Source organism: Eucyclogobius newberryi, unplaced genomic scaffold, assembly GCF_026437365.1.
Source record: "Eucyclogobius newberryi isolate DKJ021-1_F unplaced genomic scaffold, fEucNew1.0.hap1 SCAF_9, whole genome shotgun sequence".
Lineage (NCBI taxonomy): Eukaryota > Metazoa > Chordata > Actinopteri > Gobiiformes > Gobiidae > Eucyclogobius > Eucyclogobius newberryi.
The window spans coordinates 30477791-30538738 of record NW_027316532.1 but is presented as its reverse complement, the minus strand read 5'-3'; the positions used below and the strand labels follow the sequence as shown (position 1 = coordinate 30538738).

Here is a 60948-nt window from a genome sequence, read left to right as displayed (position 1 = left end):
AAAGTTCATTCACATGTTTAGTCCAGAAGGAAGCGCTGAACAAATAAAAAGATAGAAAAGAAAAATAATGAGTGCCTTGCCAGCCACCTTCAAAAATGTGGAAAAAAACTAATCAAAAACATGTTTCTGAAATGCAATAGTTTTGGAGTATTGTCAGAGGATAAAAAAAGCATATGACAGTGTATGGATTATCAGCAGGAAATGAGCCAGCGTTTTGGTATCTCTTAATGCAGGCAGCATCAACTATTGTTAGAACAACTTACAAAAGTCAGTTTAAATTCATAGTTTAATTAAATAATGTAAAATACATAAAATATACATTATTTGTATTTGTTTGATTTGAGGCAGCTTCAGACTGATGTGAGTGTGCAGATGCCATGAAAACATACAATTCTTTGTCATAACTATGCCATCTGTGGCCAGAAGGGAAGAGGGAGGGAAACAAGACATTTTGTGTGGAGAGTCTCGCATCAAACTTTCAGGATAAAAGTCACAGACACAATGGATTCTGGTGTAAAAGGTGAGTTACATTTAATCATTATTTTTATGTGGTAGTGGTTTTTATTTTGGTAAGCAACAACATGCACACAATGACATCAGAAACAGATGAACAATGGAATAGATTATAATAGAAAATTATAATAAAACATCTAAATTGATATGCCAAATTAGATAATCAGGTATATTGTCCAAGTAAGAAAACTCTCAAAAGCAGACTCAAAAGCTGCAAAAAGAATTGATTAATTAAAAAGAAAATAAACTTGGAGTGTATTATTTCAAACAAGGGAATAAAGGGATATTTCTTTTTAGTTTATTTTACAGTTCATATAACAAATGTGTGCTATGTAAATTTATACATATAATTGACATGTACAGGCACATCTCATTTTATTTTATTCATCTGATGGTGAAGCAAAATAAGGTTAAAGTCTGTCAACTGGGCAAATGTCTTCAGACTTTAAAAACAGTGTAAAACATTTGTCCAGTCTCTCTTTAAATATAGATAGAACGACTTTTCTGACCGTGTGCAAAAATATCATTTGGTATTATCAACAGAGCAGTAAAACTATATTGATTTTAATTGTCGTCCACATTGTCTTGTTAACTTAAATCTGGATCTCTTTATCTCTTCAACACAGCTGTCTTGTGGACCACCGTCGCTCTTGTTTTATTCTCAAATGTCTTCAGTACAAACAGCTGCCCCGGCGACTGCCTCTGCGACCCGCCAGGTTCCGTCAGGTGCGCTGGCTTCACCATCACTGCTATACCTGTGGGAATGGCCGTCCACACCTACCTCCTTCAGCTGAATGACACCAAAATGCACGTCATCGGCGAGCGAAGCCTTGCCAACCTGGACCTGTTGCTGCGCTTCAGCCTGACCCACAGCCACCTCCACACCATCCACCCCAAAGCCTTCGAAGTGGCTCCACAGTTCAAGTCTGTCAAACTCTCCTCCAACGATCTCTCTACTCTCCCTGTTGGAGTTTTTTCACCCCTGTCAACTCTAGAGCAACTCCACTTAGACGGGAATCGCTTGGCAAATATTGTACCTGATACGTTAGAAGGACTTGTTGGGCTCCGCGATCTCGACTTGAACCGCAATAACTTGTCCGTTCTCCCTTCTGATCTTTTTGATGGCCTGACAAATCTGATATTTCTGAATCTGGGAAGAAACTACATAAAAAAATTGCCACCAACAATCTTTCATTCGTTGATCCAACTTCAAAAGTTAATGATATATAACAACGAACTTGACCTTCTTGAACCCGGGATGTTTGATACGCTTGTCAAACTTGAAGAACTCAAAATTCATTATAATTGCTTAAGCAGTCTTCCACCAAATGTTTTTTGGTCATTGAAAAACTTGAAGATTCTTACTCTATCGTCCAATCAGCTTCAATCTGTCCCAGCGAAGAGCTTCTACCACATGCCCAAGCTAACCAAGCTGACCCTCTATAACAATCCTCTTCTATCGCTGCCTGACCAACTTATGGGCTACATGCCAGACATGAGGGATTTTTATTTGTATGCAACTAATCTTACAACTGTTCCTGAGAATGTATTTGCCAATATGTCTGGGCTAAAAGCTCTTAACCTTCACCTCAACAACCACCTCAAAGACCTTCCTTCTGATCTCTTCTGTTGTCTCCCAAATCTGTTCAAATTATCACTAAGAGAAAACAAACTTGAGGACCTACAGCCAAGTGTTTTCTCCAATTTGACAAGTCTAGGAATACTTCTTCTCAATGACAACAACCTAAAGAATATTCCAAATAACACCTTCCACGGACTGTCTTCACTATCCACTATAACTCTGAATAATAATGACCTGAAAACAATCCCAGGTGACTCATTCACATCAAATGACGCTTTAAGAGTTGTTACTTTGAGTAATAACCCCTGGGACTGCACTTGTGGTATAAGAGATATTGTCAGTTGGATCAAACAAAACGAGCAGTTGGTTTCAGACAGACAGGATGTAATATGTCACAGCCCTGTCGACCAACTCCTCCGCACACTTAGTTCCCTGGTAGATGATGACTTCCAATTGTGCGACTCTGTTACTGCAAAAAGTGAAATACTTAAAGAAAACAAGTCGTCTGGAACCTCTACATTACAGTATATTTTAAAAACAATACAAAAAACTACTCCATTGGCCCAAGCTACAACCCAACATATGACACCCCATATTTCTACTCTCCGTCCTACTACTCTTGCATCTACTACTTCTACTCCTACTTCTACCACCACTACTACTACTACAACTACTACTCCTACTACCACTACTACTACAACTACTACAGCTACTACTCCTACTACTACTTCTTCTACTCTATCAGCAATGTCTGTTTTTACCGCTAGGCAATCTGCTTTGAAAACTCTAGTGTCTACTGCTTCCTGTAGATCTGCTCCTTTCTATGGAAAACTGGTCCTGGTGCAGGGGCCAGAGTATGTTCACCACAGTGTTCTGAATGGCTGGGTGTACTTGTGGTTTGTGCCGTCAGATCCTGCCCTGACTGGCTTTCTAGTGTCCCTCCACATCGTCTTTGTGGCCACTGCATTTTTTCTCATTCTTACCGCCTTGTATGGTATGCACCGCCTCAGTGAGATAATGGATACGTTAAATGCTGATTCTATGCGTTTGCAAGGAAGAAGGGGAAATATGCTGTGACCAGAGGTGGTACTCAGTTACATTCACTCGGTGGTGGAAAGAGTGCTGAATGTTTGTACTCCCGTAAAAATACAATTATTTACAAGTACAAGTACTGCTACCAAAATGTGTACTTAAGTAAAAGTAAACAGTATGCAAGAAAAGCGTACTAGTTGCAGTATATTTATGGATCAGTCTTTTATACAAAACATGATTAAATAAACAATTTAAATAAATCCAAAGTAAATCCCACATATTCTTTGAGCTCTGGTGCCAGCTCAGTGACATTTTGGGTGTTTGTACGTTTAAAACGCAGCAGAGACAAAAGTGAGACAGCTGTACATTGGGACAATTGGGATTTATGTTGTACTCAGTGATTTTAAATGTAACTAATTATAATGACATGGCTAAAAATGTTATAACTACACATTAAAAAATACCGGTACTCAAGAAAGTACAATTACTCTACTCAATTACAGTAACTTGAGTATTTGAGATGGGTCACTTTCCACCCCTGCATTTACTTTGGAACAAATTGTACTTCTACTCCTACTTCAGCAATATATTTTACAGTGTAACAGTATTACTTGAGTAAAAGGTTTGGTTCCTCTTTCCACTGTGAGTAAGTCTATGAGTGACAAAAGCTTTATTTCAACAGTATTACATTATTATAACATTTGTGTTTCTTGCACTGTTCTTTCATACATTACTTTGTTTTTCAAATATAAGTGTATTTCAATTGAAAATACCACATTATTTGCATTGTTTTGTTCTTACAATTACATTAACTTCATATTAAAAAATCAGATGATATAGACAAACAGTTTTTACTTGAGTAATTCCTCCAAATATAGTATTAGTCATTTGTTGGACCACCACTTTATACTTTTACTTGAGTAACATTATTTTAAAGTAAAGTCACTGTTATTTAAAATATCCGTTTACTCTTCCCACCTCTGGCTCTGATAATATGAGGATATTCTATGTGAAGGTATGAGTCTATGGATGTAACAACTGGTTACATTAACATTTACACTAACTGATATTGGTGCTCAGAAGTATAAATAAATGACAAATATAATTCATAGCAAATCTCAATTAATCTCCTGAAATGTTTTGAGGGGGGAAAATCATGGCTTCTGAACATTGGGCAAGCATGTTAGAAGACATTTACAATAACCTTTTGACTGGAAATGACTGACTGGAAATCGGAAAAGGCATGACACACCGTGAAAATGTGTAGTTTACTGAGATTGTGAGGGAGTTAATATAGCTAAAAGTCAGAAGTGAAACTGCGTGGAGTCAGGTTCTGTGTGGACATCAGCTTCCTGCCGCTCCCTTCAGTAATTAGCATTGGAACAAACATCTGCTGTCTGTTTTTCATCGGGTGAGGTAACTCTGAGTTTGTCTCTTAGACCTGATACTGTCTATACACAAATATTTAACTCAAATTCCAATGTCATTCTCTTTATAAACACAGGATTGCGCTGGCAAATCTTTCGCAAAAAATGTGAAACCACAAAGTAATCTCCCAGGACGACAAGCACTTACCCACAATAATACCCACCGCTGTGACAAACTGTGAGTCACTTTTGGGAAGGTCACAAATTGTTTATTGTATTCAGGATACACTCACGTACTCATGGCTTTCAGAATCATGAAAAATTAGGAACGTTGCAGTAACAGTTCAAAGCAAAAGATCATCCATGTTTAAATTTGCTGGTGGAAGGTCTGCCAACTGTTTGTCACCATGGAGATGTCCTTGCTTGGTCTGGAATGTTCCACAGTATGGCGTTATACATATCTGTCTCCATGGAGATAAACAGGTGATTCTACCAGTAATTCGGCGCTATGTGGTCCTCTGACACTTTTGCTCATCAATGAGTCGGGAGAAGAACTAGCTGCTGCCAATTTCAACACTTGACTCACTGCTGCGAGGAGACGAATCAATATGTGTAAATTATTTGAGCTCTTACAACATTTCAGTCTATATAGTTAGAGGAACAGACTGTTGTTGTTTAATTACAGACATAACGTGAGCTTGCTAAAGTAAAAATGGTATAGGATTTAATGTTCAACAACAAATCCAGTCGGGCCCTCGACTTCTCATCTCGGAAATACGACATGATAGATGGATTAGATTAATGTCACACTGTGGAGCAAAGCAATAACGTCTCCATGGACACAAGCCGGTAGAATATTGTACACAAAAAACATTTACATAGTGCACCTTTAAAATGTGACGTACCTTTTTCATTACAGGCCTTGTCCTGCAAGTCAAAACTGTAATCATATTGGTACAACATAAATAAATAAATCATAGCCGACAAAGAAACCTCTTTTTATGAAAGGATATGTCTTAAAACTTTTTACAATCAACTACAGTGACGTAATATTGTGAAGATTTGGATATGGGAGATACCATGAAGAGTGCCCAGACTTTAAACAAACAGCGAACAAAAGAGGAGCATGAACTGGTGAATGGCACCCAAGTTCGTTACCATAGCAACCAGTGATTAGTCCTTTCCAGTACACTGAGCCCACACAAGAGTTTGAGCGCACACACATGCACAGGATATCATACAGCAGGGGTCGCGACAGATCACAACACTCTTTATCATCATCTTTATCAATGCACAACGAGATTGAAACGTTGGATTTTAGCTTTTGCACGTGCACTCAAAAATATGCATCACTGAGTTTTTGTGAAAGAGCCTTTACAAATAATGCACCCTATACCTCCCTTCTGACAGTTAACTCCACCCTCACTATCTGGAGCTTGGGGTGTGCAGACCGAGTGCACGTTTTCCCCCATAACAACACTGTTAAAATATGACGTCTTATATGATGTGTAGGGCCTCAGTACATGCCACAACTTCCACATTTTACGACAGTTGGCTCTGCATCTTATTTGTGTATTTCATGATGTAACTTTCGAGGACTGCTAAAGGGTTAAGTTTGCTTTTATTGTGTTGATTTTGGATGCCTTCACGCTGGTCATTTATCTTCTAAATAACAAGGCCAGCCCTGGACCAAGGACTCCCTTTGGTTCCACAAACAAAAACAAGCGATTGGTGCCATTTTGTCAACAAACCCCATAAAGAAGAAAACTAAATTGTCTTTAACATGCTTTGAGATGCAAAGTCTGCCAAATCAAAACATGCAGAGAATTCAAACTCCCAACAGGGTAGCAGTGGGTGGGGCTAAGCAGACCCTCACCAGATCATTTGTGAAAGAGTGTGCATTCCCGCAGAGCACAACGTACAACAGGAAAGTGCGCAGTGCCTGAACTTTAAACTTGCCGAGAACAGGGCAAAACAATGTGTCATGAAGGAAATCAGATGATCCAATGCAGGAAAAGATGATGTGGGGTATTTTGGACAATACTGGAAACTTTTTTTGGAGCCGTGGCACGATTGGGAAGAAAGAGAGGTCGTAAATACAGCTGGAGCAAGTCACTGCCCCTCACTTGATCTTCAACAAGTACCAAGGTAAGACACTTTGATTCTATTCTATTAGTGGATGTAACTGTGTTTAGGATATTACAATTGTTCCGCATTTATGGTTTTCGAGGGTCTCACATTTCAAGTGATGAATACTTATAGGCTTATTGAACATGCAAAAGGCAAAATATCAATGGATAGGTAAGTTCTCGCTCACAATACTTAAAAAACAAATCAAAAATAAAACTATAAAACTTACTTGACTGAAAGTCCTGATTCATTGACCACCTTATCCCGGGGGGAAAAAACACTCCTGTCCTTTCATGTTCCTTTACTTTCTTACCCTTTACTTACTACTACAAGTACAACTACAACTGCAACTACTATATGCACTGTTTTTATGTTTATTATTGATTTATGTGTTCAGAATAGACCTGTGTAAGTGCAGGCATTAAAATGTCATTCATGTTCCTGGACCTGAACACATGTGTTTCATCAAGATTATGTAATAGATTTAACTAAAACCTTATGCCAAACTCACAAAGAGTTTCATTAATTTTGGTTGCAGAATATATAATGCCACCGTTTAAAATAGAGGAAATTTACAAACATCTGTAAATAATTAAAGCAGTAAAGCAGTTGGAGGTAAATTCTGGTTTAAGTGGGAATGTGTACTTCCTGCATTTTAAATAACCCTGATTCCCAGCCATGTGGTGTTTTGTGCCAGGCCTGTGTTTATAGAGGGACGGCCTCTGTTGGTCCAACTTTGTAATGCAAATCTGTAACCAATTAGCATTCACGGATGTGGTAAAAGTGATATATCTACAGCGTTTTAGGTCATTCTTAAGTGTAATTCAAGTTTAAATTTGTCAGTATGCGTAAAACAATGTATAGAAACAGATAGAACATGTAAACTAGGTGCTTCATGGTATTACACTTTCTATTTACAGTATTTGGACTTGGAAAGACACAAATGTAAAACTTGATTGTTACCTAAAATGTGGCTATGATCTAAAAGTAATAGACATTTCATAAGAACAACATGGAACTAAAGAGGCTACATGTATGGACTGAAGTACATTTGTGTGTGGTTCATAACGACAACCCATTCATTTTAAAATAGAAGGCACATATCCATTCGTAACAGTGTATGTTTGTGTGTGTCTATTTTAGGAGAACAGAATGGGCCTGGTTTTACACGTGATCCTGCTCGGGTGCTGGGCCACTGCTGTTCGGGCGTGTCCGGTCGGCTGCCAATGTCAAGTTCCTCAAGTCGTCTGCATTGGACTCACCGCTTTCCCCCCAAGTCTTCCCTCTTCCACCAACGCCCTCTACGTATCAGGGTTCAACATCGCTTCCATTAAACAAGAAGATATCCAGGAATTCTCTAATGAGCTTTCAGAGTTGGTGCTCAAAGACACTCCGTTGACAGATGTGCAGCCCCATACGCTGGACCTCACCGTAAATATGGCTGTTCTCGTGATAACAGGAACCGACCTGCAAGATCTCCCAGAATCCCTCTTTCAAAATCTTCACATACTTCAGAAGCTAAGTCTTAAGGGCAACAAACTCACAGCTGTTCGCTCAAACTGGTTCACAGCCTTGGTTAATCTCAACGTTCTCGAGTTAAGTAAAAATCATCTCACTTCTATTCCCGCGGATGCTTTCCAGTCACTCAGCAGTCTGCAGTACCTCGCTCTTTCTGGGAATGGCATTGTTGAAATATCAAGCGAAACATTCAAGGGTCTTTCAAAGTTGAATATCTTGCGCCTGAACAAAAATGCATTGAAAGAAATTCCTTCCGGCTGCTTTGATGAGCTCAAAGACCTCAAGGAGCTATCGCTGCAAGATAACTCCATCAGTCATCTTGACACGGACATCTTCTCAAAAATCCCTTCTCTCCAAAAGCTGTTTCTATCCCACAACCAGATTACGACTCTTCCACTCGGGATATTTCTAAATTTGCCAAGGCTTGGTCAGATGTCTTTGTACGAAAACCAGTTGGAGAGCCTTGCCCCCGGAGTGTTCGGTCCAATGCCGCTGAAAGATTTGTGGTTGTATGACAATAAACTAAGTCGTGTGGAGGATGACACGTTCAAAAACCTCACTCAACTTCAGCTGCTGGTCCTCAGTCGCAATCAGATCACTCACGTATCTGTCAATGCTTTCCGCGGTTTGGAGCAGCTTGGAGAGGTGTCTTTGCACACCAACCTGCTGACGACTCTACAAGATGGTACATTCCAGGGTCTTCCAAAATTAGCCAACATTTCTTTGGAACACAATCTCCTTAAAAGTCTTCCGTTTGGCTTTCTTCAAGGAGTGAATCGCCTAGGCCAGATAGATCTACGAAATAACTCCCTTGAAAACCTCCCACGACATACTTTGGATTCCTTCTCCATTGTAGACGAACTTCTGCTCCATCCCAATCCTTGGAAGTGTGACGCGGATATAGCGCCCTTTAGAAACTGGCTGCACATAAATCCGTCCAAAACCAACCAAACGCTTATCGTGTGTGACCTGCCAACCAATCTGGAAGGTGAAATGATTGCCCTGTTGACGGACGAAGACTTGATGTTGAATACCACTGGACATTCCCTAACAACAACAGCAACTACGATGACAGGCAAACCCCAGACACCGCCAATCAAAAGCACTTCCTTGCCAAAAGTTAAAACCACGACATCCTCAAAGATGGTGGAAGTCACGAGCAGCAGTGGCCAAGAGGAAGGGGAAACCTCAACAAAGAATACCTCAGTAATCTTAATAATAATAGCAGTCGTAACTGTTGTAATCGTCAGCATGATCCTTGTCAGTTGCGTGAGCTGGAGGAGGAACAAAACCGGCAGAGGAGACATTGGACACAGAAACAAAAGCTCTGTGCTCTAAAGAAGCTCCAAGCAATAACACTGTTAGCACTGATAGTACAAGAAATGACATTGTATACCGAGACTGTTCATTGTACTTTTCTTTACGGATCAGGTGAAGAATACTGATGACAACTAACTAAAAGGTGCACTATGTAACTTTTCTAATGCCATGGAGACAAGCAGGTCAGGCAGCAGGCAAGATCTCTGTCAAAGCAAGTCTACTAATCTTTTTCAAGGTGTTTTTAATAGTAAATGCAAAGATGGTGATAATGTGAAACATCACAGGCAAAGCATTAAAATGTCAACGGAGACAAGCAAGTGGCAGATCTCCCACAAGAAAAGTTACATAGGGCACCTTTAAAATGAACTGTGAAGTGTTTCTGTGTTTGATCATTTACTACAACATTTGTGTAGCAGTTGCATGACAGGGGTTACTATATCCGTTTTAATAATTTGTTATAAATGTGTAAACTTGGGCTCCAATGGAAAGTAAGCACAAACACTGAACTGAACCTAATGTTTAAATAACCTGACATGCCAGATGACTTGTTGCACCAAACCTTCTATGAGGATTAAGGAATACGTTGTGCATCTATACACCTATGTCTACTTCATTTAACCGCTTCTACTACGTTAACACACCTTTATTCTTGTTCAGGTATTCTGAAAATGAGAATTGTAATCTAAAATTGCACCAAAAGGTGGCGCCATGACAGCTATTATTTGATTTCAGAAGATTCTAGAATGACGGCTCCCAGATGGAGGAGGACTTTCCCCAATTGATGACATTGTACTTTGCCATAAAATATCCAAAAAGTAAATTCACAAAAGTAGAAACTGAACTCACAACAACAATTAGCATATTAATGTTAGATGTCCCCCATATTTATTGAGTGAAACCCAGGAAAGCGGTGGTTCTCACTACTCGTGTAAATGTAATGTTACTGTCAGAGTAAAAATGTATTTAGATAAACTGCTATTTAACAGTTTGGACAACGTAGTTGGACAACAAAACATTAAATAATGCACCCATCCTGGTATTTCCAAAGAATAGACCACAAAAAACAATAATATTTAAAGGTACGGTGTAAGAAGAGCAAATGTTTGAATCATTTATTGTTCATATACAGTCTTAAATAGACTTAGTGGAAAGAAAAACCACAACATTTACTCAAGTAAGAGTACAGTACTAACTAAATATCCCTCAAGCAGAAGTAAAAGTATGGAGTCAGAATACTACTCTTTATTATCTTCTGAAAGTAACTCAAGTAAATGTAACTGACTAAATGTAAATGAGTATCTCTGGCCAACCACATGTTTTTAGATTCATTCGACACAATTATCCAAATAGGCACACACTGGATATCCTCTGATGGTCATTTTTTGTGTAAATCTTTTTTGTTCCTTAACTTTCATTCTGTGCTAAAATAAAGGCTTACACTTTGTAACTACTCCTGTGTTTGTGATTTGTTATTATGTTGTGTGCCAGCCAAACAAAGCCAGCTCAGCCCTTGTTATCTCGGCCTACGTCATCAGAGCTATAATACTCCCACAACGGAAGCGCAACAAACAATATTATCACAAGGGCTCCCTGTTTGAGGATCTTGTACTGATGGTAAATAACCTCTTCCTGTGTTAGAATACCGGCCTTTTGCCTCTTCTTTACAACTCTCTATTCTTCTATTTATTCTTCCACATAAATGCTCATTAGAGGCCATTTTCCTATTGCAGCTCTTATCTCTCAGTGCAGTAGTGCGGTGCCCCTCCCCACAAATAAACCCCTCTAACCAACTGCTCGCTGTCCCACTTTGATATGAAGGATAAACACCGCAGCAGGAACTTTAAAAACTGCACAACGCGTTTGTTATTATGGGCAAAAAATCAGGTAAGCGTATAGTTTCGTTAAATCACAGTGGATTACTAGACACCACATGCTAACTATGTCATTTGTACAGGTATGTCTGCGGGAGGCTTTTTTGTTGTTTTGCTTATTCTCCTGTTTGAGTCAACGTTGCTTCAAATCCCACCGAAATGTGAGAAAGAAACTGACTGTCCAAAAGAGAATCAAGTTGTTTTTGGGAAATCTACAACTGAAATCCCGCGCAGCCTGAAACCTGAAGCCATCGAGGTCTTCTTTGTGGACAGCGACATTATATCAATCCCAAAAGGTGCGTTTGTGGAAAATACTCAACTGGAAAAAGTGGAATTTCTGAATGCCAAGATAGAGACTGTTGAACCAGGGGCTTTTGAAGGTTTGGTTAACGTCGTCAATCTCGAAATCTCCAGTAGTCCGTTAACGTCTATCCCAGTTGGTGTTTTGAACGATCTCAGTAAGATGGAGAACCTTGTACTGAAATTCAACAAGTTGCTTACACTAGAGAAAGGCCTATTTGATGGTCTGGGAAAACTGCAACAACTACAGCTGCATGGAAATGAAATCCACACAATTGAAGACAAAACTTTTGATGATCTTGAGAAACTCGAAATGCTCCATTTGGCCAAAAACAATCTCACAGCTGTGGCTACTTCCTGGTTCTCCAAGCTGACCAAACTGCAGAAGCTTCGTCTTTATGAAAACCAGCTGACGTCCATTCCCGAGGATGTTTTTCTAAATTTGCCCAACCTAAAGGAAATTGGTCTGTATAGTAACAAAATATCAGAGTTACCACCAAATCTACTTCCACATAAAGACAAACTTGGCATTTTCACCTTGGAAAATAATCTTTTGACTGTTTTACCGCATGAGTTCTTTGTTGGTTTTCCTCAGCTTAAAACACTGACTCTGGCAAAGAACCAATTGACAAACTTACCACCGGCGCTTTTTGGAGACTCACCAAAACTGACAGACCTGAGCTTCAGTAAAAACAACCTCAGCAGCTTGCCGAAAGGAATCTTTGCACCTTTAAAAAAACTAAAGAAACTCGATCTATCCAAGAACAACTTCGTCACATTGTCTGCTGAATTCTTCGAAGGAGCAAAGACTCTCACTGAGCTCAATTTAATGACCAACAAGATATCGTCACTTGATGAGAACATATTTGAAAACTTACCAACCCTGGTTACACTTAAACTGAGTCAGAACCAACTGCAAAATCTCCCGGACGAAATCTTTACGCCGTTGATCAAACTAAGAAAGCTTTATCTCAACGACAACCCCTGGCTCTGCGATTGTGATTTGATACCATTTTACAACTGGATGAAGGACAACGCTGACAGAATTATGTCTCCAGTAAATTGTCACCAACCAGAGCATTTGAAGGGACAAGAAATATTGTCAATGGCAGAAGATCAATTGATTTGTCCAACGCGTCCTCCCACGACCACAACCACCACTACTTCTCCTACTACGGCTTCTACAACCACAAAACCAACCACACAGCCAACAACTCCTATTACTACTCCTACTACTACCCCTACTACTACCACCCCTACTACTATTCCTACTACTACCCCTACTACTACCACCCCTACTACTACTCCTACTACCACCCCTACAACTACTCCTACTACTACCCCTACTACTACCACCCCTACTACTACTTCTACTACTACCCCTACTACTACCACCCCTACTACTACTCCTACTACTACCCCTACTACTACCACCCCTACTACTACTCCTACTACCACCCCTACTACTACTCCTACTACTACCCCTACTACTACCACCCCTACTACTACTCCTACTACCACCCCTACAACTACTCCTACTACTACCCCTACTACTACCACCCCTACTACTACCCCTACTACTACTCCTACTACTACCCCTACTACTACCACCCCTACAACTACTCCTACTACTACCCCTACTACTACCACCCCTACTACTACTCCTACTACTACCCCTACTACTACTCCTACTACTACCCCTACTACTACCACCCCTACTACTACTCCTACTACTACCCCTACTACTCCTACTCCTACTCCTACCTCTGCTACTACTCCAACCACCCAACCAACTACTACAACTACCATGCCAACTACAATTGCCACCACTCAACCAATCACTACAGCAACAACAACAACAACAACGACCACGCCCACCACAACCACTCTCATCACTACACCAAAGCTTGTAGAACTTGAAACTTCACTGACACCAACCACCGTTATTCCCACAACCAAACCAACAACCACTCAATGTACCACCACATCAGCAACTACAACTTTACAAACTACACATGCAACAACAGCAACAAGCACTTCCGCTCGAACGCCAACAGCCAAAATGACCACAACCACACCCCTGACCACTGCATTAACTACAACTAAAAGAGCTACACCATCAACCACTCCACTTGTCACCACTTGTCCCATTCAACCAGAGACACAGGAAGAGCAGTCATTTTCTCAGGTTTACCGACTTGAAAGTTCATTGCAGCGGTGTAAAGTTCAGCTGATAATATACAGCTCATTCCTAATTGTGGAGGTGGTTTATATGCTGGTGTTGGCTAAATATACCTTTTCACTTTACTGTCTTCTTCAGCGCAGTGAGCAGGTCAAGGACAAGGTCAAACTGACGCGGTTCACTCACAGAAAGAGTGTAATTTTGCAGCCTTTAGGCCAACTTATGGAAGAGACAAAAAGACTATAAAACATAAAGTATGAGCAAATAGACATTTACTATATTTAATTTAATGATACACATGAACAAGCATTGATGTTTGAGTGCTGATGGTGATGAAGGTCCTGAAAAGGGCTGTCAATAAAATGTTCTCAAAAGGTTTTGTTTTAATCCATAGACGAAAGCACAATAAAGTTAAGCATAATTTCATAGAGCCAGCAGTATTTCCAATTGTCCAGCAGAGGGAGGTAGAGATGCGTGTTGTTTTAACCACTGCCTGAGAAAACGGCTCACATAGACTTTTGTTACTGCATTTAAATTAATAAAATAATGGCTTGTTGAACTTTGGAAGATTGGACTATTTTCAAATATAGACTTTTACAACCTTAAGCAAATCCAGCATTGCATAATGATTGCATGTTATGACGAATGTCACTTTAACCACTATTTAAACACTCACTGCACTGTTCACTTTCTGCACTACATATGTAAACTCAACTGTAAATTTGTGTACATATTAAGCCTATTTTTTAATTTCATTCTTATTTTATTATCTGATAGCTTATAGTTATTTTTTATCCCATAGTAGATTTAAATTGTTTCTCTTTTGACTTATTCATTGTTCATTGTTTTTTGTTGCTGCGAATCACCAAGACAAGTTCCTATGTTTGTGAATTCTGTTCTTTGACAATGGCAATAAACCCTTTCTGATTCATTCTGATTCTGATTCTGAAATAAAACATATTTACATTAGAAGGATACAGAGAAGAACTCCATGATTAGTTAAGTTAAGTTTAGTTTAATTTATATACGGAGCAGCCACAAAAGGATTATTGTCGAGCTCACATCAAAAGCTCATTATGGATTTTATGCCGTGCTGTGGTTTAAGATACACAAAATTATATTATCTCTCTCTAAACTAGGCAAACTTATCACAATGTCTCAAATGACACGAAAAGCTGCAGGTCGTGCTAATGAGCCTGAAAAAGATCTGAGAAGGTAATTGTGTGTGAAAAGGGTAATGCACTGAGGAATAGATGACATAAAAACCGGAGGATACCCTTACCTCCCAAACAAGACATTTCAAATGGAAAATAGTTTGCTTCAAGCTGCCAGGTGCTCAGCTGAGACTCAACAATTCAACTTTTTTCTTGTTAAATTTGTGCAAACTAACGCAAACAACTTTCTTTTCTTTTGGGTTTTCCTCCTCATCTGCCATCAGCTCAGCACGTGATACAACAGTGTGCAGTCGTTTTAATATTACGTTATACATTTTGACTAGAGGTCACTAACCACGCTCGCTACAGTAATCCAAGCTTAGAACGCATGCCAAGAACATACTATTTGACCTTTTGTAGAGGAGATTTAGGATAAAATTATATCAATAACAACACCACTGGGTCAATAACATTAAATAACCATTAAATTAAACCAGGAATACTTTATTTACCTCACCATCCCTTAAGTCCAGCCTACATGCCCTTTCCCCTCCATCATCCTCCTGACTGAGCTCTGTGTGTTGCAATTATATCCATTCTTCAGCCCCGCAGCAGATACAGCACATATTTTCACCGATTGTTTGACATTTATACCCTTTAAAATGTCAAAACTCCAAAATGTATCTATTCCTTGACAGATTTTCTAAACCTCCCTCCTTTGGCGTTCCTGGTCGATAGGTTTTTAGTTAGATTTATAAATTGATTGATTGATTGATTGATTGGGGTTGGGGTCCTTTTAAAATAAGTTTTGAACAAAAGTTTGTAATTTATTGTATTTTGCCGCATTTTTTATGTAGTATTAATAGCAATTTACTGCTAATTTCATTAGCTCTTTTTCACAATATCTATTTGAATATGAGGCAGATTTTCCACTAAAGACGGTTTGGCTCCTTGTAGATCGTAGAATATGCTCTTAACCTGCTCCTCATGTGTCTTCTCAAACTGTGGCTTTATAAATGGAGCTGCACGTGTGCATCTCAAACACGCTGCAAGGACAGATCACAGATTCGAATCCTGAAATGATAAAAAAACTAAAGACAAAGTAGGTCTATTGTATGCCCCCTGCTTGATTGTAAAAGGAACAATACAGGTTACATTATGTCATTCAAATAAAAGTGCATGGTGCCCCTTGGAGCATGTGATGACCCACACTGTGTAATGGGCCCAGGTTTAGACAGAACTGACTGATGGTGCACCAGCGTTCCAAAGAGTGCAAAGATGATACTCTTCCATTAAGTGTCATTATTTAACGCATCTGAAATGAGGGTTCAAACTCTTTTAAATGAGGTTTTGCACACCTTGTAGACCAGGGCTAGGTAATGGGAGCGGAGGCGCTGCATTTCAACAAATACAATTTTGCATATTTCTTTTACAGAATTATAGATTGCCCCTCAAAATATTTAATGTAGCCAAACCGCTTCAAATGTCAAAATACTCTCCAATTTCTTCAATTTAGAATATGAAATAACTGGGAACGTGCCACTCATATTCCTACCCCAGCATTGCGAGTTTGAGTACGGCTCTAGACAATTTTCTGTATTTTCCAAGTCTCATTTCATGCTGCACGAAATAAAAAAGGAAACTTTTGGGCATTTTTTCATCATCACATGGGGAGGCAGCATGTTTAGGGCCAAATTGAATTTAACCAAGTCTGTAAAAACTTTATCTCTTTATGCAAATGAGTGTTATTATCTCACGCACAGTGGCACCAATCCCAGTCAAGAGTGTTCTGTGCTAAGGGGCGATCATGGCCCGTGGCATTACACACACACAAACACACGCACACACTTTGCCCCCGTAGCAACCACCTGCCCCCCTCCGGTAGCCAGCCGAGCCATCTGAGGCCAATCTCTGCCGACCAGCTGCAGCCCCCGGGAGAGCGCCACACCACGGAACAAGGGTCACCATGACACCTCCACTGGATGTGCTATAAATAAGAGTCTGTCAGGTGGTAAATGTGGGAAATAGAGAACACAGCCGCAGAAAGCCTTCATGTTACCCAGGTAAATATAGCTGTGGGGAAAGTTTATGAGACAACGTGCAAAGTAAATTACACTGTAAAATGTCATAAGGCTAATTAATCATATAAACTTTAATCGTTATTTTGATATAACTTTACAATGTGAGTTATAGATTTTGATAATAGTGCACTTTCAAGTTCTAAGACTTGTGAAGTGAGCATAACACAATGGAAAATGGTCATGCCTGGACTATAACTCATAACTCACATGCAATGGTATTTATTTATTTATTTATTTATTTATTTTTATCTTTATAATTTTTTCCCCTCCATCCCTTGTTGGGTAATGGGAGGTTTTGTCTATAGGAGTTTTTGTTTATAGGAGATCTTCTACTGAGAGTGTTTTTCAAACTTCCTATAAGTTATCTGTTCTTTTCTTCTGTATCTACCTCTGTATCTACCTGCGTTGCAACAATGAAATTTCCCCATATGTGGACAATAAAGGATTATCTTATTTTAACTTAACAGGACAAAGTAAGTCACTTTTATTTCTTCTGCTCATGGAAAACATTTAGCAGTATAATAAACATTAGTGTGTGCTGTGTGGTGAGCCTGGTGGCAAATGTTGCTAAAATGGCTTCAGCATTTTCTGCCCAATTAACTTCCCTTGATGAACGTTTAAGCTTCTGTTTATGCTTTTTCTCAGTTTATTAAAGACTTCGGTTAAGGAAACGACTTGCCATATGGTGACCAACTGTGGTAACAGGATGGAGAGACAACAGCTCCAAAAATATACTTAAAGCATGTTTTCTTTGCATCTTGATTCTCGCAATTCTCAGTACATTTTCAGTCACATTCAGTAGTGATAAGAAATCTATCCATCTATCTTTCTATCTACCTACAGTATCTGTCTATCTATCTATCTATCTATCTCTTTCTCTCTGTATCTCTCTATCTACAGTATCTATCATGTACCTATGCATATTTTCATTTAAAAAAAGGCAATTCCTTCATGATTTCTTACAAAAAAATTACTAGAAAAATCAAACCCTTTTAATAAAACCTGCAAACTAATCAGACATGAAATTTAAAGCAGACACACTTTTTTACCTTGAGAAATTGCAGTAAATCGCATCAATACCAATCATTTTTCGAATCGAATTATCCTGACTCAGCAAAAACATATTGACAAACTTAAAATGCCATCACTTGTGGTATATCAAACACGATGTATTTTATGAACTGAAGTGACTAGTGTTTAACAGATAAGAAGCTTCATCATTATAATTATTTGCTAATGAGTATAAATAGTCTGGAATAATAGCTTGTCAAGAATCCTATGAAGAAGTACAGAAATAGCTTCAACAGAGAAATTGTGTGTCTATTTTTAGCTTGCGCTCTTGTCCTCCATCTATTTTTAGCAAATAATTAATCATAGCGGTGCCCAGACAGTGGGGAGTGGCTTTGTTTAAGTAGTTTCCTTAGGTCAATAGTGTGCTAGGACCAATATTCAGAGAACATTTGGTTTTCAGAATGACTCTTTACCACACTTAATGATAGTGGTTTTGACTTAATGGGGTACGTCACCTTCATCACATTTTGATACTGGGCGGACACAGGACACAGAGGAACACTTCAATGTTCAATATGTCCCTGAATTGCTAAATTGGCTTCTACAATATGTTCAGCCCTTTTGCACCTCAGGTATCTTTAAATGCAGTCGGACCTATCCTGGATTTAGAAAACTGTTCACCTTTTTTACAAATATAACCTCTAAGGCTCAAATAATATAAAGAACTATAAATAAATAAGATACTCCAGCCATAAGAGGACAAATGATTGTGTCCTCTTATGGCTGGATTTGATTTTTTAAAACAGTTACTGCCAAAACTTCTGTACTCTCCAATTGTCTTATGTATCTTTCTTCTATCATGCAAGTTTTATTCATGGTTTACACTTTATTCTTTAGTTTGTTCCTTTGCCTGCTGCTTGTGTTCAAAGCGAGCCTATTTTTAGAGTCATGAAAAACTGCAACAGCGACAGTTTAAATCTCACACAATCGTAAAACTGTAGGACTGTGTGGACACAAGCTGCAACGCAACAAAACCATTTAGTTGATTAATGTATGTTGCTTTACATTAATCATTCAATTAAATTTATTTTTGTAACATCCAAGATCATGACAGCAGTTGCCTCGAAGGATAATAATGAAATAAGAAGAGAAGCAGATTAAACATAGGGATTTAGCAAAATGGATAACTGTTTCATCATCCTGTGTCCTTAGACCCTCCTTCTCGGCAAAGAAAAACTAGAAAAGCCTTTGGGAAAAAGTAGAAACCTTGAGGTCCACAGTGAAGGAGATCCACAGTGAAGGAGAGATCCACAGTGAAGAGAGATCCACAGTGAAGGAGATCCACAGTGAAGGAGAGATCCACAGTGAAGAGAGATCCACAGTGAAGGAGATCCACAGTGAAGAGAGATCCACAGTGAAGGAGATCCACAGTGAAGGAGATCCACAGTGAAGGAGAGATCCACAGTGAAGGAGAGATCCACAGTGAAGGAGAGATCCACAGTGAAGAGAGATCCACAGTGAAGGAGAGATCCACAGTGAAGGAGAGATCCACAGTGAAGGAGAGATCCACAGTGAAGAGAGATTCACAGTGAAGGAGATCCACAGTGAAGGAGATCCACAGTGAAGGAGAGATCCACAGTGAAGGAGAGATCCACAGTGAAGAAGAGATCCACAGTGAAGGAGAGATCCACAGTGAAAGAGAGATCCACAGTGAAAGAGAGATCCACAGTGAAGGAGAGATCCACAGTGAAGGAGAGAACCACAGTGAAGGAGAGATCCACAGTGAAGGAGCGAACCACAGAGAAGGAGAGATCCACAGTGAAGGAGAGATATACAGTGAAGAGAGATCCACAGTGAAGGAGAGATCCACAGTGAAGGAGAGATCCACAGTGAAGAGAGATCCACAGTGAAGGAGAGATCCACAGTGAAGAAGAGATCCACAGTGAAGGAGAGATCCACAGTGAAGGAGAGATCCACAGTGAAAGAGAGATCCACAGTGAAGGAGAGATCCACAGTGAAGGAGAGAACCACAGTGAAGGAGAGATCCACAGTGAAGGAGAGAACCACAGAGAAGGAGAGATCCACAGTGAAGGAGAGATATACAGTGAAGAGAGATCCACAGTGAAGGAGAGATCCACAGTGAAGGAGAGATCCACAGTGAAGAGAGATCCACAGTGAAGGAGAGATCACAGTGAAGAGAGATCCACAGTGAAGGAGATCCACAGTGAAGGAGAGATCCACAGTGAAGGAGGGATCCACAGTGAAGGAGAGATCCACAGTGAAGGAGAGATCCACAGTGAAGGAGATCCACAGTGAAGGAGAGATCTACAGTGAGGGAGATCCACAGTGAGGGAGAGATCCACAGTGAAGGAGATCCACAGTGAAGGAGGGATCCACAGTGAAGGAAATCCACAGTGAAGAGAGATCCACAGTGAAGGAGGGATCCAGAAGGAGAGATCCACAGTGAAGAGAGATCCACAGTGAAGGAGAGATCCACAGTGAAGGAGAGATCCACAGTGAAGGAGGAGAGATCCACAGTGAAGGAGGGATCCACAGTGAAGGAGAGATCCACAGAGAAGGAGAGATCCACAGTGAAGGAGAGATCCACAGTGAAGGAGAGATCCACAGTGAAGGAGAGATCCACAGTGAAGAAGAGATCCACAGTGAAGGAGAGATCCACAGTGAAGGAGAGATCCACAGTGAAAGAGAGATCCACAGTGAAGGAGAGATCCACAGTGAAGGAGAGAACCACAGTGAAGGAGAGATCCACAGTGAAGGAGAGAAGCACAGAGAAGGAGAGATCCACAGTGAAGGAGAGATATACAGTGAAGAGAGATCCACAGTGAAGGAGAGATCCACAGTGAAGGAGAGATCCACAGTGAAGAGAGATCCACAGTGAAGGAGAGATCCACAGTGAAGAGAGATCCACAGTGAAGGAGATCCACAGTGAAGGAGAGATCCACAGTGAAGGAGGGATCTACAGTGAAGGAGAGATCCACAGTGAAGGAGAGATCCACAGTGAAGGAGATATACAGTGAAGGAGAGATCCACAGTGAAGGAGATCCACAGTGAAGGAGGGATCCACAGTGAAGGAAATCCACAGTGAAGAGAGATCTACAGTGAAGGAGAGATCCAGAAGGAGAGATCCACAGTGAAGAGAGATCCACAGTGAAGGAGAGATCCACAGTGAAGAGAGATCCACAGTGAAGGAGATCCACAGTGAAGGAGGAGAGATCCACAGTGAAGGAGGGATCCATAGTGAAGGAGAGATCCACAGAGAAGGAGAGATCCACAGTGAAGGAGAGATCCACAGTGAAGGAGATCCACAGTGAAGGAGAGATCTACAGTGAGGGAGATCCACAGTGAGGGAGAGATCCACAGTGAAGGAGACCACAGTGAAGGAGATCCACAGTGAAGGAGGGATCCACAGTGAAGGAAATCCAGAGTGAAGAGAGATCCACAGTGAAGGAGGGATCCACAGTGAAGGAGAGATCCAGAAGGAGAGATCCACAGTGAAGAGAGATCCACAGTGTAGGAGAGATCCACAGTGAAGGAAATTCACAGTGAAGGAGAGATCCACAGTGAAGGAGAGATCCACAGTGAAGAGAGATCCACAGTGAAGGAGGGATCCACAGTGAAGAGAGATCCACAGTGAAGAGAGATCCACAGTGAAGGAGAGATCCAGAAGGAGAGATCCACAGTGAAGAGAGATCCACAGTGAAGGAGAGATCCACAGTGAAGGAAATCCACAGTGAAGGAGAGATCCACAGTGAAGGAGAGATCCACACCACAGTGAAGGAGAGATCCACAGTGAAGAGAGATCCACAGTGAAGGAGGGATCCACAGTGAAGAGAGATCCACAGTGAAGGAGGCATCCACAGTGAAGAGAGATCCACAGTGAAGGAGAGATCCACAGTGAAGGAGGGATCCACAGAGAAGGAGAGATCCACAGTGAAGAGAGATCCACGCTTGAATTTGCAGAGAGACTGTGGAGCCAGAACCACTCAAGCGGAAAGAGGATTGTTTATCTGGCAAGACAGTTCATCCAGGCAGATGAAGAGCTGTTAACCTAGAGTAGAGAGTGTTCCTTTAGGGCAGACGAGGAGCATCAGGATCTACAGGTCTACAATCATGAATTAATATTTAATTCATCATAATTAACAATTAAAAAAGACAAACGCAACGGGAACAATTGTTTTTCTGGTGATACAAAATTAGAATATTACATATGCATCCATTATGATTCACTTTTTTATTTCCTCTTTATTGTGTTGCATAGCTAAGATAGAAAAAATAAAAATAAAATGTAATGTTTACAGAAGTTCAAGAAATTGTCTATAATTAAAAATAAAATTATCGTAATTGTAAAACAACCTCATAAAAGGATATCTCTGCACATTTCAGGTTCATTTAAAGGCCCATTCACATTCTGTTCAAAACCTGAACCTCAGCCAAGACATTTACAGGTACATTTTTGCACAATCCTGGGGACTCAATGATGCAAAAATATACCATTGAGATATTCATTTTCATCAATGTCAGGTAATTGCTTTGAATGTGGACTTTAGATATGTCTGTCAGATGCACAGCGCCTATGACAGTCTAACATTGTACATTCCTCTTGCTCTTCTACCCCTTTTCACATTGTCCTGTCTAGCCTATGGGCCAAAAAAAATCAATTTCATATGTGATAACTCCATAAGAACAGTTTCTTTCCCTCTGCCGTTTGACTCTTAACACCTGACACTTTAACAATTATTCAACCAATACTATTCACGCACTGTTCACTTTCTGCACTATTTCCAACCATCTGTACATTTTTCTGTAAATATCTGTGCGCATACCGAGACAAGTTTATGTTTTATTTTTTACCTTATCTTATTAGTACATTCTTAATTCATGCATGCCATATTTGACTCTATAGACATTGTGATTGTTATTGTTTTATGTTGCACCTATCGCCAAGACCAGATCATATGTTTGTATGTCTTCAACGACAATGGCAATGATCAGAGGTTCTGATTCTGAAGAGCAGAGTCTGGAGAGCAGCCTTCCTCGCACTGATTCAAACAACAACAGTAACCGCATGATGTATCTCAAGACTGGACATTATCTGTCAAAGAGCTCCTGAATAAAGCTGAAGGTATGAAAAGTTTTGTAAATCCAAATGTCATCTGAAGGTATTGTTTTGTGTCGGTCATTACCTTGATAATCGGGGCCTGTTTTCCACTTGGACAGTGAAGTGACCCCAGAAGAGGCATTCCCGCGCAATGACATCATCAGCACAATGTTGGCAGGGTCAGGGTGATTCCCCACTCAACCTCAAGATCAGGGCAATAAGTGGCAATATAAATGTAAATGAGGCCCTTCAACAAAAGAGAAAACAATTTACCGGTACAACATAAGCAGCGCTGATAAAGAGGTGCAAGGATGTAACTACAAGAGATATGAAGCCTGCGTAAATTCAGCCTGGAAGACCCATCTACGTCATGGCCACCTGCTCCCCAGCTCAACCAACGCACCCAGTCGGGCGTCCGCCTGCCTGTCTGTGGGAGTCAGATCTCTCCTTCACCACGGAACTCCTCCAGGTTTCTACTTTTTCCCAAGGAAGTTTTTTGTAGTTTTTCCTGGCCGAGAAGGAGGACTCCCGGGACATCGCCCCTCGCATCTGCTCCCCATCCTCAATCAACGCAACCCAAGTCACTCCTCCCCGTGGCACGTCGCACCTCAGCGCACAGCCGGTCCGATATTAACCCTCACTCAGTTGGCTCGGCCGCTTCAGACCGTACTGCGACCCACCACCTCCCCTCCTCCTCCTCCTCTGCATCCCTCTCATCCTAATCATCTACCCTCTCACCATATCTACCACCACCAGTCTCCAGGCCCTGGGGGGAGACATCTAATACAAATAGATCATGGAGTGCCCATGATCGCAATGTCTTCCGTCGGGGTCTGAGCGCCAAATAACCCACGTAATAAAGCTCGCTAAGTCCTTTCTGTGTCGTTTGAGTCTCTCCAGGGTGAAATATATTTGAGTCAAAGTCACGTGTCGCCCCTTTATTTCAATGTTGTCGCTACAGAAATATTAGCTGAAGTCTGGATGAGACAATTAAGGGCCTCTGATCTACATGAACAACTAAACAAAGTCATTAGCAACAACCAATGGCACAGTTTTGTTTTTATCTCTCAATATCACCACCAAAATGCCTTGTATGTTTGTGTTTGCTCATTGCATGGCCAAATAACAATAACTGTTAATTCAAACTTTTTAGATATTTCCTACTTGTGCATGGAATCGCTCCCCATTTTCTTTAAAAGGCAATATTCGATTTTGCTTTGTCGTTTAGCACATTTCTGCAATCTAATCGCAGCGACACAGAAAAGTTTTCCTTCATTTCACACACTGTCTTTACCCCTACAATTGCAACACACAGAATCCAGCAAGTATGAAACTAATTTAGTTTTCTCACAGAAGTGGAAATCTGAGATACAGAACAATCAATATTGCAAATTGACAAATGCAATGAATAGGAAAGTGTCAAATTGACAGCTGTAGTTGTTATTGTGCTGGTTAGATGTGTGGGACAAGCAAAACCACTGGACGCAATAATAAATATACTGTGTGTGGGTTGAATAACTCTTTCTATAAGAGCGAGGCCTTGAGTCTACAGCCTTGACTCGTGATTTGTTGTTTCGAGCGAGGCAATTTTTTTTTAAAGTGAAAAACCCATTTATATTATCTAGTGCAGTTATTGCCCCTCATCGTTTTATCGTTGCAGTGTCAAATGTTGTGGCTGGAGGTGGACGAACATGGTGTGCTTTAGACTCATGCAAAGTTAATTACCTGTTAAATATCTCTGGAACAATAGAGCGTTTGCTGGTGAATAAAAGACATGTTCTACAGTGTACCGTCCTCCACTTATAATTCCCAGAACGAGCCTATTCAGCCTTCTCTGAAATGTTGTAACAATAATGAGAACAAAAAAATGACAGTGCCAGTAAGTAAAAACAATCTTTTGAGTTATTTTGGCACAACTATACAGCAAACACCACTGATAATCTAATACAAATGCAGCTGGGCTCAAAGTAAAAGTACTATTCTATGCCAAACGGTGCACAGCATATTATATTTTGCAAGGTAAAATAAAAACTCGCTTTGGCTTTTAAACAATATAAATAAACATGCTTCATCAAGATATGGGGAGACTTTTTCCGCCGTGATGCAAAATTCAAAGTTCACGAGAAGACAGGAATAATTGGTCAGTAATGATTAAGCTGTTTCCATACGACGGAGGAAAACTAATAAGCATGTGGGCTGCCTCAAATGGAAAACTGTTGGAGATAATTGCCTTATTTGACAGAGGCCAAGAAGTGTATTATCGCTGCAATGCCGAGTCACCTGCTCCACAGACAATACAATACAACGATTAATTAAAATATTATTCCAAGCTCTGAGCCTGGCAGTTCATAACACATCCGTATATTTCATTATTTCATTCATTTTCGTAGGCAGGTATTAAAGGCTTAATTAAAAAAGGAAAGGAAAAAGCCATACGTGAATGCTTCTTCTCTATAGGGCCAATGTACAAATGATCATTCAAATTGTGAACATTAAAAATCACAAAATATTTCAAATTTTGACTGAAGAAAGCTTGTTTATTACCTTCGAATGTTGTTGGTTTGTTTGGGCGGTGCATGTTAAATGTGCCCTGTGTATGTGTCTATGTGTTTGCCTGGAATTTTCCACAGCGTCACATTAAATTTCTCTATCTCCACGGAAACAGGTGACACCAGCAGGCCAAGTTACAGGTCCGGGGTCTCATTCATGAAGCTTCAAAAAAGGACAAAATACAAACCATCATAAACTTCAGTGAGAATCTTGTCTTTTTTAGCACAGATCAGGTTCAAGGTTTGTAGGTTTGAGGTATTTTTTTAGCAATGAAAACAGCTGTAATTGAAGGATTGCAAATGGGTTGTTTAGTGCTGTGCTGTGGAGCTATAACATCAATAAGAAAACAGGCAAAACCTCCCACAAGTAGTCACACAGCACGCCTTCATTTGAGATCCATGTATATGAACACGCCGGACTGTGGCTGTGGGCTTCTCCCTCACAAACACACTCTCATTCATACATCATTCATCCACCAGTGAACTTCCACACTCCAGGGAAGGAGACATGTCTTGCCCAAGGACACGGCAGTACACGTCTGGGCCACTGCCACCCCACTCCAGCATCTGGTGTTCTCAGCGGTTTCCCATGCAAGTACTAACCAGGCCCAACCCTGCTTCGCTTCAGAGATCAAACAAGATCTGGCTTTCCCAAGGTTGTAGGCATATACTGTACTCCAGAGAAGACAAACAACTCAAACAGTCAATCATTATTTCAGTATTTCTTTATTTTTTTTAAGAGAGGAAACATTTTTTTATACATACATGGATGTACAAATTTAAGTTCACTTATGCATACACAAACACACAAATACTCTTATGCTTATATTAGAATAATAAATAATTCAAATAAATAAAATGAATAAGAAGAATAAGAAAAAAATGAATAAATAAATAAAAAATGAGAAAAAAATAAGAGAAAAAAAACATTGCAAATTCAGGGGTTAGCAGATAGTGAACTAGGTTGCATCTACTGGAAAAAAGGGGTTAAAGCATCTTACGGCGAGAAGTATGATTCCCATTTTGTCCATTGCTTGTTGAATTTGTCCATTTTCAAGTTGAGTCTGGCGGTTATTTTTCCCATGTTGCGTATGTCAGTTATGATGTCCGTCCAGTACATAACCGGCAGCTATTTCAGTATTTCAGTAGTGGTCGCAAGTATGCTGATTAATTATTGCAGCTATAAAATAAAAAAAATTATATCTATTATTTCAGTTCACTGTGGGCGTTTGAATACAGTTAACAAAGCACCAGTAACTGTCACTCCGACTGTATAATTTCATGTTTTCCTGATCCAGCAAACCTCAAAACACTTGCTTCCTTCTGCTTCCCCTTTTGTGCACCTGTCAGGATGAAGAACGATGGGATCGAACTGAAATGTGTCCTGATTCCAGAGACTGAGAGAGGAAACGACACAGAGGCCGACTCTGTGCCGCTCTGGCCTCCATCATCGCTCCATCTCATTTCACACGAGCCCAGCGGAATCACCCAGCGGAATCACCCAACCCTGTCCGTGATTACACTCACCTTGTCAGTCAGTCGCTTTTTAGGATGTGCCCATGTTTATGGTGGAGTTACAGCAACTCTGCAAACCAAGACGAATTGTTTATGTAGGACAAGTAACTAGCAACGAGGAGAGTAAGTGAGTAAAGTGTATTTTTTAATTTAACATAGCATATTTGAATAGAAAAAGGTGACATAAACAGACAGATAGTACATCTAATGAAAATGTGTCCATCCATCCATCCATCCATTTTCTACCGCTTGTTCCCTTTCGGGGTCGCGGGTGACTGGAGCCTATCCCAGTGACTTCGGGCCTTAGGCGGGGTACACCCTGGACAGTGGCCAACTTGTCACAGGGCCAACATGATAATAATAATGAAAATGTGTGTAATATTTATTTCTTTGCTCGATATATTCCACCGTTTGGCATCTCACATTACTTCAATAACACATGGGTTTATTGCTGAAAAACACGTGCTCGCCTCTCCTCAGACCTGACCTGTAGCTGGAGAGTTTAATACATTTGCCTGACCAGAAAGTCCCTCCTACAAAAAAACTTTCTAAATTGAGACGGTCCGACCACAGCCACTAATTTGTTGCACATTCAGAACAAAAATGAAGCTTTTTTTGTGTTTTTTTACCTCCGATACATAAGAGTTTAGAGCATTGTGTAGTTGAACAAAGATCTGCTCCGTTTCTCAGTGCTATATGTTATAAACTGCCATGTTTGTTTAGACACAAACAAACCATTTCTCTGACTGATTAATCCAGCTGTCAGTCACGTCCATATAAAATCGGAGAGACAGGATATGATTCCAGACCAAAACGTCAAAGCGTGTGGTATTGTAATTTAGGTAATGAAAAAAAAGAATGTGTTCACTTATTGAATTAAACATGAGAAACTATGTCACATTTCAATTGCAAACCAATATATTGGAGGGTTTTAGAGTGATGAAAGATTAGCTCCGTTGCCATTGTCAATTCAATGCAAAATACTCTCTCTCTTAAGTGTAGTTGGAGATGTAATCGCTAACTTAGATTCGGGAGCAGGACCACGCCTCAACCTCTTACCTCCCCAGCAACCACACCTCCACTCTTTAACCACGCCTCTTATTACCCAGAAGGCCTATATATGCAAAGGCCAATCCCAGCATCTCTTGTTGTCTCTGCTCTCTCGACAGAGAGACACTCAGTACAGCACGTTCATTCAAACCAACCATGAGCCATTTCCTCAGATTCTGATCCGTTCCTAATCTGAGCAATTCAGTCTGAAACATTCAGTCGGTCAGTTCCCCCCAGGACTCACCCAGCGCGATTCCACAGCTCCAAACACCATCAGCTCCTCCGCACCTGTGTCTCTCACGGATCCCACCTCCGGGCGTCCACACAGAACACCGACCTCCACTCCACAGCAACGGCCTGGACCCACGCGCGCTCCTTCTCGCTCTCTGCCCCTCATTTTAACCGGGCGCTATCCGAGCTTCCGGAGCGGGGCACGGCTCCCGCGCCGGCCGGCGCGCTCCGTGCGTCGCTCCGTGTGCTGCGCTCCGTGTGCTGCGGCAGGCGCGCGTCTCCACTCAGGTGGACAACAGAGACCGTACCGCAGCGGGCGCACCGGGCCGAAGCCGGTGGACATTTCTTTCAGACGCTACGTCAATAAATATCCATGTTTTCGTCAGCCTCACTTTCTGGTTCCACGTCCGTCCGGAGGCGCGCAGTTGATGACGTCACCATTGCTCCACGGGCCGCAGTGCCACCTCTCAGCTCCCCCTGGTGGCGGAAGCCAGGTTGTACAACTCAATTTGAAGCCAGATTAAACAACGTTCATAGGGACTCTGCAATGTCCCAGCTTGTCTTAACAATGTTGAGTTCAAATGCTCCCTCTTTTCTCAAACTTCCTCATCAATTCTTATCACCTTTGCTGCAGCTGCACTCGACTCCCTCAACATGCTTTCCTCTATCCCTCCTCTGTACCTACATTTTACTGCACGTACCATCAACGTACCATCTTCTCTGCGCTGGCTCTTTACCATCCACTATCATTCTGGCTTAAGCTAATCTTTCTTTCGCCCTCTGTTCATGCTGTTCATCGGTCCTACTCTTCTCACGTGAACTCTCAAGCTTCCTTTTCCTTTCTCATGCAACCTTCACACCTCGTAGGCTCACAATTCATGCTTCCACTAAATTACTTTCATGTCACATTCAGCTGTCTGGCTTCGCCACCACATGTTAGCCACAGGTATCTTCAAAGATTCTGTTTCTAGCATTGCGGCAGGTTCTCATCTTCTCATTCGCATATTACCTTAAGTAAAAAAAATAAAAATAAAATTCCCCAGCTCTGGCTTTTCATGCTACCTCATCTTACCATGTTCGCCTTGCAGCTCAACGCGCAGGCTCAACGCGCAGGCTCAACGCGCAGGCTCAACGCGCAGGCTCAACGCGCAGGCTCAACGCGCAGGCTCAACGCGCAGGCTCAACGCGCAGGCTCAACGCGCAGGCTCAACGCGCAGGCTCAACGCGCAGGCTCAACGCGCAGGCTCAACGCGCAGGCTCAACGCGCAGCGCAGGCTCAACGCGCAGGCTCAACGCGCAGGCTCAACGCGCAGGCTCAACGCGCAGGCTCAACGCGCAGGCTCAACGCGCAGGCTCAACGCAACTCTCAGCTCAACTCACAGCTCAACACACAGCTCACAGCTCAATAGCTCAATTCACAGCTACAGCTCAATAGCTCAATTCACAGCTACAGCTCAATAGCTCAATTCACAGCTACAGCTCAATAGCTCAATTCACAGCTACAGCTCACAGCTCAACTCACAGCTACAGCTCACAGCTCAACTCACAGCTACAGCTCAATAGCTCCGCTCACAGCTCAATAGCTCCGCTCACAGCTCAATAGCTCCGCTCACAGCTCAATAGCTCCGCTCACAGCTCAATAGCTCCGCTCACAGCTCAATAGCTCCGCTCACAGCTCAATAGCTCCGCTCACAGCTCAATAGCTCAGCTCACAGCTCAATAGCTCAGCTCACAGCTCAATAGCTCAGCTCACAGCTCAATAGCTCAGCTCACAGCTCAATAGCTCAGCTCACAGCTCAATAGCTCAACTCACAGCTACAGCTCAATAGCTCAACTTACAGCTACAGCTCAATAGCTCAACTTACAGCTACAGCTCAATAGCTCAATTTACAGCTACAGCTCAATAGCTCAACAGCTCAATAGCTCAACAGCTCAGTTACAGCTCCGAGCTACTACTCTCAGCTACAGCCCTCAGCCAACCCACATGTCACAACTTACAGCTCAGTTACAACTACAGCTCACTCAGAACCCGCCAGCAGCACGCTCGCCCCAGAGCATCCACGCTCGCCCCAGAGCATCCACGCTCGCCCCAGAGCATCCACGCTCGCCCCAGAGCATCCACGCTCGCCCCAGAGCATCCACGCTCGCCCATGCTCGCCCCAGAGCATCCACGCTCGCCCACGCTCGCCCCAGAGCATCCACGCTCGCCCACGCTCGCCCCAGAGCATCCACGCTCGCCCCAGAGCATCCAGAGCATCTACGCTCGCCCCAGAGCATCCAGAGCATCTACGCTCGCCCCAGAGCATCCAGAGCATCTACGCTCGCCCCAGAGCATCCAGAGCATCCTCGCTCGCCCCAGAGCATCCTCGCTCGCCCCAGAGCATCCTCGCTCGCCCCAGAGCAGAGCATCCTCGCTCGCCCCAGAGCAGAGCAGCCACGCTCGCCCCAGAGCATCCTCGCTCGCCCCAGAGCAGAGCAGCCACGCTCGCCCCAGAGCAGCCATTCATCCCTCCATTCATCCCTCATCCCGCTCTATTCCCCCCCCTCCCCTTCCCCATTCATCCAAACCATTCGACCCCTTCCCCATCCATCCCACATCCCACTCAAGCTTTTCCGCATCCTCAGAGCCCCGCCCGCAGCCACACGCTCGCTCAGAGCCCCGCCCCGCAGCCACACGCTCGCTCAGAGCCCCGCCCCGCAGCCACACGCTCGCTAAGAGCCCCGCCGGCAACATGTTCACTCCAAGCACAAATCTCATCAGCAGCCACGCCCACGCGCTCGCCCCGACCCACGGCAGCATCCTCATGCTCGCCCCAATCCATGTATTCATTTCCCAGAGCCTTTCTCTGAGCCACCGGGCACAGGGACGTCTACCACAGAGCCACCGGGATACGCCCCTCTGGTTCTCAACAGTCTCTCCTTCGACCCTCTGCTCGCACAGAGTCCGTTCTCCACTCGATCTTTCGACTCTTCATTCATCCCTCCCTTAATCACTCATCCCGCTCTATTCCCCCCCCCCCCCCCCTCCCCTTCCCCATTCATCCAAACCATTCGACCCCTTCCCCATTCATCCCACATCCCACTCAAGCTTTTCTGTGTCCTCACCAGGGTCTCATCGGGCACCGGGAAGCAGTCTCTCTCCGGAACAGTCACTGGGCACCGGGATGCTCATCCATCTCACATTCCCTCCTTCTTTTCAGAAGAAACATCTTTCAACGTGCACCTTATCCACCGCGCATCGGTCGGTGCATTGGAGACCGCCCGGAGCGCTCCGGCCCCTTCCAACCCATTCCAGCTGCCGTGCGTATTACACGGTCCTCAGGCGCTTAGTCTCCTCTACCAGGCATTCACATAATGCCAGAATTATACCCGACTATCGTTCTGGACATTTTGGGGGTTTGATCAGTCGGAAGGCTTATTCTACACCTCTCTAGTAGATCAATAAGGGATATCTTACTATGCGCAACTCATAATACTCAGTCTATTCCCCTCTATCAATCCGTCTCCTGCATTGCTCATACTCAAGTCACCGTAATTGACCAACTCCTACTCTCGATGCACCGTCCCAAATCCGACGCTCTACGATCGCTTCAATTCCTACTCCTCAATACTACTACCCTCATATCTTTCATTCCTCTCATTCTCAATCTCATTCATCTCAATTAAGTTCCCTCGTTCATCGCTCATATTGACTTCTTTGCTACCCGCAGCTCGTCAACTCCTAAATCCACGCAAACATCTCGCTCTCCACTCCGGAGCAAGGAGACTCCACCATAAATCCAGTTCTATCGACTGTCCGTTCAATCCTATCACTCTTGCATCTCATTCTCCATCTGCTTCCGTCGACGACCACAAACACTAAAACACTATTCAAATGTACCAGAATTAACCCTCGTCTCAGTAACGGACGGACTGCTTTCGATTTCATCCAGCTCCTCTTCAAGAGTGCTTGGCTATCCAGCTCCTCTTCCCCCGTGTCACTCGTAACATTATTTTCAGCCAGGCTTACGTCAAGATCCAGATCAACTTCCTTCATTTAAATCATTTTGGGGGTTCTGAATCGGCTGGGCTGATTACCCGAGACAGAGCCCCCATCCTGAGTCTCTACCCAGCCATCTCATCGATCTCTCTCTCTCATCTCATCGATCTCTCTCGCTCCCGCTCTCGCTCTATCGCTCTCTCTCTCGATATCGCTCTAGCTCTCTCTCTCTCTCTCTCTCTCACACTCTCACTCTCACTCTCACTCTCACTCTCTCACTCTCACTCTCACTCTCACTCTCACTCTCACTCTCACTCTCACTCTCACTCTCACTCTCTCACTCTCTCACTCTCTCACTCACACACACATCGACCCATCATGACTTATCAATAAACATTCTTTTGTATTCCATTGTTGTGGCGTGGTCCTTGCTAGTGAAGTGTAGTTGGAGATGTAATCGCTAACTTAGATTCGGGAGCAGGACCACGCCTCAACCTCTTACCTCCCCAGCAACCACACCTCCACTCTTTAACCACGCCTCTTATTACCCAGAAGGCCTATATATGCAAAGGCCAATCCCAGCATCTCTTGTTGTCTCTGCTCTCTCGACCCCACCCCATGTCTCTATCATCGTCACCTTAACACATAACCATCCATGGAGGGGGGGTTCTGAATCGGCTGGGCTGATTACCCGAGACAGAGCCCCCATCCTGAGTCTCTACCCAGCCATCTCATCGATCTCTCTCGCTCTCGCTCTATCGCTCTCTCTCTCGATATCGCTCTAGCGCTCTCTCTCTCTCGCTCTCGCTCTCGATATCTCTCTCTCATCTCATCGAGCTCTCTCTCTCTCATCTCATCGAGCTCTCTCTCTCTCATCGAGCTCTCATCGACCCATCATGACTTATCAATAAACATTCTTTCGTATTCCATTGTTGTGGCGTGGTCCTTGCTAGTGAAATGGTGAAAAGTGCTCAAAATGGCACCTATAAAGAGGAAGCTGAAACCCATGATCGTCGTGTTAGCCTCCATTTCCCCCCCCCCCCCCCCCCCCCCCCCCCACACACACTTAACTGCTGAAGTAGCACTCGGTGAAGTGATTAACAGGAGCTTAGTTGCGTGTCCAAGTCCCCGGTGTGGATTTGTGCGAACAGGAGCCAGCTGCTGTGGTTCAGGCGGCCAGTGGTGTTTGTGCTCCCTCCAGATGACTGTACAGCTGCCACACACACACACACGCACACGCACGCACACGCACATACACACACAGCGGGGCCTGGGCACAGTGACAAAGGGCAGGACACAGTGTGAGCATCATGACAGGACGCCCTTGTCAAAATGTGAGCTCCCGTAATGAAAGCGATGTTGGATGAGCCGCCGTTGTTTGGGGCTGGTTTACCTGCCACAGTGAAGGAAGGTGTCATCATCAGGTGTAATTAAGCTTGTGAAATGTCATGTCTGTTGGATTAAAGTCATGTGGAATTAACGACAAGGGAAGAGACATTTGTGTCCTAAAAGGCCCGTTATTGCAGGTCTAACGACGTCAAGGGAGTCAGAGTGAGTGAAAGGTGGAGCTAATGGTCCAAATATGGTCCCTAAAGTGAGTGAGTGAGGGAGGGAGTGAGGGAAGTAAGTGAGTGAGTGAGTGAGTGAGGGAGGGAGGGAGGAAGGGAAGTGAGTGAGTGAGTGAGTGAGTGAGTGAGTGAGTGAGGGAGTGAGTGAGGGAGGGAGGGAGGAAGGGAAGTGAGTGAGGGAGTGAGGGAGTGAGTGAGTGAGGGAAGTGAGTGAGTGAGTGAGTGAGTGAGTGAGTGAGGGAGTGAGTGAGTGAGTGAGTGAGTGAGGGAGGGAGTGAGGGAAGTGAGTGAGTGAGTGAGTGAGTGAGGGAAGTGAGGGAGTGAGGGAAGTGAGTGAGTGAGTGAGTGAGTAAGGGAAGTGAGTGAGTGAGTGAGTGAGTGAGGGAGGGAGGGAAGTGAGTGAGTGAGTGAGGGAGTGAGTGAGTGAGGGAGGGAGTGAGTGAGTGAGGGAGTGAGGGAGGTGAGTGAGTGAGTGAGTGAGTGAGGGAGTGAGTAAGTGAGTGAGTGAGGGAGTGAGTGAAGTAAGTAAGTGGTCTTCAGAGCTGCATTATCCAGTTTTTAGTATTCAGTGGTGGATGAAATAATAAATTTTGTTACTTAAAGGTTGAATGGACGATTTTTTTGAGTCTTATTTCCTCGTGGCGTGGACTGCCAATTAGTCCTGCCACGTATCAATCATAAAACACACCTATCGCTCACCTGCAGCCACGTGCGGTTCGTCCCCACGTTTCCGCGTGCCTAAGCGCATGGATCTATCATAATATAGTTCCCTCAGTGTACGGGACAAAATGAAGACGGAGAAAGACAGTTCGAGCTGACTCAGAAGAAGACGGAAATCTACGGGAGACGAGAGATGCGATGCGATCCGTTGCGCTAATAAACAAACACACGTGTGTGTTGTATCAGTCCGCACGGGGGAGTGCGCATGCGCACTTCCGCCTGCGTTCTCAAATCGCCGAAAAATCGTCCATAACGCCTTTAAGAAAAATTACAGCTATAGGAACAAAATATACTTAAGTAAATGTATCACATAAAATAAGTAAATGTATTAGAGTATCCATTCGAAAATGTACTTTTAGAGTAAAAAAACATTCTAAAAATTCTTAGTACTTTCCAGTCCAGTTAAAAAATGTAGTGGAGTAGAAGGTACAGACACAGATGTACAGACGCTCTCAAGTGTAGTGACGTAAAAGTACTCTAAATTTACTCAAGCAAAGTACAGATACTTAAAACAATTATTCAAGTGCAGTCCTTTTACTTTTGGATTTGGTTACGTTCCACCACTGGACTTATTTAATTCTGTCAACAGCTCTCACAAAGCCTTTGGCACATTACTGGTTGTCATATGGATGAATTTGTAGAAAATCCTTTTCCATAAAGCATGGGTGGTCCGACAAATCATAATCTTTCCCAGCGCTGCTTACAGCTTTTTGTTTGTCAGTTATAAAACGCCTTATTATTAGATGCAGACAGCACACAGTGGTCTGATTTTGTAAGTCCCACCTTTAAAGTGCATATGTTGTTTTTCTGATTATTACCTTATTTACGTATTTACCTGTGGTAAATGTGTATGTTTTATCAATCAAGTGGCAGAAAATAAAACAATTTACATGCGACTGACTGTTCAAACGATTATTCAACTAAATATGGGTGTTATCAGGTAATGTTTACTGTCAAATCATAACTATTCTTTAATTTATATGGACTTTGGCCTTTGTTTACGGTGCAATGGTTAGGTAACAGTTGTGGGATTACATCGACCTATGTCACATCTGCTGCTCAAGTAAAAACAGGAAAATGTTTTAATAAAATATAAAAAAGAATATAATCATGTTCACTATGTTTTAGTCAGATGTGCAGTCGAACTTGTTGTTTGATATTAGATACATTGTTGTGGTCAAACACAGAGGTCAATCTAACGCAGTCGCAGACAATGTCAAATCTGAAACAAACCTTTTTTTTAAATGAATTATTCGACGAATCTAGACAATAATGTCACGCAGAACAAAACAAGCTTTTATTAGCATTATTGTTGGCTCCCAAATGGTGAAATCCCTATAAATTGAGGTTCAATTGAAGGAGCAGCAGCTTTTCATTCAATAGACCTAAAATTCAACAAAAAATGACACCAATTACGACTCAGGAAAAGTTTCATAATACTTTTATTACTGCAGAGATTGAATATTTAATTCATTAAAGCTGAGCTACTCTTTCCCATTTAGACGCCGCAATTTGTCCCTTGTCAAATCTTACTTCTTTACACTGTTGTGCACCTTTGCTGACATTAAAAGGCATCTGCATCCCTTTCAACCTTCAGTGCCTTGAGGCCGTACACAGAATATAATATTTCAGATCTCCTCATCAAATTCCTGGGCTTTTGTTCAGGAGTGTCAGCTTACTGTTCATCAAAGTGAGCTATGGCAAGCAGACGGGAAGAAGCGATACGGAGAGGACAAGATCAGATACAAGAACACTGCCTAGAACGGATGTCATAGAAGGAATGGAGAACAACATTTGAAACGTAATAAAAGTGTATCAGCTGTCTTTGCCAATCATCATGTCTATTTTTATATTTACAGAAAACAACACATCCACGGCTAATTAAAAGTCAAACTACTAGCAAAACACTTCCACAGCTTGATGATTACATGTGCAGTAAAGCCTTGAACTTCAAAAATCTGGTTATTTTATTAAATGAGCTCCAGTTGGCAGGAATGTGTTTGATGTGGGAATGAAGGGTGTAATTAATTCCTGTAACGCTCAATATTTAAGGGGCTTATTTGCTTCATTCTAGATATGGGAAAGCTTTAACCAGCGTCTGTTCTTGTCATCCATAACAAGCTATTTAACAAGTAGCAACACCACCGCCGCACTGATACACAATATAACACTGTGTTTCCTTTGACAAAACACTGTTCTTTTAGTGTGTTCTGCAGCGCTGAGTGGCCCTGGATCAGGAGGATGAGGAGAGGAACAGACACATCAGAAGTGTCTTAAAAGGTGCGGTTGGTCTGCTACAGAAAACACACATGCGACACAGGCAGCGCATGTGTCACAAAACTATTTCAGAATAAATAGATGAAAATGACTTATGCACAACTCATAATTCATATTGCAAAGTCTGAACATAAGAAAATAAATATTGCTAGTGCTAGTATATTCATTTAAGTCCTTTATCAGAGCTGCGTCAGAACTGCAGAAGCTTCTTGGATGAACGTATACACTCTAAAAACAGAATTCAATCTTCTTTTGCTCTTAATTTATAAAGGCTAATAAATCAACTGTTGCCTGGAAAGCCCAGAAACATCTCTCTATGATATTTTCATGCAGATTGATTTTAGTCTGGTCACTGGTTTCGTCTCCCGGAGCTCAGATGGATGTAATTTACAGGTGGATTCTATAAAAATATAAGTGAAAACTAATATCACATCGTACTGAAAAACATTGCAGATTTACGTACAATCAATGAGCAACGCTTAAAACGCTGTTAATATTTAAAGTGAGAGAATATTGATTTATTCATAAATGATCAGTGATAAATGCGCTCCTTTGTTTCAGATAAATGTAGTTGCAGAGTTCTGTTTGATTCAAATCATGACAGAGGGTGACCAGACTCTTATCTTCGTAAAGAATTGGAGAAGTATGTACTCTATATCCCATAAAAATATAATACCACAACCGGCTTGTCTCAAAGTCAATGTTATTTCATTGCCAGGAATTCAGATATATTTTACTATATAGCAAGGACTACAATCTCAGAAGGATGTGTGGTTCAGCTCATGGACCTAAGACCTAAACTATCTTCACATAAATGCATTGTCCCGCCTTTGCACTGACTTATAACTTGGCCTTATGGTATTGCCACGGCGATAGATGAGATTAATTATATACATTTGAGGCATTTCAGGCAATAACGTCTCAATGGAGATAAGCAGGTGACGGACCATATATCAGAAAATGTACAAAGTGCAGCTGAAGGTATCAACAAACTGAAAAAACAGGTCAAACACTACATGACATTCCCTTTCCTTAGCCTCAGACACACACCCAACAATTTGCATCTTTCCAAACAATCTACTTAAAATAATTTGCATAAGCAGGAGGAGCTACATGATTTAATGTGCAACCAACACTGAAAGCACAGACCTCACCTCTGGCATGAGCTTAAAGGGCCGTGTAATAAAGTACAAACAATGCTGTGTGCTGTAGCTGTAATTGACCTCACAGTAAAGTGCAAAGATAAAAGGATCGGCACAGTTGGGTCAGACGTGTTTGAAGGTGGCTCTATGTGGGCTTGTGAACGCTGTTTTTATGGGCCAACACAAAACAAAACACCAAACGGCGGCTGTATTTGCATTCTGAACACGCTAACAATCACCCGGCACAGATATCAAAGCGATACAGGCCTACTGTGTTTGCATTCATCAATAAAACCTGTTTCACTCAAAGATGCTTGCGTGTAATATTATGATGTCGCCGGCTAATCTGAAACAGCTCAAGATATCTTTGCGATGGCGATGAATGGGAATTCTGTGTACGCATCTGAGGGAATATTTGAGAAACATGAATTATGAATGACTGGCCGTCCACAGATAAGCGGAGTAATGAAGCTGGCAGAACAAGCAGATAGGGAACATTTTAAAAGAGGACACTTCCTTTGTGGACATGTCATGGGGCTATTAATGATTCAGCTGTGGTGTTTTATTATAGCCCGACATGTGAAGGGACAGAGAAGAGACTAGATCCAAGTGTGACAACATACCATAGGGTCCGGGGACAAGTTTAAATCAAAATATATATCATTTCATTACAATTTCATTTTGATGTGACCTATAGTATGTAGTAAATATGTATGTGCTATTTATATTAACATGCACAATGACATGCATGAAAGAAACACACTTGAAGCATAAAATGATGATGTTATTTTGCTTAAATGTGTGTTTGTTCAAATGATATGGGAATTGTGATGGAGATACGATGTGACTTTTTTCAGCCACAACTCAATTTCCCACTCTGAGGTCAGAGTCTTAAAACCAGGGGGAACAGGCCGTCTCTGTGGTTGTTTCGGGAGTGGAGTATTTTAAGTCTTGTCTTAAGACCTACTTTTATTCTCTGGTGTTTAACTCCTTGTAAGTTTTGTGCTCCTCTGTGTTCTTCATTTATTGTTATATATTGGGATTTTGTGTGTTTTCATTTTCTTCACTTGGCTAGTAAAATCAAATTGAGCTTTTAGAACTTTTGTTGTGTTTTTTGTATTGTTTTCTGGTCCCTTTGTAAATTGTTTTGTCTATAAAATGCGCTATGAATAGAGTGAAGCTGGATGTGGATCTATACAGTAATAAAGGGAAGATGGAAATAACGTTGCAAATGTACTGGTCATAACATATCACCACTGCACTGAATAATTATTTACTCTTAGCCTGAATTATCAGGGCTGAAAGACAGAGAATAAAAAGGTAACAGCGATTGGCAAATGTGCAAAAGTGAGCTGTATATGCAGATGGTCATAATTCTACTAAACAGTCCCTTTACTGAATATACTTGGCATTCTCAAAACAAATATCCGAAAAGAAAATTCACAAAATGTTCAACTTGATAATTTATTTAAGTGACTAGACCTAGAACTCGTTACATAACAACCAAAATAAGTATTGGCCTTGACCGTTGTGATGTCATCTGAATCCAAGCAATAACCCTTGCTCTGAAGTGGCCCAACCCAATATCTTTATACTTTTTAATTAGATTCTTACTGCCATCCGTCCCTCTGTCTACTCTGTCCTCTGCAACACTAGCCTTACCTGATCCTTATCTGTTTATTGCAGACAACACACGGGCTATTATTTACCAGAAGAGACACCGAGGCCAAGGTTTGCTGTTAAATCCACCGATACATCAAGGTTAACTAAACCCACATGTCTAATCGGACAACGACTAAGGCCAAAACGGACTCTTACAACGAAACAGGAGCAGGCTGAAGAGGTCTTGACTGACATTTAAGTGGAACAAAAAAGCAGTGGTCAACAATAAACACAGAACTAAATATTCAAGTTTTACATTTTCTTTAATCTCCCTCAGAGGCGCGGTTTGTTCGGCAAAGAGAAGATCATTTGACATCATTTCTTTGCTCTGTTAACTTCCTGTCATTCTGCTCCCATGCTCTGTTTGGTTGGCTGTCTATTAATGACTTGTCCTCCAAACAGCAGATGAGGTTTTAGTGTGGTCATTAAACTGTGAGCAAAATTAAAATGAATGGTGATTCTTGAAGTGACACATAAAGCTGTGGCCAATGCATTGAGGAACTGTGTCGATTACTCTATTCATTTACTTCTGTTTGACTACAGAATTCACCAATTACAAACACAAAAGAAGAAAAACACATTTGTGGAAGGGGAAAAAAGCTATCCAATTCATTATTTTATACAATTATAAGAGATTGTTGTGTTACAGGATTGAACTCAAAACCTTCTGTTTGACACACAAGCTCACTAGCGAGTGCCATTGAACAACTCCATGATTTGGAAAATGAAAGCTGTGGCTGAAATAACCCAGTTGTTTCCATGACATCTCTATGCATCCTCTGTCTCTTCAGCCAAACGTTGTTATTCCTGGTAAAATGTGAAGCTCCTCCCCCTGAGCAGTGCAACATCTCCTTTCATCTTTGTCCAGCATCAGCAGCTTTGAAGACTTCATCTCCACCAGAGTCAAGGCTCAAGTGAAGACATCATGTTCTAAAGTCTAAAGTTCTACTAAAGTTCATATCCAGAGCACAAGGTCTTTCATGCCAGGGTCTATGTTTGGAATGTATTCATTGTCAATAACATTCTCTGCAGGTTAAGCTCTGATTCACTAATATTTCTGTAGCTCTTTTACTCAAGTTAGACTTTAAATATAAGCTTTGTTTTGACACAATCTGAAAGAACTGACTTCATCAAAGTTACACGATATAATTAACACAGTGTTTTTATTTGTCAAACTCAAACTTGTTGTTGAAATTCAAACAGCATAAACTTGCCTAGCCTTTATAAACATGTGTTTAACAGCTAGTTCCATTTTGAGTTCAGTTTTTTATCCAAATATATGTTTGTTTTTTTCTTTATTGCCATTGTAAGTCCCCCCAAAACAATGTTACAATTCTAAAGGATCTTCTAAAGGAAATAAATAACACACACATTATTAAGACAAATTGAAGCACCTGAATATGAATATGAGATATGGTTACCAGCTTGGTCTATGTCTATACCCATTATTCTGTCATCTGAACTGTCTCTAGGTAAGAAATAAAAATGTAATGGTTTGAGAGGAGGGAAGGTAAGTGTGATATTGCTTTTAGATGTAATTGTGTGGTATTGAATAGAGCAATAGTAGAGTTAGTGTAATAGATTATCTGTATTTTATTATTGAAGATTCAGTTGAACAAAACCTTTACAAACTCTTCCTTAACCAACCTAATCTGGTTCACCGTGGTGCAATTTTCATCATGACTATATTTGATGCACCTACGCACAATGATACATGAGATATAATGAGCCATACATTTTTAATCAGCACATTAATCACAAAATGTCCAATCTATTCCTATAGCCATATAAAATTTATAGTCCATTCGTAATGTCTTAAAATAGTTTTTTGGGTGTGAAGAAATGTGCATAAACCTCAGACCAAATCATTTCGCCCCCATTTGGCCCCACTGGCTCATAGAAAAAAAATAAAGTGATAATTTGTCAAAGAGCGCTGTTGTTTTGTGCGAAGCAATAATCCTCACTGCTGTGTCATATCCTGCTTGTGTCTGTCAGAAATAAATGATTTATGGGATGGACAGTAATCTTATGTCGTCTAAAAATAGAGGCCTGTCTATCATCGGCACACAACACATCAAAGTGATCATTATTCATTGATAAATTATGCTGGATGTGAAATATGAAAAGGAACTGATGCAAAGGGTAGAATACAGTATGTTTGGCAAATAAAGCAAAAGGTCCGACAATCATGTGGAGTTTTGGTGCTTCGAGGCAACATTTGTTTTGATCTAGTAAAGGTTAGAAACATAAAAACATGGGGCTGGACTCTGAGAGATCTCGCCGGGAGATGACAAAACATTGCTGGATTGGATGTTTGGGTCATTGTTGCATAACAGATTAAAATACATATGTTTGTTTTCTGTCCAATTTTACAGGCTGAACCCAATGTTCCCTTATGTTGTTGTCTGCAGGAAGAAAAATAATCTAATGGAAACCATCCCATGTTTACACAAATCAATTGCAGGCGTCAGATGCAGACACCTGATGCCATGTCTGAGACACGGTGAATGAAATGTGACATGTCATAAATCCAAACTACTTCAGAGGATAATTGAGGCCAGCACAACTCAGGAGGAAAACAGATGATTGTATAACCTACTCCTTCTAAAAGCTTCGCCATATGCATAACAAACAAATGTCATTTTAATGGTTTGGTTTCCACTCTTATATTTGCAAAGACTTTTTTTGGCCCAGGATTTCTTTTTTAAATATATGTTGTGATGTGAAGTAAAGGAAGTCTTGACCTACATCATCTTCAGCAGCAGTGGGTTCTTGATGCTCATTGACCGAAACTGTAACAGAAAAATGCAATACTTTTAATGTCAGTCAGTGTTTGGAGGTTTGGTACTAGTCCCCAAGATACAAAACTTGAAAACCACAGTGAGGTTATAGTACTTCTCAATTCCATTTTGGAAGAAGACTTTCAAAACAAAACCACAAATGTGTCAAATGTGATAATTAAAGCTGGAGTTACATGTACAAATGACCAATGGCCAATTGGCATGTGATGTGATTGGGTTACATAAGAAATAAATCTTATAAATATGGAGATACTGTATATTTTACACATTATGGGCTGTGCACATCTCACCATTTAATTAGTGAAAAGACAGTGAATGTGGCACGAGAATTTATGAGAAAACTGTCAAATTGAAATAGATCATTTGCATTTTGAGAACGGACATAATAATGGACATTGTGGCACAGTGAAAATGCATCAGTGTAAATGCGACATTATATGATCAAAAGTTTTACTTCATCATTCAGCAAACTGCTCTAGGACGATGTGCCGGTGAGGCTACAGTATGTGCAGTGAAATGAGACTGAACGATCTTGTGGCTCTTGTACGTCAGCAGGGGAGGAGGAACCAGAGGGCTGGCTCTCAGCAACAACAAACAGGGAAGAGGAGCGCGCTATAAGTAGAGAATGAAGCAGGACAGCGTCAAAACAGCACAGACAGCTGCGGAGCGGGGGACATGTGGGCAACAGCGGGCAGCGAGACTGAAAACAGAGGTTTGTTTTTGACGGACTGACCTCCTCTTATAACAGCGTCATCAAGTCCGGGAGTAAGGCAGAAGTGTAGTCCGACCTCCTTCCGTGCAGCGGCTCGCCTCTGTGTCACTGCACGCTCCAAACCCTGGATGAGCTCCAGACTTCAGCACTGACAGTGGACAGCTCCACGGCGCGACCCGGACCCTGGTCTGAACACCTCCTGATGCGCGCACTTCCAGACGGACTCGAGTCTGGTGAAAGTCCAAGCTAAAGGACGCACTGCGAGCTCAATATGTACCAGGGGCATTTGCAGGTATGTGAATGTCCACTATGCCCGGCACACTTTGACTCATCCCGCCCGTTTAGTGCAAGTCAAGGGCATTTACTACAGTGACAGTGTCAGTCAAGTCTGGAGCAGAACAGAACTCACTGCAGCTGACAGCGCAGCGATTATTGGCTGAAAAAACATTTCAGTTCATAAATGTTATCGTTCTACTGAAGGCAAATGCTGTAAGTTTGTGTTTATTATTTTGGATAGAGACTACTTGGGGAATTGTTCTCAACGCTCTGTCAGCTCTGTGTTTCCAATGCATCAGCGAGAAAACAAGCTCGTGCTGCGTCCCACGTGCACGAACAGATGAAAACACTCGCGTTCTATTGATGACACTGGACATATGGAGCCAATTATTTTCAAATGCATTGACGTGCAAGCCAATGTTTTAATTCCATAGATATTAATAGGCAAAATAATTAAAGTAAATAGGTTAAAGGGGGAAAGACAAGTTGGTTACTGAACTTTCTAAATGATCAGGTTTCTTATTCCATGTGCCATTGACTGAGATGCTTACATTTGTAGTGTACTACATGCACTGTAATGGAATAGCCTTTACAGCAGGCTAGTCAACTCCACTCTTCCTGTTTAAAGCAGTGCTGTCAGCTGATTGAGATGCTCCAGACAGTTGATTATGTAACACACCAATCCTGACTCAGGGCTTTTGGAGAGCATAAAGGATCAAAAGTTAATATTTTATGGTATATTTCTCCTGCAACGTTACGCATTGAAAATGCATGAATAAAGCAACCGCCTGTTTTTACTTTTACCCATGTTAGTGAAGGGTCATTGAAAAGGCTGTGGTAAACTGAGGAAAACCAATGTACTATGTAATAGTACCATTTTCATCCCATTTTATGTTCATAACCACACGCATGCCATCACACTGTGCACTGTTTGCATTCAGACTTAATAGGACGCCTGTCCACTGATACATTCACGGCCTTATTTAGCTGCAAATGTCCAGTAAACGCTGTATCTGATGGTAATAGATCTGGCTGTGACGCACACCTTGTGTAACAAAAGTATTTATCTCTCACTTCAGATGAAAACTATGTATGTGTGTGTTTGTGTGTCTGTGTTTGGAGGTTGGATCAAATTTAAAATGATATAGTAGAGAAATGTGCTCTTTTTAGACTCGAATCTGGGCTTAACATCACAACAAGATAGTTAAGGAACATCTTGTTATGGGACATAGAAGTGAACCTTGTTTCCACAAAGGTGGGGAACATTGACTCTTGGGAACTAGAATGGATGACTCCAAAACATGCTGTCCTCTTTTGTTCCTGCCTGTAGCGGTTGGACTTGAACAAATCTATAGTGGGGAATCTGTAGTACTGTTCCACAATATAAGAAAATAGTTATGGTTTTGAAAATACATTTGCTTGTATATGGGAAGACACAGCCATAATGTTACTCTCTGTATAGTCCTATCCTAAACGTAGCCTATAGACATTTATATGGACAGGGAAGCCTTTGTCAACAACAGACCATGATGTCAAATGTCAAGAAAGGTACATTTTGATCGAGCAATATTTCCACTTAAGACAATTAAGTTAAAGACAACGAACATGTATTTTGTCCTATAACAACTCATTCATTCAACTTTTAATTTGGCCGTCTACCCGAGTAACTGTGTCTGATTACCAAGAACATGTTTCTGTGAATGTGAGCACAATGTCCGCCGGATCAAATGTCTTATTGTGAGATGGATTTCAAAGTGGTAACAAAACTTGGCTGGAACAGAGCAAGGCTATTGTGTAATCCAAAATGAAAAGGTCACCGAAATGAAAAAAATGAAAAAAAGATATATACATAATTAGTTAAAGTGAATTAGTCTGAGCTTGCCAGTGTTTTCATCTTTTTCTATTATTTTCCGTATTCAAAAAAACAAGACGTAATTCCTCTTTCTGTGCCAATACATGTACTGTGTTGCCAATATTTCAGTATTTCACTTCGCCAGCCAAAGATTGTATTACTAAATCAAGTAATGGAGAGGAGCAATGTGCTATAAAAAGTAATTGAGTGGTGTGGATATCGTGAACTGTGCTGCCGAAGGTGCAATTGAAGATGCCGCTTCAGGAGGAGGAGCTGACTCGGCACACTTCTACACAACCAGACATAGTATGAGATGGTACCAATCAATACACCACGGAGTTTACTGCAGTCCTCCATCGTACAATCCTATTATACCTGTGACATTTTAAACCGGGCTGCCGTGTGCTCCCTGCTCCACTGTCTATGCTTACTGTAAATCTAATTAGTCACTGTTTGTACTATGAGTTTAAAACATCTCTTGGGTCAATAGAAATGATGTGCGAACGCCTTTGGATGTTTGCTCGCTTAAGCATAAACACGGTTATGTAATTTTATTAGCATATTCAGAAACCCTGAGGAGAAAACCTGATCAAGAGCAGATTGAGTGTCTTAAAACCCCATTCAATTTCTTTTCATTATTGTTTAGGTTTTGCGCTTGCGTTACTGGCTGCTTGTTTATACGTAATTCTGTGCCAGCACACATACAGTAAGTATAATGGGAAAAGCACCAAGTTATTCGGAATGCAGTGAGGCAATTTGCATTTCTTGTTTCCAGCGCCATTTGCCCAGACGAGATGAGTCAAAACGGCGTTGCTCGAATTAACATGATTAAACATTCATTCATTCATTTTCCAGCGCTTGTGCCCGTTAGGGTTCAGGAGTGACTGGAGCCAATCCCAGTGACTTTGGGCCTTAGGCGGGGTACACCATGGACCTAGGCCCGCTCGCCGCAGGGTTGAGCATGATTACACATACGCTATGAATATGATGAATGCCAAACAAAGCTAAAATAAGTCTGCTTTAAATAGCCTTTAAGTTCAAAGGGAAGGTCATAGTATTTCATCTCTGGGTCAGTAAACAGAGCATCAATAAAATCAATAGCACAATGATGACAGGTTGCGACTTTAACGTATTCTAACCTCACAGGTCACTAAATGTCTCTCAAACTCAAGCTTAAGAGTTTAAGAGACACTGTGAAATAAAACAACACAAACACGTTGTAATAATTGGCAGAAATTGTCTCTAGGCCTTGATCATTTTGCTTGGAACTTGAAAAGCACATTCAGATAATCAGCTGTGTCAATATCAGTCAAGTTTAATGGTACTTTTAATATTCACAATAAATACTTCTAATACCATCTAATGCATTTGAAATCGTGACGTATCTTTATCTTATTGATCTGATTTTAATAACAATCTAATTTAATATAAGAATGTATTCGTGATGTAGAGTCAGATTAAACTAAACTGGCGGAGCAATAATAAACTCCCTTTAATACAGTGCCCGTCCAAAAAAAAGAATCACCACTTTGATTCAACAATAAAGCAAATACAGCAGGTACGAGCCTCTGGATAATCGATGCATGGATGATGATATTTCAGCTGTAACACAGTATTTAAACACAGCAGTGAGCGAGTTGTCATTTCTGAAACAACCATGTAGAAAAACAAATCCTGTGGTCATGGAAAGGATGGCAGTGTGTTTGAGAAGGGTCAAATCATTGGCATCAAGCAGAGAAAACATCTAAGTAGAAGCAGAAACTTAATCTACTACAGATCTGAACCTCAGTGTTTGAGCTGGTGGAGGCTTTTTGCAGTGGATGGAAATAAACCTTTTGCTATTACAGATGCTTATTGAAACTATGCCACGGCGAATGTGTGCTGCAATCAAAGCTAAAGGCAGTACTATGAAATGTTAGAGCGTGTGCCCCTTTTTTTCTGTGGCAACTTTAGTTTTTTTTGGACAAGAAGTGTATTTTTGCCTCTGACATTTCACAATTCTCAAAAAAAAAAGGAAATATTTGAATTTCTGAGATTTGTTTTGTCTTGACTCGTGACTTAAATACAGTATGTGATGAAATGTAATGCTATTCGAACAAAAAGCAGAGTTGTATTTGAATACAGGAAGCAAAGTTCTTACGGTCAATCAGATCAATAGCCGCAGAGCATGTGTTCTGTAGATACTGTCTCTTGTGTGTCGCAGGTCAGTAAATATTCTTTATTCCCTCTTGACATGTTGTGCAGAGTTTGTCCACACGTGTTGTACAGTAGGCAACGTTAAGACTCGACAATGGAGGTCGTCCAAATACTTTCGCCGAGGGAGTCTAAGGCCGCTCTGATTAAAGACGCCGGCTCTTGATTAATGGTGATTTAATAGGCCTGCCTCTTTCTGAGCCCAGTGTAATCAGTCAAACATAGTTGGAACAAACTCACATGCATTACGTTACGGGAGATAATGGAAGCCGTGCGCAGATCGTTATTAGCTTTGAATACGTCATATACTTGTATTTATGTATATTATTGACAAGCAAAAGTTGTGGTCTGGCCAGCATTTGAAAAGGCTTATCCGATTGAATGGTGTTTCCTCAAATTATTATCATCAAACCTTCCACAGGAAATCATTTAAAGACACCGATATCAGATTGAGGTAAAATATCTAAGTCAGCGGTGGGAGGGGCGAGTTCAAACAATATTATGTCTTTCTAACAGATATTTGTTAAAACATGTCTTTAAACATATTAGTTGATTTTCAATTATCAGACAAATGTGAAATGTCTATCAAATGAATCACAAAAATGCAGAACTGTCACCCTTATTTGAAAGTTTACAGCATTTCAAAAAATACGTATTGTTAATCAACCCTTTTTGTTGCTTTAAAAAAAAATTATAAACCATAAATTCAATATTCAAATGTTTCATATCTTCAAAACAACATTCACAATATCATCTAAGCTTCGATATAATGTCCACCTTTGTTCAGCAGTGGATCCTCAAAGCCAATATATTCATTGATTAAACATATTCCATAGAGTCTTGTCAGTTGGGAGATAACTCCCGACCTTTATGATTTCCTTCTGGGGAAACCTCAGCCAATCTTCTGGATAAATCCTTTGATGGTCCGACACAGCCAAAAATCCATTCATCTAGACTTTAAATAGACAAAAACATAAATGATCTCTTGTTATGCAACGTGACAGGGCTGGACTGGCTTTCTGTTTCTTGGATTAAAATCATCCCAAAACAAAAAGATCACCAGTGTTGTTGTTTGATCTGTATCAGACAATGCATAAGAGGTTATGTCATTACAGTTGAAACATGTCAAGGTAATTGCATTATCTCTGACATATTGTCCCGCAGTTGTGAAGAGATTCTGAGTGGTCAGCATTTGTCCAGTTTGTGTATTTAAGACGAAACAGTGAGATTGAAAAGAAAAGGCACAAACTGTTAAATGATGAAGGTTTTATGAAATCCAAGCAAATAATTAAACAAACACAGCAAGACTTTTTAACAGCTTTAATCCAAAACAGGAAACTCCAGCAAACTCTTCTTTCGTAATTTGTTACAGTCAGACATGGGTAAAGAAGCCAAAAGTAAAGTTACTTCAAAAATGATATCATCAAGCAAAAGTACAAAGTAGTGGTCTAAGAAATTACTCAAGTAAGAGTAAAAAAGTATCTGGGGAAATAGCTCAAAAATACCTCAAGGAAACGTAACTGCAGTTGCTGTCCGGGTGAAATATCTGATTTGTCATTTAAAGTAAAAGTAATGTGAAGGACACAACATGAATGTGGTATTTTCAAAAGATGGACAATATAGAAACTAAAATGTTCAACTCACACTGTCAATGTACAGCTTTTGTACAACAACTGTTATTAAAATGTTACTTAAGTAGGAATAGTAGGTATGGAGTCCACAAACTACTCCGAAAAGTATGATTTCTTCAGAAGGTTACTCAAGTAAATGTAAATGAGTACCATCCACCTCTGATTACAGTGTTTGGCCTTTTATTTTTGCACGTCATTCCCAGTTTTCAGTGTTGGGTCCTTTATGAAGCTGTCCATGGTTCAATGGTTTGTGTGCTGTGGAGACCGTGCTCAGCTTGTAGGACTGGTAAAGGGGACTACAGGGCGACTAAGAAGGATTTCGGTCACAGCGGCAGTCCTTGGGCCATAAGCAGATTGAGCAGAAAGCATTTGTTGTTGCTGTACAGATTTGCAGGCTTGTGCCCTTCATGTATTATAGTATTACTAAACACAATGATAAAAAACAACGGCGCCAGACGTGAGAGTTAAAACATCTCCAAAAATGAAAAAAAGGATTATCTTGATGGACGCGCCTTGAAGCATGATTAAAAATGGATTATTCCTAGTTTGTTTCATGCCTCAGTCCAAATGGATACTTACACACTTGAGCAACTCCATGCCATTAGTGATCGTAATGGTTTATGTCAGAATATGGATCTCTGGGTAGTGATTTATCATTATGATGTGAAAACAGCAGATAAAGTAGAACGAATAAGTGTTATCTGCTGAAAACGAGACTAATCTCAAAGGGACTTTCCAAGTTAAATAAAGGTAAGAATAGATGAAATAATAAATCTGTACTTAAGGATGAAGATGGGCATTTCCTAGTCTCAATCTAGTTCAGAACTAATAATAAGACATGTTGATATGAAATACAAGTGATTTTGTGTTCATAAATGCATCCTAAATAAAATATATTGAATTAAATGCATAAATAAAAGTTGTGAGGCCAAAATAGTCAACTGAACTGCACCATTCCTTGTCTCGTCTCATTCTCGTGAACCTAATCTCGTCTTGTCTTGTGAGAATTGAGTCTCATTTCTCCCCTAGTATCAGTCCCATTTAATGCTACAATGAAAAGACAATATGGCAACACTGATTGTCTGGAGCGAACTATACTGTCTTGAAGATACAAACCAAATTCCACAATAACTGCCATAAAACATTCAGTATCTTTTAGAAGCGTGGCGTTCCCAGTTCAAGCTCGGTTGGACAAAAGGATGACACAACCTCGTAGACAGCAGTAGGCCGTACATCTCTTCGGACTCATTATTATGGGGAGTGTTTGACTTGAACTCTTGACTCACCCTTCAAACGTCACAGCAGCATTGACAGCGCTCTCAAACCTTATTCCTCAAAAGCGTCAGTGTTAAGGACCTACATTCACAGCTCTTTGTCCTGGTAGATTTTCTTTGGGCATCCGTCTTCTCAGAGTCTGTTAACGCAGCAGTTCTCCAAACCCCAAATGGAGAGTCCCGCGAGTTACTGTACAAAGCCACTTTCCTTTTCTCCTCCACAAAAGTAGGACAAGCCCCAGCATCTTTGTCAGCGGGAGCAGAGGGGCGCGCAGGGGGGGAAGCGGGTAGGCCATCTATCTCACTCGCCCCAGCCATTCATAACCGCCAACTGGGAATTCATTTGCTCCAGAAAGCAGGCGTCTCCCGGCTGCAGCGGGGGAGAGTGTCCGATCCTCCGGGGAGATACGCGGAGGCGATCATGGCTGAGAGCTGTGGGTAAACAAATGTGCACTTCAATGTGGCAGATGTGAGCTTCACCTCCAGTGTGCGCTCCAAAGGTTGAAAGGGGTGCACGCATACAATGGTACTGCTCTGTCTTCCATAATTGCATTACCTCAAAGCGCACCAGCGGCTGTTTCATTGCCTGTGCTGTTACTGATTTTACCGTCTTTGAAACGTGAAAAACAAAACATTCTTTGCAGAAATCCACTTGTGTTGTTTCTTTAATTATTCGCTGCGATGAGTTTGTAAGTAGTTTTCACAGCTTTCAGAGGGAGCGAGCAAGTTTTGTCTATAATTAGATGCAGATAAAGCACTGCGGTCTGATTTTGACCCCAAGCTGCTTTTACAAAATATCTGTACTGGGGCATCACTAATTTTACTTTATTGCTTGAAAAAAATCAGGTACACGTTATTATGGATTGTAAGAGGATTGGGACGGAACACAGCCTAATTTCAATGAATGCAACATTTTAGGTGTAGTTAGTTCATCCAGGTGACTTATAAAATAACTTTTAAACTCGATTTTTATCAAAATGTTCTAAACAACTTTTTTAATGTTATGTGACATTAAAGCTCTAGATCATTCTTAAAAGGCCAGATTTGGTCCTGTTCATGTGATTTCTTTTCTATTGATACTTTCGATTAGTAGATCTAAGATTAAAAAAAAAAAAAAACAGATTCAGCACACAGGAACTTTTTATTTTACTTGTTGAAATGTAATGTACAGCATTTGTTGCAAATCCAATTTTACACCAGGTGCCCTTCCAGCTAAAACCAGACCTAAATATATGATTTTAGAAAACAACATTAGATATTGCAGCAGTGGAAAACGTCTAATCTCATAAAAGTCAAACTCAAGTGTGTCAGGTTCTTGAAGGTGCACTAACTTTTCGGGTTGATGCCACCTTTTGACTCCATACACACTTTGTCCGGAATGTTCAATGGAAAGGCATTCAACCTATCAATCTCCAAGCATAAAGTTGTAATACTTTAGTCGTTTAGTGGAGTATTTGTCTTAGTCTGGATTATTGGTGGATTTATTAGTTGACTAATAATTATTGGGATTATAAGGATTTATGAACTACAGCAGAGGAGAATGCATGAATTATTAGAAAATATATGGTTAGTTTAATCTGTTTTTTCACTTATGAAGATGCTTTTTAATGTGTACATAGTCATTTTTGCGTGAGATCCTAATTATTTCACAGGTTAGACTCAGATCTATGAATATGCATTCTTATTGAACAGCCTACAATAAGAATGCATGTTTTCAAAGGCATTTTTAGTCATAAAAGTCCTGAAATTGAACAAATGCAAGCCACATATGTGTAATGTCATACTGTGGAACATTTCAGACACAGCAATATAAATCCTGTGACAAGATGGTGACCCCACTAACCGATCATGACCCTACTCGAAGCATTGCTACTTTGCTCAGAATAGAGGAGTTTTCCCCTTATAGCAGAGACTATTTTCAGCCGTTGAAGAGAGATATAGAATGTGGTGGCACAGTTAACAGATGAATCACGGCTCTTGTCTCCATCGCCACACTTCCCTGTCGCAGTTTAACTCTGAGAATCCGTTTGCACGCCTCACGCAGCAGATACTCATCTTCTGACAAACTCGCTGGCGACATGTGCCTGCAGCCTTCAGCCTCAGTGACTCTATCATCGCCCTCCTCCCTTCTCAGCGAGCCTCCTCTTCGCCACTACGAGTACGCCTGATAATTACAAGAAATGTCACCGTATAGTTTCAGCAATTACCACAAGCCCAATTACGGCCCTCTCATGATCGCCATTAATGTCTTTATGATCATTGATTGTCTGACAGGCAGGATGTTGTGCACACGTGAAACCAATGCGTCTGCTGTTGTGTGGTTTGATGAAACGTCTTTAAAAATGACTCTAGTTTAGATGTTTTTATCACTGAGAATAGACAGGGCAAAATTGTCTTAAGAATATGTTTGAAATTGTGGCTTGGTAAGACTATGAAAATAAGTTTTGCATTGTTTATTTATTTAATTTTTGGGATGGTTGATTGTGGCTCCAGATAAATCCCTGAGATAAGCATCTTGTGATCCACTTGAGGGTGAAATTGAGTGCTCTGCTTGACGTCTCATAACTCCATAAAGGAGTTGTGACTAATTGCGCATTATTTGGTACAGTGATGTTCTTAGGGACAGTTTCAAAGATCTTAGAAAAGGAAAATCTCAAAGTAATATTTCAATGGAAGACCGAAAGAGTCAAAAATTCAAACTCACCTCATTATTTCACATCCCAGCCAACTGAAAGCTTTCTAATGGGAATAAGCTTGACAAAATGAACGAATGCCTAGTAATATTACAGTGCCATGTCTCTTTATCTTGTCGTCAATGATGCGTGACTTCCTTGACGTATGCCAGGTCAATGGCAATAGGCAAACGTCTCTATAAATACCGATGAGACCTATGTAGTTAATGATGAATTCCCAGCAGCATTGGGCTTTTGGCGAAGTCCTGGCTTCACAAATGGATGTGTGCATAGTTCAAGGGCACAACAGCGAAAAGATCTGGAAACAAGAGGATTTCAAATTGCGCACTCCTGCTCCCAAAACATGCCCCCTCACATGGGCCGTGTTGGGGGCGCATACGTGAGCCTCGGGGTTTCGCACTGGCCTCTCCATACGAGTGTAGGTAATAAGGCGAGGCACGGCCGTGTGAATCATGTGTGGGCGCATGACACAAGGGGTCAAAGGTCACCATTACCCAGTCCGCAGTCTGCTCCTCCGCAAGGCAGCACAAGGAGACCAAAGAAGCCGCTGAAAACAAGAGGGAGGGATAGAGTATAGAGTATAGAGTATAGAGTATAGAGTGTATAGTACAGAATATAGAGTATAGAGTGTATAGTATAGAGTATAGAGTATAGAGTATAGAGTATAGAGTGTATAGTATAGAGTATAGAGTGTATAGTACAGAGTATAGAGTATAGAGTGTATAGTATAAAGTATAGAGTATGGAGTATAGAGTGTATAGTATAGAGTATAGAGTATAGAGTATAGAGTATAGAGTGTATAGTATATAGTATAGAGTATAGAGTATAGAGTGTATAGTATAGGGTATAGAGTATAGAGTGTATAGTATAGAGTATAGAGTATAGAGTATAGAGTATAGAGTATAGAGTGTAGAGTATAGAGTATAGAGTATAGAGTGTATAGTATAGAGTATAGAGTGTATAGTATAGAGTATAGAGTGTATAGTATGGAGTATAGAGTGTATAGTATAGAGTGTATAGTATAGAGTATAGAGTGTATAGTATAGAGTATAGAGTATAGAGTTTAGAGTATAGAGTATAGAGTATAGAGTGTATAGTACAGAATATAGAGTATAGAGTGTATAGTATAGAGTATAGAGTATAGAGTATAGAGTATAGAGTATAGAGTGTATAGTACAGAGTATAGAGTATAGAGTGTATAGTATAAAGTATAGAGTATAGAGTATAGAGTGTATAGTATAGAGTATAGAGTGTATAGTATAGAGTACAGAGTATAGAGTATAGAGTGTATAGTACAGAGTATAGAGTATAGAGTGTATAGTATAGAGTGTATAGTATAGGGTATAGAGTATAGAGTGTATAGTATAGAGTATAGAGTATAGAGTATAGAGTGTAGAGTATAGAGTATAGAGTATAGAGTGTATAGTATAGAGTATAGAGTGTATAGTATAGAGTATAGAGTATAGAGTGTATAGTATAGAGTATAGAGTGTATAGTATGGAGTATAGAGTGTATAGTATAGAGTGTATAGTATAGAGTATAGAGTGTATAGTATAGAGTATAGAGTATAGAGTATAGAGTGTATAGTATATAGTATAGAGTATAGAGTGTATAGTATAGGGTATAGAGTATAGAGTGTATAGTATAGAGTATAGAGTATAGAGTATAGAGTATAGAGTATAGAGTGTAGAGTATAGAGTATAGAGTATGAAGTGTATAGTATAGAGTATAGAGTGTATAGTATAGAGTATAGAGTGTATAGTATGGAGTATAGAGTGTATAGTATAGAGTGTATAGTATAGAGTATATAGTGTATAGTATAGAGTATAGAGTATAGAGTATAGAGTTTAGAGTATAGAGTATAGAGTATAGAGTGTATAGTACAGAATATAGAGTATAGAGTGTATAGTATAGAGTATAGAGTATAGAGTATAGAGTATAGAGTGTATAGTATAGAGTATAGAGTGTATAGTACAGAGTATAGAGTGTATAGTATAAAGTATAGAGTATAGAGTATAGAGTGTATAGTATAGAGTATAGAGTGTATAGTATAGAGTACAGAGTATAGAGTATAGAGTGTATGTTACAGAGTATAGAGTATAGAGTGTATAGTATAGAGTGTATAGTATAGGGTATAGAGTATAGAGTGTATAGTATAGAGTATAGAGTATAGAGTGTATAGTATAGAGTATAGAGTATAGAGTATAGTATAGAGTATAGAGTGTATAGTATAGAGTATAGAGTGTATAGTATAGAGTATAGAGTATAGAGTAGAGAGTGTATAGTATAGAGTATAGAGTGTATAGTATAGAGTATAGAGTATAGAGTATAGAGTGTATAGTATAGAGTATAGAGTGTATAGTATAGAGTATAGAGTATAGAGTATAGAGTGTATAGTATAGAGTATAGAGTATAGAGTGTATAGTATAGAGTATAGAGTATAGAGTATAGAGTGTATAGTATAGAGTATAGAGTATAGAGTGTATAGTATAGAGTGTATAGTATAAAGTATAGAGTATAGAGTGTATAGTATAGAGTATAGAGTGTATAGTATAGAGTACAGAGTATAGAGTATAGAGTGTATAGTACAGAGTATAGAGTATAGAGTGTATAGTATAGAGTATAGAGTATAGAGTATAGAGTGTATAGTATAGAGTATAGAGTATAGAGTGTATAGTATATAGTATAGAGTATAGAGTATAGAGTGTATAGTATAGGGTATAGAGTATAGAGTGTATAGTATAGAGTATAGAGTATAGAGTATAGAGTATAGAGTGTAGAGTATAGAGTATAGAGTATAGAGTGTATAGTATAGAGTATAGAGTGTATAGTATAGAGTATAGAGTGTATAGTATGGAGTATAGAGTGTATAGTATAGAGTGTATAGTATAGAGTATAGAGTGTATAGTATAGAGTATAGAGTATAGAGTATAGAGTTTAGAGTATAGAGTATAGAGTATAGAGTGTACAATATAGCGTATAGAGTATATAGTATAGAGTATAGAGTATAGAGTGTATAGTATAGAGTATAGAGTATAGAGTTTAGAGTATAGAGTGTATAGTATAGAGTATAGAGTGTATAATATGGAGTATAGAGTGTATAGTATAGAGTATAAAGTTTAGAGTATAGAGTGTATAGAGTATAGAGTGTATAGTGTAGAGTATAGAGTGTATAGTATAGAATATAGAGTATAGAGTGTATAGTATAGAGTATAGAGTATAGAGTATAGAGTGTATAGTATAGAGTATAGAGTTTAGAGTATAGAGTGTATAGAGTATAGAGTGTATAGTATAGAGTGTATAGTATAGAGTATAAAGTATAGAGTATAGACTATAGAGTGTATAGTATAGAGTATAGAGTATAGAGTATAGAGTATAGAGTGTATAGTATAGAGTATAGAGTATAGAGTGTATAGTATAGAGTATAGAGTATAGAGTGTATAGTATAAAGTATAGAGTGTATAGTATAGAGTATAGAGTATAGAGTGTATAGTATTATAGAGTATAGTATAGAGTGTATAGTATAGAGTATAGTATAGAGTATAGAGTGTATAGTATAGAGTATAGAGTGTATAGTATAGAGTATAGAGTATAGAGTGTATAGTATAGAGTATAGAGTGTATAGTATAGAGTATAGAGTATAGAGTATAGAGTGTATAGTATAGAGTATAGAGTGTATAGTATAGAGTATAGAGTATAGAGTGTATAGTATAGAGTATAGAGTTTAGAGTATAGAGTGTATAGAGTATAGAGTGTATAGTATAGAGTATAGAGTGTATAGTATAGAGTATAGAGTATAGACTATAGAGTGTATAGTATAGAGTATAGAGTATAGAGTGTATAGTATAGAGTATAGAGTATAGAGTATAGAGTGTATAGTATAGAGTATAGAGTATTGAGTGTATAGTATAGAGTATAGAGTGTATAGTATAGATTATAGAGTATAGAGTATAGAGTGTAGAGTATAGAGTGTATAGTATAGAGTATAAAGTATAGAGTGTAGAGTATAGAGTGTATAGTATAGAGTATAAAGTATAGAGTATAGAGTATAGAGTGTATAGTATAGAGTATAGAGTATATAGAAATAGAGTACCAAAATGCACAACGTGAACAAACAGATAATCAAAGATCTCACTCACTAGAACATTTTCAGATTGGAACATCAACATAATTAAATGGATTTGAACACTATCCATCTTCAGATTGAACTGAAATAGGTGACAGATGTTTCGTCTTGGTCAACCACCTGTCGATTGATCAGTCGACTAAAGGGGAAGTGACGTAACCCAAACTGCACCTAAAAGATGATAACGAGTTTATGCCAAAACCATAATCTATACAGAAACGTACTTGGAAATGGTGTATTTGTGTTAAAAGGGAAAAAAAAACATGATTCTCAAATCTTCAGCTAACTAACATCATGCTTTCCTGTTTCTGCTGTTGTCCCATTTTAGAAATCTGTTTAATCTAAACAACACACATTTTGGTCAACTAAAACATCCTCGACAAATTAATCGACCAAATGACTAAAAGTCAACAGCCTGGATTGACCTGATTTCAAGTATGTAATGACATTTCTTATTGTATTCATACACTATACTGATTTTATTTACTGATTTTGTCATTTACAGTGTCTCAACTATTTTTCAGCGATGTACAGGGTCAAATCATGTTATATTGTACACAGTATAGTGATGTGGTCTTAGAAAGTGGCAGGCAAAGAATAATTTGGCCATGCATCGGCACATCAGCAGAACAGAGGTTACGTCTCTGGGCAAAGGTCGTATTTAAAGCAACCTTTTCAATGCTACAACTTTCCTGTGAAAAAAAAAGTAGCTCCAGCGTAGCCTCCCAACTCATCCAGTGTGAGAGCAATCTATCACCCACACTCACAGAGATGTCTCACTGCATTTGTGCAAGAGAAATGCCACTGCAGCAAATGCAGAGAAAGAGACTTTTGTTGCACTGGTCCAAGATTTTCCCTTTTCATTTCAGTTCAAGCGTCACGGACAGTAACAAGGTCGTTTGAAATCCAGATGGAAAGATTAACATGTGGAGAAGATTAATAAAATGGCATGTATGTTTGGTATTAGCCTCATCCATCGAGAGACCCCAGTTCAGTGTCCTCTGGTCACATTGTCCTGTAGCAGGTGAACACCACCTCGCTTCACCTTGAGGAGAAAGTTTAGATGGAAGAGAGCTTTATTTAGTTCTCCTCCACATAACTTCACTGTCCTGAAATAAATAATCAGATCATACACTTAAATGCCCTTTATTACAAAGCATAATACAATTAAAAAAAATGTTTTTTGTTTGTTTTATAATTTGCAAAGCATTAAAATGTGCTCATGAAAATAAAGTGCAATTATACTGTTACTTTTGCTTTTAATAGTAAATTAAGCACATAACCAATAACCAATAACACAATACAGTCTAATGTTATCTAAGTACCAAGTATGTTTACGTCCATTTGATGGAGTAGAGAGGCAAATATGAAGCCAATTATACTGTATAAAGAGATTATTTTGCCTTGGAATCAAAGACTGAGTTAAAGCTTTCATCACAAGCTGGAATTATGAGAAATATATGGACAAACATGAGCCCAGATAATTACACTAACAATCTGCTTTCTATATGGTAGAGCTGGATTTTGTCCAGTGGCTGCCTTTCATTATATGAACACTACAAAGTCTAATGAATGTAATGTAAAGGAAGAAGATATCTTGAGAGTGGACAGCATATGGAAATAGTGTTGCAATGTACAAAAGATAAGCAAGCACTCAAGATAAAATGTCAGGAGTATTTAAAGCAAACTGCCTCAGAGTTAGTTTTATATGTGCACCATATGAATGAAAGGGTTTGATAGTATGTTAAATGGATGTATGATTCATGTATGATTCATGTTACTCATCACAATCCCATGGACTGTAGACTTGAACTTTAGACAGACTCTCACCTTTTCCTAATAAGTCATGACAACACACGGGGCATTTTAAAGTGTAATCCTTCACGAATGTAACCTTTCTACTTCAATATACGTAGAGCCACCTGACTAAAACAAAGAAGATAGTCCATCAATTAATGCAGGCTTCATACCTCAGAGAGAAAAGGGAATGTCAGCAAAAGGACACAAGTCGCTAAAGGTGTTTTGTACAAGGAGGCAAACATATGATGACCAAAACAATGTATAAGGTTTATTACTGAATATAACAACTGGCAGTGATGCTTCTGTTTTGGGGAATCTCATTTAAAATACAATATGATCATTATTGGGACACTGGCTTTTACCCCAGAGAGAGAGAGTGATGCTATAACATAAAACATAAATGAAAACAGCCATTTATGTGGTGTTAGGCTGGGAACTTGAACAATGCATCTTTGTGTTTCCAGTACCTGAGATATATTACCTTTTCCAATACCTATTCTGTGTATGTTTAATATGAAGCAGATGTAGATATACAGATATGTGTTTAATTCATGTGAGAAATAATGAAAATGGACTGTTGCAAACCAATGAGGATTTTTCTGCTCCTCCAGAATATCTTTTATGTGTAAATTCACCACTAACATCCTGCTTTGAAGATCAAAATAATACATAATATCTCAATGACTTTGGCTGACTTTATTCAAGGCTTTCGTTACTGTGAAAGAGAAGAAAATCACTTGTTAGAGTCATAATGTCTGCCACTCTTCTGATGTTCCCCTGCATATAGTTTGAATAAATCAGTCATTGAGGTGGAAACTCTCCAGTCTGGCGATGGCCACAAGGCGCTAACACATACTTAGACACATGACGTCATCGCCAGCCTCTTGAGCAATCAGTCCCAATGCCCACATACAGTCTTGTGTGAAGAGCGGTTGTCCAAACCCACCACACCCTCATGCACACTTCCTGAGGGCTGTTTCCATCAGTACAACAACCTTTTTGATGATCCACTCTTCAGAGATTTCTTTGTAATTTACATAAAACAGCCTCAAAAATAACAATAGCCTGTGGAGAGCCAGAGCCTTCAGCTATAGCACAGGATTGGTGTCATCAGGCATCCGCTTTGCGATCGATAATTGCTTCAGAGAAATAGCAACACTACAATTAGGAGGGTTTTTTAAAGGCAAAAGTCAGTAGAACATGCATAAAACACTGGCGCTGCACAAGGACTGACACATTGCAGTCACTGTGATGTCGATATGGTGTTGGTGATCTTTTACTTTAGGGTCAAAACTGGACCACTAATTAACTATAATGTATTTAAAGTGGTGTCTGTGTGTATTTTCTCACACCGTATGCAATTCCAATAATGCATAGTTGTGCAGTAAATGACTACAATAGCAATGTCATGAGCAGTCAATTTAAGAAGACTTCCAATAGGTAAAAAGTTAAATTATTTATCAACGCAATGCATCAAGGAGCAACTGGGACATTTGAAACCGCTTTAAAAATGACCGGTCAGTCCATTACTTTCCATAAAGGGCGTCAAAAAAAAACTCTTAATTTTGGACGGTTTAATCAAGTCTAAATTGCAGCGCGTGTCTCTCAAATACGGAAGTTATATATAGACACATAATATTCTCCTGTCATTTAGAGCAAATATAACTTCTTTTACCTCAGAAACATACAAGTTTAATGCTTGGCTTGTGGATTCTGA

General features: G+C 40.3%; 4 protein-coding genes across 8 annotated transcripts in view; all 4 read left to right on the top strand.

The window, feature by feature from the left end:
- The first annotated feature begins 1146 nt into the window (after nt 1–1146).
- LOC140353411 (uncharacterized) lies at nt 1147–3173 on the top strand. The gene has a single exon (XM_072437962.1). The coding sequence runs from the start codon at nt 1277–1279 to the stop codon at nt 3170–3172; it is 1896 nt and encodes a 631-aa protein (XP_072294063.1). The 5' UTR covers nt 1147–1276; the 3' UTR covers nt 3173.
- Nucleotides 3174–7775: 4602 nt separating this feature from the next.
- LOC140353412 (uncharacterized) lies at nt 7776–10912 on the top strand. The gene has a single exon (XM_072437963.1). It carries the CDS (start codon nt 7777–7779, stop codon nt 9478–9480), a length of 1704 nt encoding a protein of 567 aa, XP_072294064.1. The 5' UTR covers nt 7776; the 3' UTR covers nt 9481–10912.
- A 347-nt stretch (nt 10913–11259) lies between these two features.
- Nucleotides 11260–14114, top strand: LOC140353410 (uncharacterized). Its single transcript, XM_072437961.1, has 2 exons — nt 11260–11346; nt 11417–14114. The coding sequence occupies exons 1-2, from the start codon at nt 11331–11333 to the stop codon at nt 14059–14061; spliced, it is 2661 nt and encodes an 886-aa protein (XP_072294062.1). The 5' UTR covers nt 11260–11330; the 3' UTR covers nt 14062–14114.
- Nucleotides 14115–43249: 29135 nt separating this feature from the next.
- pex5la (peroxisomal biogenesis factor 5-like a) overlaps nt 43250–60948 on the top strand; it is a 64859-nt gene continuing 47160 nt past the window's right edge. For 3 of the 5 annotated variants that reach the window (XR_011925951.1, XM_072439066.1, XM_072439064.1), the window contains exon 1: nt 43251–43678. Coding sequence is in view for 3 of the 5 variants with exons in the window: in XM_072439066.1 (XP_072295167.1) it covers nt 43658–43678 (21 nt within the window). In the remaining 2 variants the exon portion in view is untranslated. Of the gene's footprint in view, nt 43679–60948 lie in introns of all 5 variants that reach the window. The other 2 variants (XR_011925952.1, XM_072439062.1) reach the window with 1 other exon arrangement.

What these genes read in the sequence shown, in the direction of transcription:
- LOC140353412 (XM_072437963.1), top strand. Translation starts at nt 7,777, where the DNA reads ATGGGCCTGGTTTTACACGTGATCCTGCTCGGGTGCTGGGCCACTGCT.
- LOC140353411 (XM_072437962.1), top strand. Translation starts at nt 1,277, where the DNA reads ATGGCCGTCCACACCTACCTCCTTCAGCTGAATGACACCAAAATGCAC.